The 72,089-nt window shown below is 37.4% G+C and overlaps 1 protein-coding gene across 1 annotated transcript; it reads right to left on the reverse strand.

The window, feature by feature from the left end:
• Positions 1–21,817: 21,817 nt before the first annotated feature.
• On the reverse strand, positions 21,818–54,625 carry ELOVL4 (ELOVL fatty acid elongase 4). Its single transcript, XM_043591876.1, has 6 exons — positions 54,125–54,625; positions 30,850–31,037; positions 29,603–29,683; positions 28,064–28,235; positions 26,904–27,031; positions 21,818–23,878 (listed from the first exon to the last, which is right to left on the reverse strand). The coding sequence occupies exons 1-6, from the start codon at positions 54,222–54,224 to the stop codon at positions 23,603–23,605; spliced, it is 945 nt and encodes a 314-aa protein (XP_043447811.1). The 5' UTR covers positions 54,225–54,625; the 3' UTR covers positions 21,818–23,602.
• Between the last annotated feature and the right edge of the window lie 17,464 nt (positions 54,626–72,089).

Below are 72,089 nucleotides of genomic sequence, written 5' to 3' on the forward strand. Positions count from 1 at the left end.
CCTCAAACAACTCACCACTTGATAGGAAGTTCCCCATTGACCTGATTCCTCTGTCCCACTGTCCCCCCTCTACCCAGACCTTGACCTTCGGTGGTCCTTCTCTGAGCCATTAGAGCTGCCAGCAATGCCATACAGCTCAATGTATTCCTGCTTCAAGTGTGATAGGGATGTCAGCTATGGAAAGGCACCTCAGAGCTCTGAAAGCTTTTCCCCAGATAAATACTGCTGATTTACTTGATGGTAAGTTTCAAGTACATCTTTTCATTCCGCATGACCTTTAAATGCTGTAGTCCGTGTTTAGGCCTGAAGTTTATACCTACGTGTGACACTTTTAGCTGGAGGACTAAACAAATGAATAACCAACAAATTTTTGTTTTGTTTTGTTTTTAATTTTTTTTTCAACGTTTATTTATTTTTGGGACAGAGATAGACAGAGCATGAACGGGGGAGGGGCAGAGAGAGAGGGAGACACAGAATCGGAAACAGGCTCCAGGCTCGGAGCCATCAGCCCAGAGCCTGACGCGGGGCTCGAACTCACGGACCGCGAGATCGTGACCTGGCTGAAGTCGGATGCTTAGCCGACTGCGCCACCCAGGCGCCCCATAAATTTTTGAAACACAATTCAATATTGACTGGGAGACTACTGATATAGATGTTTAGCGCATTGTGTAATATCACCATGCCTGGAGAACATCCCCATAGCACCAACTTAAACTAGTGGTAATGAATCCCAACTTGCTTAGCATGGCAAACTCCATCATCATTGTTTATGGGTAATAAACATGTAGTTAGTTATTATTGCTTAAATTAATAATTACAAAATGACCTGGATCAACTTGATCTCAACTAGCTCTTATTTTCAACAAGTTTAACATTTCCCTTTGTGTTCATGAGCATTTACTATGTACTCTCTTCTAGGCATATGTTGGCATTTGGCCATTTCCACAGCTACATATTAAAGGAATGAATTAAAATATAGCATGCTCTCCAGCACCATATCAACAATCCTTATTTCTGCAACATTAACTCTAGAAATTTGTAACTAATTGAAAAAATCCACTGTACTGATTTTAACGGTTCTTTTAAATTGTACCATGTTCTTATGTTAAACCATAATCTCATTTCCAGTAGATATGCAACACGCTGACCAATTACCTACTTCTTGGAGTGTATTTTATTTAACTCTTTCACATATACTAATGGCTTCTAATTGTTAAGGGGGCCAACACAGACTAGGAAAGAGGATCCTTAGATTCTGGCTGGCTGAAGAACTTGGTCAAATTTTTCTGGTTTGTACTCTGATTAATTTTTTTGTACATAGCCAAAATAAGGGGGTGTTTAAATTAAGTATCTTCCCAGATTCATGTTTCCATAAACACATGTTTCAGTCAATGAATTCTTCAATTAACTTATAGAAAAGTAGCATGTTTCGTTAACATGGTGTCCAGTTTCCATTATAGTGTCACATGTAAGTTTGCCTTGGCAACCATAAATGTTACATGCAAATCTATTCATGTCTAGGCATGAAAATATTACTCCAAAAAGCTCTTTACAAATTAGAAACAAGCTTTTCTGAAGTGGTTAGAACTCTCATCTTTGCCTAGGCCTCTATTTTAGCACCTTTTGTAATATAATTAATTGGTTCTTTGCCCATCTTTTCCATAAGTCATTGGCTTCTTCATAAGCTTGGGATGTATATTATTATCTCCCTCAGGCTAGCACAATAATTGGGACATAGAAAGAATTTGTTAAGTATTTGTCGAATGAATATATTCAACAATAATCTGAGAGCATAAAGTAAATTTACCATACAAATGGTAGGCAAAGCTCTCTTCATATTACAGCTTCTGACATAAGCATACTACTTCTTGAACAAGGAAATGTCTTGTTTCCAGAATTACGTAGCTGCCCCTCCCCAAATGTTTACATAAATTATGGTTATAATTAGGAAATCTTTGACTTAAATCTGAATATGAAAGGGTAAATTTTGCATAAATTGTTGCAATTTTAACCTTTAAACAACCTTTACAAGTTGTAATTTTAATCATCCCTGAAGATGTTTAAAATTAAGTCTTTGAAAGATAGTTAATTTGAAAGTTAGTTAACTCCATAGCCATGTCTAAGTATCTTAAGAAGCACATATATATATATATATGTATATGTATATATATATATATATACACATGTATATATATATATATAATTTATATATAAAATGAACCTTTCAGAATAAAATTTTTATATGTAAATACAACTTTCAAAGATTAAAACTATATATTAATTTATGCTATTTAGCAAATCTATGAGAAAAGTATTAAATAACATGCATATCTGCCTTATTTTTTTACTCTTCTCCAATGTTACTATTATCCCTTTCCCTTACTAGAAAATAGTTAACACTGTACATCCACAATAGTTAGAAGTCCCATTATGTCATGGTGACTGACTTTATATAATTCCATGAATAGGAAAATCAGAACTTTTTTCCAGTTGCATATGATATGCTTATTAAGTAACCCTGAGGCTATCGTATCGCCTACAATAGGCTCCCAGTCCAGTGTATGTTGAAGGCAATCCCTTTCCTGAAACTTGCTGGCCACATAGTGCTGTGAGCTCTATAGCAGATGAGCACTGCTCCCCAAGTTTATTTATGTCGAATTTATTTATGTTTGTTTCAACTATAATTATGTTGATAGATATAAATCAAAATGAGACAAGTTATAATTCAAAATAATTATTATGTACTTTTACCATTAAATGACAGTGACAATAAGGATTACTATTATAGCAATAATATTATGGAAACCCTATGATAATATTGACTCTTGAGCATTTAATGTGTCAAGCCCTAGGCTAAATGCTTTTCAAACAATATCTCATTGAATTCTCATCAAAACTATAGCCACTCAGTTATGATAGAGAAGTGGGAAAACTGACATGAATTTTAAATACAAAAACGAAATATGAGGGGCACCCAGGTGGCTCAGTCGGTTAAGGGTCCAACTCTTGATATCAGTTCAGGTCTTGATCTCAGGGTTGTGAGTTCAAGCCCCACAGTGGGCTCTGCACTGGATGTAAAGCATACTTTAAAAAAAATGAAATTTGAGGTGAACTAAGCTACCTCAATTTCTCATTGGAAAAAGAATTCCTCCATCCCCTTTCCCTACCCAGTTTATAGCACATTGATGGCATAACATGATGATTCAATCAATAATGTCTCCGTAAAACAAAATGAATAAATGGGGAACATAAGTGATTAACTTTAAGTGTCTGTGACTGATTATTCAGAGATGCAAGTGGTACTGCTTTAATAATAGTCTAAGGTTGCTTTGACGATATATTTCTAAAATCACAATTTATCTCTAATAAGCAAGAATCACAATTTTGGGATATATTTGCTCCAGTTTATATCCGCTTAGGAATGATAAATTACTTAATCCAAAAAATATGACCTATCAAGACAGCAAGAAGACAAGCCACAGACGGAGAGAAAATATTTGCAAAAGACACATCAGATAAAGAACTGCTATCCAAAATATACAAAGCACTCTCAAAACTCTATAATAAGAAAATAAACTACCTGATTTTTTAAATGGCAAAAGACCTGCACAGCCCCCTCACCCAAGAAGATGTATAGATAGCAAATAAGGGTATGAAAAGATGCTCCACATCATATGTCATTAGGGAATTGCAAATTAAAACAACAATGAATTACCGCTATACACTTATTCGAATGGCCTGGCAGCACGAAATGCTGGCAAGGATGTGGAGCAACAACAGGAACTCTCATTCACTGCCATGAGAGCGCAATATAGTCCAGCCTCTTTGCAAGACAGTTTGTTAGTTTCTTACAAAAGCAAAAATACTCCTGCCACATGATTCAGCAGTTTGCTCCTGGGTATTTACCAAGGACTCGGAAACTTACATCCACACAAAAGCCTGCATGTGGATTTTAGAGGAGTTTTATTCATAATTACACTTATAATTCAAACTGAGATTTATAGATGTACACAGGGATGGGCATGGTATTAGCAATGTTTCTTAATCCAGGGATCCATGGCAGGTCCCTCTGGATTTAAAGTCATTAATTTCTATTATTGTCACAGTGTCCGGCCATGAGCCCTTAATCTGATTATCTCTCCTGCTATTCTAACCATATCTATTCCAGCACTGTCTTATAACAAGTGAAAATTAATTTCTAATATAAAACAATAAGAGCTAATATAGAAATTCCTTTAAATTTATTGCACTGCTAAATAAACTTCGAAATGCTTCAGTACTTGATTAATAAATCATGTTATTTCCTTTAGTGATTTTCTTTGCCTGAATTCAAATTATAGTGTATTAATCCACTATCAATAATATCAAGACAGCAGAGGTACAATTAATACCCCAATCACTCTTTAATTGGAAGGTCTCCCTCTGCACTAGAGATTTTATTATTTGCATCTCATTACAAATATTTTCCTAGGGGGCCCTAAATTCAGAGCATCACTGTAGCTAGTTTGTGATAAATCATAATACACTAGCTATGCTATGCAAATAACAGTGCACTGAATCCTTTACTAAGCAGTTAATACATACAGTGTATTATGTTATCTTAAAAAGGTTTAATACAATCAACCCATAAGAAAGGCTCTATAATTTTCCAACTATAGCAAAGCCATTTTGGAAGTAGGTTTTAAGCTGTAAATAGAACACAAGAAGAAACTAATAAGTTGTCTTAAAAAGTGCCTAGTTTGTTTCTTTGAAGGGAAAAATAACCTCTTTTAGAGGTGAATATAAAAATAGATGTGGATCACTTCCAATTAGAAAAAAGCCTAGGGCAGTAGTTCTTTCTCTTTTTATGACTGTGGAAAGAATTATTGCCACAGAATAAATCAAAACATAAAAATAAAACAATTCTACCAAATCGGAGGATGAATGAACTTTCAAGAAGATGCCAAGAAATATGCAAGGAATTCACATTAAGCAAGTTCTATGAGCAGCACACTGTACTAAATACTTTATATACATCTTTCCATTTAATTCTTATATATTACCTATTTGAATTCGATATTTTTATCTTCCAGGAAGATTAAATAACTTGTTCAGGTTATATCAGTGACCAAGCTCAGAGCTGAAATTCTCATTTGCTTTAAGAGTGTCTTTAAGGGGCAGGGCGGGGTGGAGTACCTGGGTGGCTCAATAGGTTAAGTGTCTGAGTTCGGCTCAGGCCATGATCTCATGGTTCATGGGTTCAAGCCCCTCATCAGGCTCTGTGCTGACAGCTCAGAGCCTGGAGCCTGCCTTGGATTCTGTGTCTCCCTCTCCTCTGCCCCCTCCCCACTCTCACTCTGTCTCTCAAAAGTAAATAAGTGTTAATTTTTTTTTTACAAAGAATGTCTTTAAGAATGTTTTCTCCTTCAGGGGCACCTGGGTGGCTCAGTCGGTTAAGCATCCGACTTCAACTCAGGTCATGATCTCACAGCTCGTGGGTTGGAGCCCTGCCTCAGGCTCTGTGCTGACAGCTGGGAGCCTGCACCCTACTTCCGTTTCTGTGTCTCCCTCTCTCTCTGCCCGTCCCCTGCTTGTTCTCTCTCTCTTTCAAAAATAAATAAAAACATTAAAAAATTAAATAAAAAAGAATGTTTTCTCCTTCAGAAATAGTAAAGAGTCCTCTGACTCAAGACAGTAGAAAAAGCTTGCATCTTTAATTTACCTATATTTTTTACCTGTGTATATATTTTATTATTAATACCTATTTCCTATCCCTCTCAAAGATCTATTTAAAAGATAATAAAAGAGGGGCGCCTGGCTGGCTCAGTTGGTTGGGCCTCTGACTTCGGCTCAGGTCATGATCTCACTGTTTGTGAGTTCAAGCCCTGCATCAGGCACTGTGCTGACAGCTCAGAGCCTGGAGCCTGCTTCAGATTCTGTGTCTCCCTCTCTCTCTGTTCCCCCCCTGCTTGTACTCTGTCTCTCAAAAATAAATGAAGATTAAAAACATTTTAAAGATAATAAAAGAGTAGTAAAATGTCTAAACCCACAATGGGGAGAAGTTGAAGGGGCCACAGCAGGTGAGAGATCTTAGTAATTTTCTGGAAGATGGAAAGCAGGTGTTTAAATTATTGAAACACGAGGTAGAGTAGAGGAGACTGTTTAGGAATCCCATGCAGAGGTGGCTATAATGAAGAAGAGAGCCAACATTCCCTCCATAACGTCTGGAAAATGCCACCCTGATGGAGATTGGGCATGAGAATTTGAGTTGAGAAAGGGGGTTGGAAAGCCTATATATGGAATAGTCAAAACTCTCATTCCCTTCTAGCACTCTCATCCACAAAATGTATAGCATTACACTATCAATCTTCACTTCTTTCTCCCTCACAGGAAAAAAACACACCAAAGTTCTTGTCTTAAAAAATTATGGGGAGAAATAAGGCAGGTAGTACAGGCGTTGGTGATTTAAATTACAGTCCTCCTCATTTTGGCATTGAGAGACCCCCCCAGTGTAAGGTTAGGTCCTTGCCAGCTCACAGTGAAGTATAGCCTAACAGACAACACACCCTGCCATGAGCACACAACTCTGAATCAGCCTTTGGGTCAGGCTCAAATACGAATGGCAAGCGTGGATTACATAGATCTAAGATAGAAGACACACTGAAAATTTGCTCCTAGAAGAAACAGAGGTGATTCAAGGAACAAGGATAATTTTGAACAATTCTTTATGAATGTTAGAAATCTTCAAGAGTGTGCTGTGCCCAGGACTACTGGGGTGGCTCAGTTGGTTAAGCGTCCAACTCTTGATTTCAGCTTCGGTCATGTTCTCATGGTTCACGGGTTCGAGACCCACCTTGGGCTCTGAGCTGACAGTTCAGAGCCTGCTTGAAATTCTCTGTCTCCCTCTCTCTCTGCCCCTCCATGACTCACTCTCTCTTGCTATCTCTCAAAAATAAATAAATAAATATCTTTTTTTAAAAAGAATATGCTGCACCCATAAAACAAAAATAAATGCTATGGGGAAAATAAATAATGAGAGAATATGAATGTTTGTAGAAATTTTAAATGTGATTTATCAAACAATAGTGGAATAGAGGGATTGAAATATACAGTTAAGGAAGTCTCTCAGAATGGAGAAGAAATAAAAGACAAAAAATATTGGTGAAAATATAAGGCATTCAGAGGATCAATTCAGGTGCTATAACACCCAAATAATAGTATTTTCAGAAGGACCAGAAAAAAGATGAAAGAGGAAGGAATTGTAGAAATAATGGAAGAAAATTTTCCTTTATTGGAAAAATATATATTTGCCAAATTAAAAGAGACATCCAAATATGTAGCAGAATACATGAAAAAAATGCACCTAGACAAATCACTGTGAAATTTCAGAAAATTAAGGGTAAAGGAATGCTGTGAGGCAAGGGAAAACATGTCACTAACAAAGGAATAAAATTCAGACTGGCATTCGATTTTTCCCAAACAATATTAGTAACATGAAGACAATGGATATATTCCCCCCAAATTTCTGAGGAAAAGCTATTCGTATTCAACCTGAGAATTCTGCACCCAGATGAATTAGTAAGTATATAAATAGACAATTTGACTGATGTAAGCACTCAGAAAATATATCACCCACATAGCTTGTCTTAGGAAAGGATATAATCCAGAAAAATGAGAGAATAAACCAAGGTAGAGGAAGATAGTGGCCCAAGAAGCAGCAGTTCCAACATGTATAAACAATGAAGGGAATTACTGGAATGATGGCAGTACAAAAGACCTACAGAAGACACATTCTGCATACCTCACAGTGTGAGATAGTCCGCTAGGAACAAAAGGAGATTCTATGAGACATTGGAAAATGAAGAGAAAATTCAAGAAAACAGAAAGGTAATGCAAAAGTCGAAGAAAAACATAAAGCTATATAAGAAAGGAAATGTGATCAGGACACAGTCACAGAATTTACATGGTCTAAATAATGTAAATGGATTTTATTGATTTTTCAACTTTTAGAATAATCTTGAAGACAAAACACATAATGAAGAGACTTAATTTCGATAATAGAACAGAATGTAAATATTATCACTATTGACAATATAAGCTAAAAAATACAGATGCAAAGTACAAATTGGGGAAGAGTGGAGAGAAAGGACCTAGGGGCATTTATACTTACATCTTACAAAATGTGAGCTCAAGGACACTTTCTATAGCTCATGGGAAGAGAAGTAGAGGTGCAAGTATATCATTTAGACTTAAACAAGGTGGGTAGGGGGTGTAACAGAGCTGAACCCTTGTCTATGATAGCAGAGCTCGGTATATAATCTCCTCAAATTGGCAAATCTAGGAATAGCAAGGAACACATGTTTATTATTTAGAAATATGAATATGAGACCACCAGAAGATAGGGGATGTTTAGAAACACAAATAAAACACCACCAGAAGAAATCAAACTGAAAAGTTAAAAAGAGTTGCTTCTGGGGAACAGAACTGAGGATGGAGAGGAATGAAGTGAGAAACTGTTGATTTAAAATTATAAGACTGTGTATACTTTTTACTTTTTATATGTGTACATTTATCTTAAAATTTTTTAAGCAGAGTTATACAAATTCTTTAAGTGATTAGCTAACCATCACACCACCTGTATGACTCCTAAAAAGCACTATGTGCTACGCAATGGATTTTGTGCCTAGACAAGATTGTAATAGACAATTTTGTAAACAACCATAGACAATATTGTAAACAACTGTACATATTAGAAATTATACTATAAACAGAGTGAGAGTAATCTTTAAAAAAAAGAAGGACTTATTAAGAGTCAAGTCAGATAGATGTAGAAGGAACATTTGTTTCTAGAACCACATTTCCTCAAATCTCTCTCTCATTTCAGTGCTATAATAGACAGTTCCATGAAAACGGGCAGTGTCCCATTTCAACCTCATTTTTGCTGCTATTCTTTGTTTTCTGCCTCAGGGCAGCTTAGGCTAACCGGTATATTCCAGAATTAAGGGGGAAGGTGTAAATACAGAGAATACTCCCCAGTGTAACCAATGAGAGACAGAAATGCAGAGTTAGATGCCTCAGTCTCCCATCCTCCAGATACAGAATTCTAAGATTTCTTTATGGTTTGTCAGAGAGTTACCAGCAGAGCTATATCCCAGCTACCCACAGTGCTAACTAAGCTAACACATACCCTTTATTGGCTTTTCCTCTGTGCCGATCTTACTTTCTTTCACACTCACTCCAGCTTCCCAGAATCAACTCTCAAATTATCTGTATCAAAGACCTTGCCTTAGGCTCTTCAGGAAACCTTCTCAAAAAGACACAAGAGGTCTAGGAATCAAGGTTGTGCTGAGACATGTGGGTGCCCAAGTTAGGCCAATTATTTGGTACCTCTTCAAATGTAGAAAAACATTTCAATGCTTATTTACCAGAAAGCCTGGGCACAGCAAGAGAAAAAGACATGCCAAAGATAAGAATGACCATTTTGGAATGCTAAAGCCATATGTAATTGTATTGCCATTGCATTCTTAAAATATTTCATTATCATATCATACTTAAAAATTTGAGTGCCTCTGAGATTTCTTAACAATCATCTGTGCTATTTAGGGTTCTGTGCAGGAAACAGAAACTCGTGTTTTCAAGCAAAAAGTATTTGTTTCTGTTTTTGTTTGTTTGTTTGTATGTTTGTTTGTTTTATATAGAGAGAGAACATGAGCAGGGGAGGGGGGGCAGAAGGAAAGAGAGAATCTTAAGCAGTGTGCATGCTCCATGATGTAGGCTCAATTCCACGACCCTGGGATCATGAAGATCCCAAATCAAGAGTCAGACACTCAACTGACTGAGCCACCCGGGTGCCCTGAAGCAGAAAGGGTTTTAACAGAGGAAATTATGTGCTTACATAGTGATGTGAATCCAGAAGAAGAGAAATCAAGAGACCACCATTATATTTTGTAACCCAAGGAACCACTCCTTTGACTGGGATTCAGAGTCAGGAAACTGCTTCTGCCATTGCTACCACCACTGATGACTTCACAGCTCTTCCACGCTAATGAAGCTGATGATAATGTTGGAACATGGGATCCAGCTGCTATCAACGTTAAGTTCATCTGAGCTGTTTGGACCGTCTTCTCTCTCCAAAAAATTCAGTCACTCAGGTGCATTTCATCAGCATATTATAAACTAGCTCCAGAGCTCTAACATCAGGGAAGTCTGCAAATGTGGATTTTAGTGCTCCAGCCCTTGCAATGTATGATATGGGGGAAGGGAATGAGTGCCATGTACCAACAGGCAGTATTGGGCACGATCCACTGTGTAGCTACCCAGCATCCACAATCCTTTACCCACGTTTAACTTCCAAACAAGCACAAGAGCAAAACCAACATGTTCCCAATCTTGCAAAGTACAATTGGCCTGCATATAAAACAAAAATTTGCTCACTGTCTCCTAAAAGAAAAGATCCAAAGGCTAGTCACTGTACCCAACAATGTAATCTTGTTCATTTCTCTTCTTGGTCAGTTATAAACCACGTTGATATCCTGTATTTTTTTTAAGTTTATTTACTTATTTTGAGAGAGAGAGAGAGAGAGAGAGCGCGCAAAAGAGGGGCAGGAAGGGAGTGAGAGAGAGAAAATCCCAAGCAGGCTCTGCACTGCCAGCACGGACCCGGTCGTGGGGCTCAAACCCATGAACCATGAGATCATGACCTGAACTGAAATCAAGAGTTGGATGCCTTAGCCACCAAGGCACCCCTTGATATCCTTTATATTAAAGAGTAAATTGTAGGGGCGCCTGGGTGGCGCAGTCGGTTAAGCGTCCGACTTCAGCCAGGTCACCATCTTGCGGTCCGTGAGTTCGAGCCCCGCGTCAGGCTCTGGGCTGATGGCTCAGAGCCTGCAGCCTGTTTCCGATTCTTTGTCTCCCTCTCTCTCTGCCCCTCCCCCGTTCATGCTCTGTCTCTCTCTGTCCCAAAAATAAATAAACGTTGAAAAAAAAATAAAAAAAAGAGTAAATTGTAAATTTTATCACCATTAATACGCCTTATATCAAGTATGAAGAGAAAGAGAGAGAGGGGGAAATTTTTGGCTAAGATATACAAACATATACATAAAGCAAGAAAAATATGCAAAACTATCCGAGGTCGTGTTTCTGCAAGAACTAACTGGTCATAAAACCATAAACAGTACAGTTAACTTAATTTTTCCATGGTTCATTCCAGTTATGTTTTGCCTCAGTCATAACTTGATTTGTACAGGGTTCTTCACATGGTAGAGTAACCTGTGCCTTTACAGCTGAAAAGTTGGAGCGCTTGATATTCCTGTCTCTTGGGATCACTAAAGGCATCCAGTCAATTTTGTCACTGGTCACATGAATACTTGGAAGCACCAAAGATGGTCTGGGTTGCAAAAATATTCCTCTTTTCCTCCATTTTGCAGCAGCAATTACCCCAGCTGGTACTGTCTTCCCTTCTTTGCCTATTTGCCCAATGGCATAAGAATCCCTAAATTCCAGGTGGTGGTTTCAACTTCAGGTAAGTGAAATCACAACTTAGTATCCCTTAGTAAAGATTTTCCTTCTTTAGAAACTCAGCTCTTTAAACTAACACAGCACGAAGTTGAAAAAGCAAGAAAAAACATTTAATGTTGCATGTAAGTGTAATAGTGAAAAGATCCATTTTCAAATTTATCCCTTGTTTCCCAAACCCAAGTATTCTGGCTAAGGGGGAAATAGTACCATACATTTGTGACCGGTTCAGAGCATATACTGGTAGGAAAGCACTCCAGCTTCTCAAACTCTTGTCTTCACGCTATAGTCATAATAGTCTTCAATAGAACATTTACTGTTTTAAAGGTCACATGCTCTGGGGAAATAGAGTCTGAGTATATGGTATGTTGGAGATAATGGGAAGAATCTCACAAACACAGTTCCTCCTGGAAACACATTTCGATGACATTTCTCAGTATCCCTTGCTCTTAAGTGCTGTAATTGAGTAAGCTCTTGCCAATGGAGTCTAAGTTGTATTTGATGACTGTCACCGCCAAACTTGGCCACTCCTTTCATAAAATCCCCTGAGCGATCTCGCTCTAACCCCATCTCTGTGACTGAATGAAGAAGGCCAGTTGAGAGCAGGAGGCTCGGGATCCCTGAATGACTGCACGGAGCAGAGCCTTCCACCTCTACTGCCCCGCTCTGATGAGTTCTACAGGCTTGTGAAATAGAATTTGTTTAATTATCAATTTATTGTATTTATTTAATACCCCTTCATCAGAGTTTGCTTATTTCAGTAGTTAGCCTATCCTGAATAATAAATGGAAATATAATTGGAATCCCATGGGTTAAGCCCATTGTCATATTTCTTTTATTATAAAATGATTTTCCAGATAAGAAGCAATGTTATGTGGTATACCATTGTGTTGAATAAAGCATTCAATAAATCCACAGATGGATGGTGTTCCTGGAAAGTACATTTCAGAATGAGTGTTACTCTAGTAGGAATTAACTGATGCCATTTGCATAATGGGAAGCCACCAAGTGGCTGGCTATTCTAAGTACGGTTCCATATCCCAAGGGTTGCATTGGTCTCTGCTGTTGGCAGGTTGGGCACTCAGCAGTGGTCCTAGTCACATCAGCCTTGTTAAGAAGTCCATACTGTTCAAGCTCTGATATAACCTCCTTCCCTGTATGCATTAGCTTCCTGTGGCTTCTGCAACAAATTACTGCATTACAATTGGTTAAGCAACAGAAATTTATTTTCTCACAGTTCTAGAGGACATAAGTCTGAAATCAAGGTGTCAGCAGGGCCATATCTCTTCTGGAGGCTCTAGAGGAGCAACTGTTCCTTGTCTCTTCCAGTTCCTAGTAGCTGCCAACATTCCTGACCTGCATCACTCCGATCTCTGCCTCCATCTTCACATCACTTCTCCGTTTTGTGTATCGTATCTATTATAAGAACACTGACAATGGCATTTATGGACCACCTAGATAATCTAGGGTTATTGCCTCACCTCAAGATCTTCAACTTAATCACACCTAAAAAGACTTTTTTGCCCCAAACCTTTATAGATTTTAGGGATAGGCCTTGATATTTTGGGGGCCACCGTTCAGCCCATTACATTGCACCTTGCTCATTTTGTTTATGAACCCGTTGAGCAAACGTGAGGTTGTTAGGAAAAGAGGCTAACAAATAACCATAGAACCAATCACTCTGTCCCTCTGTTGAGAAACTCTTCTATGGTGGGTGCCTTTGGTAAGCATTTACATGAAACACAAATAATGTCATACCCAGAGCTTCTCAGAACTTCTTGTCACCAATCCTCAATTTTATCCCTTCCAAGCTTTTGAACGTCTGGCCAAACCATTATCAATTATCCAAAAGCCAATTTATGTTTATAACACTGGTTATTTTTCCTTCTAGGAAAAGTGGGCGACCAGATGTACTGCCCAAAGTCCTTTCATTGGTAGTATTTTCCCTCAATATATCCCTCAGGGCCACTCCTAAGTAAAGCTGTAATGCTGCCATGGTCCATTTCCAGCTTGTGTTTGCATATTATATGGAATAGTTTGTAAACCAGGATCAATTATTTTCTTTTCTAGTGTCTCAATCAGGGTTTCAGCATAAATTAAAATTTATCCCATGTGGTTTAAATAAATATCCTTTAATAAAGAATTGCTTGCAGATGTATAGGCAAGGTTAAAGGAACAGAGGATAGTGAGGTACCTAGATGCTAGCAAGAGTGTGATGTTATTATCATCCTCAGAACTGAAGAAACAAGAGAAGAAACAATGATCCTGGAGATCAACGAGAACTAAAAGTATGGTAAGGGCTATGATTATGGAAGGAAGTAGCTAGAGCTAGAGATACAACACCTAAGTAGGGAGAGAGCACAGAATGGATGTCCTAGCCACTCTATACATCTACCTGTTGATCTTCTACTCATTGCACCCAATTGGAAGTCAGCTGGCAAGGAAGACAAGGTGATTCAGTGCCTATATGGATCCATATCCTAGGACACAAAACAAGGCAAAATGAATCAGAGGTGTGCAAATACAATCAGCCAACATTCATAGCAACTTTCAAGAGGTCAAACATGTGGGTTGAGGGAGAAGTGACAATGCTTCAGGAGTGATGCAATGGTAGTCTTAGGCACTGATCTTGCCATTTACCTGTGTCTTCATAACCTTCTACTTGATGAAAGAGTGCTGCTGTTCATGCCCTAGTTTATTACATGGTGGATCAGATAACACCCAATCCATGTAAGCAGCTTAGCTTACATGATAATTTGATATTCCATGGTCAGATACACAAACTTCTACTGTGGTCCAGAAGCAACCCAGGATATGTTTCTTAAAAGAATAGTTATATGGAGAATAGGCCATGGCTTTGCTCTAAACTGTAATTCTAAATCAAGTCTTGGCAGAGGCCTCTAGAGGATTGCTTTCTGCCAGGCACTTCAAGCACCATTTGATCTATTGGATCTTAAGGCTCAAATAGCAAAATAACTTGCACTGTAGTCCATAGTAGTAACAAAGCCTTCTCTTACTCTGGCCTTATTCAGAACTGGCAGTCTTATGGGTTACTTGATAAGAGAGTCAAAGCAGTACCCTGAAATGTGTATATGTTGTTTCCAAAGCCCAGTGAGATTTACCAGCCTAAGAAATTCACTTCTTTAACAGTGATGGATGTAGCAACTGTCTTTCCCTAAGGAGGAAACGACTCAATCTGTTATAGACCACAGGACCACTGAAGACTTTACTGATGTCATGGCCCTTGGGTTTATGGTTATTTTCCCCTCCCATCCTCTGGCGTACATGTTCCTTACCAAAGAATCTATGCCACTTGCTACCTCCTACTCACCAAATGCAGTCACATGATGGGCCAAAGCAGTGTCTTATCACATGATGAGACAAACAAGGTTCCTGGATTATTAAAGAATACTGAATAGTTAATATTTCCCTGAGGCAGGACCATGAGAGAATACAGGTGAAAGAAGCTTCTTCTGTAATATCTTTATTGGAAAGGAGAAGAAAACATTTAATAGCTTGGTTGCAGAATATCAAATGCCAAAATTACATTGATTTGCTTCAGTTATTTGAGTATATCTAGAACAGCTATTGAACTTGGAATTACATGATTAAGTTGATGATAATCCACTGTTATTCTCCAAGACTCTCTAATATCTACTCAAGTCAAACAGGAAAGTTAAATGGGTGTCTGATAAGTAATCGTCACCCTTGAATCTTCCATGACTTTGATGTTGGCATGAACCTCTGACTTTCACCCAGAAATGTGACACTACTTTTGGTCCACTGTTTTAAGAAGGTGGTTACATTTTTTGAGCTTTGACTTGGGTCTTCATATCATACTAGCCCTATCTATGAGACAGGGAAATAATGTGGATATTTAGCTAGAAGCTAAGTATGTCTAATCTAAAAATACATTCAGGAACTGGAGAGAGTAAGTTTAGGGACCCACTGGGTCTATTGTGACAAGGACTCTGGCCCAAACTGCACTTATCACCTGGCCTACATAAGCCTCCATTTTGATTGGTGACCACAGCAGAAATTTGGACACCTAATAATCAGCATCAGCTCAATGTACCAGTAATGCTCCCAAAGTCTGATTATTTCCCTTCCCTTTTGGTGAAAGCTAGGATGAGGATTTATAGTACATCCTTGTGACATCATCACAGAAAATTTCCTCAAAGGAACCTAACATTTCCTTCACTTAAGGACCTTTGGGTCTAGGAAGTGACCCAGGAGGGGCTGTGCTATTGTGTTGACTCAAACTGTGTTCAGTAACTTTAGAGTCAGGTATACAGATCAAGTAGGACTTTAGTAGGTTGCCTATTTCAGTCATAAAGGCATCATAATAAATTATCCACCATCATAGATACTCATGCTACTAAGCCATTCTAATAACCACTCTGACTTTTCTGCCCAGTACTGTAACCAAGTCCACTTCATCTCTGGCATTTAAGTACTGCCATTTGGCCTCTAGCAATGAATAATGCCTTCATTCCTACTGAAGTCAGGGAGCCCATTTCAGAGACAGCATCCCCCTTCCTTGTTATTCTGAAGGAGATCAGAATATGTCACTTGAAAATATACAACCGTGACATAAAGATTCTTTTGAGCTGAAGGCAATTGAGAAAAAGCAAGCACCAGAACAGCTCTTTGTCCTCCCTCTACCTGCCTAACAGCAGGGCATAAATATGTGAAACTGTATCAACAGATGGAGAACAACCCTTACCACTGCAAACAGTGATGGCACTGAGATGAGTCTGCATAAACAATGTTTTTGGAATAACCCTTATCTACCATTAGTTTCCCCCATATGTTCCCCACTCACTTTCCCACAATTTGTCAGACTCCCTTTCCTTGTCTAGTCACTTTTCCACAATTTTCTGCCTTTTGTTAAAATGGTATACGAGTCTATAAGGCTAACTAACCACTTCTTTGAGTTTTTCACTTCTTTTCCATGAAGCTCCATGCACATAAAATTAAAAACACTAGTATCGGGGCATCTGGATGGCTTCATCGGTTAAGCTTCTGACTTCAGCTCAGGTCAAGATCTCATGGTTCGTGAGGTTCGAGCCCCGCATTGCACTCTGTGCTGACAGCTCAGAGCCTGGAGCCTGCTTCGGATTCTGTGTCTCCCCCTCTCTCTCTGTCCTTCCCCCACTCGTGCTCTGTCTCTATCTCTTTCAAGAATAAATAAACATTAAAAAAATACTAGTATCAATAGAAGTTACAAACGTTTCCCCCTATTAATTTGTCTTTTGTCAATAATTCACAAGTCTCAGTCACTAACCTAAGAAGGTGGGGGAAAAGTTTTCCTCTCTATAGTCCTCAGCTTACGGAAAAGCGCCACTACAGGATTTTTTCAAAGACCTATTACCAATGTACATTTACCTACGTATTTCTCAAACATAGTTGGGGGGGGGGGGTGGTCAAGTGGTTTGCACATGATAAATCACCTGCAACATTCCTTATGCCTTAAGCCTTTGGATTCATTCCTTCACATTATTCCAGGGAATTTCTAACATATATCTCATTTTAGTGTAGGCCACCAGTGATTTCAGGCTTTAGTTAAAAGCTGCTTCTCACTGTTGAGCTATATCCTTAAATTAACAATGTCTGGTAAATGCACCTGTATGAATAATTTCAGTCCAATCTAAAGGTATGTTTCTTTCTACTTTACTTGGCACTCTTTCTATTCCTACACATTTCTGCAGGTGGAAATTAGCCAAATCCTATCATTCTAAACTATCTCCTCCCAGGGTAGATTTTCAACTTTCCCCCCGAGGCATCCTGTGTTAAAATTATCTTTACAGATCTGATGGCACTGAGAGAATATGAGGCAGCCCTAAGGAAGATCAGCATCCTCTTGGAAGGTAACTACCTTGGTTCAAGCCATTACAGGATCTCAAGCAATGAAAAACTAAGGTCATCTGACAATGGAGGAGGGACTGCTTTTCTTGGCCAGGGATATTTAATAGGATTGAGAGATTCAGGTTTGCAGTTTCATCCAAATCTATCTATGTGTCCCCATTTTAATTCTTTGAGTCCCTCCCCCTCCTGGCCCTGTTTTCAATTAATACCACAATTTTCACTTAGAAAACTATTGAGGCTGTGAACTGAAGTTGTAATTTTGCAACCCACTTTGGATCAACCTTTGGATCTTATTTTAAGATGTTTCAGATCTGTACCTATAAGATATAACAGGTCCTTGTAGGGCAGCCAAGAATTTAAGACACAAGCTAATTTTTTTTTCCTATAAACTCTGCAGGGCAATCAGAGGCAACTATCTCACTTAAATCTTTATTTATATTTCTCATTTCCATCACAATACTACAATGTAGCTACCACTTATTCGGCCAATATCTTGTCTTGCAATAACTATTTCATTGTAGGTGGCCATAGGTGAAAATTCAGCTTTTCACTACATGGAAAACTGTATTGCATTTCCCAGTAGTCATTAAGTTATCACTGCCTGTAAACTCAAACAGGTCAGATAACCAATTTCATATTATTATCTTTGGCAGTCTATTTCCTGATCAAATTTTGGTGCTGAATACTAAATTAGGCAAGGTTCACTGCATGAAATAGATACCACCAAGTATTCAAGCAGAGTGCTTTAATTCAAAGGATTAGATGCTTATAAGATTATTGGTAACTTGGAGGAATGAGTCAGGAGGCCACCCCTAGTCTTTAACTTCAAATTTGTAAGACCACATCTTCCATGATCATTATCACTATTACCACTGCCTGCATTTACAAAAATGGTGTCAAGATAGTGGAACATGTAATTCAGCTGTTGCCAACACTTGTATCTGTAAGGAGCCCATTTATATAATTATGTTCTCCAGAAGGATGACATCCACCTCCCTTCTACCTTCCAAAAATTTCATGAGTGCTGCATGTTGATAAAACCTAAATTTGTGAGGGAATCTGAGAAATGTAATTTTTAGTTCTTTAGACCGGGGGAGGGAAGGAGGGAGATGTATTGAGGGGATAGAAATGGATTCATAGAACCAATCAATATCTAGCACACTAATCTAAAGATGGTTGCTGGATTTCTCAAGTAGTATTTAGGGTAGATTCTAAGATATAAACTCAAAATCTCAAATACAATTAGAAATTAGAAATGTGCTCCCATACTCCTTTTCTTTCTGAAAAAAAGACCAGACCCCACTTTCATAAGGGCTGACAGTAATAATTCAAACATAATGAAATCACTTAAATGTTGGTGAATAAATACAGCTTTGAAGCACAGCTATTTGTTCTTTTGTGACCATATGACATCCTTATTACATTTTCACTGTGAGGACTGACCTCAAAAAATATTTAAAATCTAACCGTATATGTACAACTGATATACCCTAACTATATAATATGCTTATGAAAATGGGGCGCCTGGGTGGCGCAGTCGGTTAAGCGTCCGACTTCAGCCAGGTCACGATCTCGCCGTCCGTGAGCTCGAGCCCCGCGTCAGGCTCTGGGCTGATGTCTCGGAGCCTGGAGCCTGTTTCCGATTCTGTGTCTCCCTCTCTCTCTGCCCCTCCCCCGTTCATGCTCTCTCTCTGTCCCAAAAAAATAAATAAACGTTGGGAAAAAAAATGTAAATGTTGTATTTGATTCCCAGATTTATTAAAAAATTAGAACACAAGCCACTTTCAAAGGTGAGGTATGAGTGTCACTAACATAATGCTACCTCCTGTGCAAGACTCATAACCTACCACCCTCTCATTACCAAATAGCTAACTAATCATTATTCTTGAAAGACTGGTTCTTAGGATAGCTTCCTCACAGGGAGGAGAAACTCAGTTTAAATATGATGCATCAGGGATGACAAAGAAGGAATTTCAATTGAATGCTTTTTCCCAAAGGCAAATTCAAAGAAAAGTTTTAAAACTGAGGAAAGGAGTAACCTAACTGGCTTCTCTAAAATTGCAGAAAAGGGATCCAGGGGTTCCTGGAGACTGATAGAGTATACAGAATCTGCACGAGGACTGACAAATTCTCTTTACAACTCACAGTCTTGTGTTTAAATTGGGAAATACCCAATAATATCCAGACCCTATCTTTTTAGAAATGGCTAGATTATTTAAACCATCCAAGAGTTTTTAGTTTTAGAATGGCTTTTAATTTGGACATATTCTCTGTGTATGTCCTGTGTAGATGTTTGATTACAACGTGACCTTCTGATAGCTGCATGAGATTATTATAATTAGGTAGATAGTTATCAAGTGATGTGTTTCAGCATGTATTTATTCTCAAAGGAGATACTACTTTAAGGACACAATCCTTTGGAGAACCTCACCTATGAGGAGGAGAAAAAGAGAAAAAGGTTCTGTTGGATTTCTATTTAAGACCTGATGGATCTTGAAGGAATAAAAGTATGAAAGAAATTTGTTCACGTGTGGACATGTAAACATGCTTTCATGTGGTAAAATGAAAAAGACAAAGAGAAAAGACCCAAGTTCTAGGCCTTTTTTTTTTTTTTAACAGGTAGAAAAAAGCTTATTTTCTCAAAGGAAAACCTAGAGTTATAAGTGCAAAAGAATACCAAGTTGTATCTCATATCATCCTTTACAAACCTACAACTCCTATTAACGAATCGCCATCTAAAGACAGCTGTTGACCACCTTCTTCATAACTCACATACTCTTTTAGTGATATATTCTAGAATCTTAGAATCTTAGTCTTCATCTGGTAATAGTTCTATCCGTCAATTATAATTTTTAACATATCCCTTTGAATCCCCTTCAGGAACATAGTTGTGTTATAGCCTCCTATTTTTAAACTTAACAGGTGTGCCTTCCCTCTATAATTTAGGAGGGAAATTAGGAAGTTCCAGAGAGAATTAGGAAAACTAACTTCTAATACTTACATGATCTGGAGTGTTTTAAAACAATGAATTTGTTTACACTTCTCTGCCTTTTCATAACTATTTTTCTGGTTCAGATAGCATCAGCCTAAAATACCAAAGCTTAAGCATGGGTTCTAAAATACACTATTAAGAACTTGCTTTCCAAGGTGATTTGCCAAAACTGCTTGCATGCTGAGGGGCAGGTGAACCATCTATTAGGCAGGTGTTATGTTCCTGGGGGAGTAGCTCAGAACCTCAGCTCTGCAGCCTTAGCCACCATCCAGCAGGATCCCAGTCTATGTCACGCAGGTCTGTAGTAAGCACTTGCCCTCCTACACAGTCTGTAGCCGTCTTTTTCTCGGTAAGGACAGTGCCAGGAATTCAGCTGGCTGAACTTCAGGCTACAACAAGGCAAGAGCTGAGAGAGCGGGACAGTTCGGCATGCTGTCACATTCTCATCAAGGTGAGATTCAAAAGTCGGGTCCCAACTGTCAATATGTAATGCCTGGATTGTTGTATTATCAGATGGACCTGGCAGCAAAAATCACTTCCACCTCTATGTTCTCTTTCATTTCACATATGAATTGCATACATGGAATAAATCTGTAAGTTAAAATGTTCCTAATAAACTACAAACACTACATTCCATGTTCTAAAATGTGAATGTAAAAATCCATATGAAAATATTTTTGAATACCTAGGAAGTGTGTGGGGAGAAACAGAGATTGACTAAATTAATGGTGCTACAACTGAAACTAGTCATCAGTGTCCATCAGAAAAACAGAGTCAAGAGTATCACAGAAAAGAGAAAAAAGAAGAGATGCAGTCACTGATTATACTAGGAAAATGCACTGTCACATGCCTAAGGTATTGCTAGCCACTACAAACATTAAAAACTTCTGTTTTCTGCGTAAGAAAACATTTCTTTCGTTAGTGACAAAGTTTTACCCAGAAGAGGATACAATCCTCCTCCCCTGATTTTAGGTATGAGGCATGCAACTCAGTGTGATGACTGAGAAATCAGGAAAGCTACCAGAACGGCTGCTTTAAGATGTATCACATCTTAAAGTCATCCTAGATAAGGAATCTTATAAAGTGTAGAAAGAGCTGAATGATCTAATGTAAGAACACAAGAGCTCCTCCACTTTATTTTTGGAACCAAAAAACCCCGCAGCATGAAAAAGTGTTAAGCTAACATTTGAAGCAACAAATGGAAGGATAATTTAGAAGAAAATGATATGTTTTATGTCTGGATCCAAAAGCTCTTCCAAAGGCAACTAATTTTTACAGTAAAAAATGCCACAATAAAAAAAGAAGCTTTTCACCAGAAGTTTTAGGCACCCAAGTTCTAATTTCACTTCTTTTCTACATTAGTAATTGGCAGTGGAAGAGAATTCAGAATACTAACAACTGAATCAAATAAATATTTAGCAGATAATTTACGTAATAAACTGATTAACAGAAAAAAATCATTTTTTTCCCACAGCAGTAGTATATTTATTGTGCTGAAATCAGGTAGCGGGGAATGAATAGGTCTGGGGAAGCAGTACAGAATGTTCACAAAGATTTACAAGTCTCCAGTCATTCCACACCAAGCAGCAAAGACAAAGGTGTTGAATCCTCTCAGGCCAAACTGTTATAAGTTTTGCAAATATTCTGTATTTCTCATGACTGCATGCCTTTGGGGGAAAAAGTGGGTAACTTTAATGCACAATAAATATGTTATAGTTTACAAAATATTCTGAAATAGTTTGTCTGCACAAACAGCATACATCCTGCACCATGCAGTTTTGACATGTTGAGATAGTTAAAATATTCATGCTTTTTTTTTTCTTTTGTCACATTTTCTCTTTCAATAATGATCCCTGGTCAACATCCCCTACCAATTCAACCTATGCAATAAGACAATGTACAAGTCTCTTTCCTAGTCTATTTCCAGTTGCTCATTTATATTACATAAAACACTTTATTTGTCAAAAGCAAATTTAATTTTCTGGTTCTGACTACTCTTACTTTTATTCATTTTGTGTCTTAACAATTAACACCTTATAACAATCACACTAAATTTAATGATCTTTAGCACCAAGGAGTCAAGAATATTGCCCCAAGATGGGTATACACTTCATATCTAGTTAATAAATAAGATCTTGCAACTTTGTCACAAGGAAAATATCATTCCAAAATTAAACACATTGAAAGAGAAGGATCGTTTCACGAAACATTGGGTGTATGCTATTTGTAAAAAACGCAAAAAAAATACTAGCGGATTCGAAAGTGATTAAAATTTACATTAGAGGACTCCTTGATTTTTTAATTAAAATTTATTTAATTTTAAATGTTCTTTCCAACATAAGAGGTAGGTATATTTCCACATATGAAAAATCGGTAACAGCCACAAATCAAAACAAGGAAAGCCTGATAAAAATCAACATACTCTCTTCTAACAGCACATAAGTGTAACTCTTCTGTGATGTTACTAATAAAGACATGAGTTGTTTCATGTTCCAATCAGACAATAATCTTAATTTTCATAATATATTTCTGATAGTAACACGAGTATTAAAAGGCTGCCTTTTCATCACAAAAATTGTTTCCCACAGTGATTTGTGCCGCAAGTCATGGTGACCTTTGGGTCGCTAGACAGGCTTTTACTGTAATTCTTTCTTATTTTCACCAACACCATCATCATCAAGCCTCTAAGAGTCTACAGAGATCATCAGGTTTTTTTAATTTAATTACAACCAAAAGGGTATATTCAGACTAGAGGTGGAGAGATTCGACCATTCCAGTCAGCAAATGAATCCAAATGTGCAAATTTTAAAGTATCTACAGTTCCAGCTTTGGACCAGAAAATGTTAGATAACTGATTTTCATCAGTAGGCAATAATAATTTAGCCAAAAAATTCATACTGTGTTTCTGTGATCATCAGACTGAAGAATGACTGTATATAAGATACATGAAAAATCTCATGCATTAGACAACAGATGTGAACAGAGGGAGAGCCTCCCAAGTCACATAATGATTGCTTTGGTCTGGACAACATCAAGGCTAATAAAAAAAATGTTTAAAATAAAACTTCATAAATAAAACATCCGGATATTGTATTTAACACTTTACTCTATCTAAAGGTTACTAATACATAGAGCACATTTGTCTTTTTCTCCCCACCCCAAACCCTCATTTGCTTCTTTTTCCCTGAAATTTTATATGAAATGGGAGCTTCCTCACTGTCAACAACAGTTAAGGCCCAGTTCAATTTACTCTCCTTTTGCTTTTCCATTTTTCTGCTTTTTTCCATTTTCTATTACTAGTTGTTTCTCTGATTTGCTCACACCATTTGCTGAAATACCATTCACAGCTGTTTTTCCAGCTTTTGCTTTCTTAGGCTCTTTGTATGTCCGAACATAGAAGTTAAGAAAGAGAAATATGAAGCTGATTGCGTAGGCGATGAGAGCCCAGTGCATCCATTTGGGGAAGGGGCAATCAGTGTACAGAGACAGTGCTGTGTGCCCGATGGTCACGTGGAACTGAACCTGAAAAACAAAACAAAACAACGATGCAGGATACATTTACTGCAAATAGTAAATAACCTTTAACAACACCAGAATCCTCTGCCTGGCTAAGATAGGGCCTAATCTTGCCACACTGTTCAAAGTTTAATAGCTCTCGGGCTCCCACACCCAACTCCAGCTCCCTCTCCTTCCCTCAGGAAGGGCTTCCTGCCTTTTTGGTTTTTTTCTTTTTCTTTTCCTGACTTTTTTTGTTGTTTTTCCTGCTGGTACAAAGTACCTCCATCCAGCTGGCCCTCTCTATCCCATTCATCAGGGTTTTTGTTTTGTGTGCACTTTCTTCTTTAAAACAATTAAAGCTATCTGGAATTCTTAACTTCTTGGTTGTCCATCTTTCCACTAGTATATAACTCCAGAGGGTAAGGCTATGTGTTGCTCCCTGAGGATTCCTGAGTCCTTGGCACAGGGTCTGGATTCCATGAGTATTTGTTGGATAATGCTGAATAATGTTATTAATGAGAGGGAATATCAATGGCCTAACAGAATAAAGTAAATAGTACCGTATGCCCTTTTTGATATTTGTTTTCCTCTCACATTTTAACTAATTTCTTTCCACAAAACTGTAAGCTGGTACAAATTCTTTTAAAACTGAAACTACCAAAAGGGTTTTTTATTTCTTACAAAATAGCACACAGGTAAAACTGCATTTGAATTAACACTATCCTTTACAAACTAAGATTTTTAGTAAAATTTAGTAGATATTTGAGAATAAGTGCAAAAAGAGAGAATCACTTTCAACTTTAAAAGTTTTAAAAATTTTTTTTAATGTTTATTTATTTTTGAGAGACAGTGAGAGAGAGAAAGAGAGACAGAGTGTGAGTGGAGGAGGGGCAGATAGAGAGGGAAACACAGAATCCAAAGCAGGCTCCAGGCTCTGAGCTATTAGCACAGAGCCCGATGTGAGGCTCGAACATCACAAACCACGAGATCATGACCTGAGCTGAAGTCAGACGCTCAACCGACTGAGCCACCCAGGCACCCCCAACTTTGAAAGTTTTTAAAAGAAGAAAAGCCAGGGGCACCTGGGTGGCTCAGTTGGTTAAGCGTCCAACTTCGGCTCAGATCATGGTCTTGCGGCTCGTGAGTTTGAGCCCCGTGTTGGGCTCTATGCTGACAAACTGCTCAGAGCCTGGAGGCTGCTTTGGATTCTGTGTCACCCTCTCCCTCTGTCCCCCTCCCCTGCTCATGTTCTGTCTCTGTCTCTCAAAAATAAATGTTAAAAAAAAAAAGAAATTTTTTAAAATAAAATAAATGAATAAAAATAAAAGAAGAAAAGCCAAAAATTAAGAAGCTTTTTAATTCAGATAAGGCAAATCAGTTTAAATTCCAATATATCAATAAATGAATGACTCTCAGTAGAAGAATTATGAATTCCATAGTGTTAACAAGGGTTAGCTTTTTATAAGATTAACTGATATGACTGACTGTTATGAGAACTTCTGGCTTGAAAATACTGTGCTCTTCACAAAATTAACATCCTATTTGGAATGGGCAATTGTGGTTTCTCTTTTAAGCACAGCACTATCTAAGTTAATTATTATATAAATATTACTAAAATAATTTATTCCATGTAAGCCCTAAATTTATGTCAGACTAAAGAACTTTAAATTCTCTACGACAAAATCCAGATTTTAAGAAGTTTTGATTTCACACTGGTTCTTAGAACCTAAGTCACCAAAAGAGTATGTATGTATATAGGTGTGATCGAGTGTGGCATCACTCAAGGAGACTGTGGTGAAGACTCCCAACAAAATAGATACAAAGTTCAGACGACTTCTGTCATCTCTTCATTTTCTTGTGACCATTTACTGATGACTGAGAAAAATGAATTACACAAACTATATAAACAGCTTAAAGATAAACTGGAGGAAGCCTCCTGCAGCATTTTAGCTACAAATGAATCTTTCACACCCAGCATTCCCCAAAAGTTGTGTTTCCTGTTCGGCCAGCCAACTGTTTAGCAACTTAAAGCAGAGATGAATAATATTTCCAAATGTGATTCCACTGATAAATTGTGTACATGCTATGATTACAGCAAATTATAATAAATTCCAAGGCTTGAAGAATAGCTATCAGGTTGGTGTTGGATTTCCAGTTTGATTACTGGGCTAGCGCCTCTCTCTGAATGTTTCACTGATATATCCAGATGCTGCAAGAAGTCCCACTAGGCATATGTGCTGAAAATTGTCGCCTCTAAAGGCTAGCATTTGAAAAAACCTAGCTTTGCTCTCTAAGGACTATGTGTTAGGGAATTAAGAGGAGTTCTCTTGTCCTTATTCCCTTCCTTTACCCCACCCCTTCCTTGGTTCTGTACCTTCTCCTCAACTTTCATTCTCTAAACGTATGGGTTCTGTTAACAAGGACTGAAAAATGGAACAGAAAACAAAATTCAAGCAAGGGCAGGATGAAGAGAGGTAATAGTAACATTTTAAATTAGAAAAAAATCACCTGAGAAAGAAGTTACACTATTTTTCTGGTCATATATGAGTTTATGTACTTTATGGTGTACTTCGAACATTTCTCTTAGAGAGACCAGAGTTGTATTTAGCCTTTTAAGAGTATCTTAAAAGTTAGTGGCAGTGACAACTAGGTCTATGAACAAGAAGCTCAGAGCTAAGCAGCCTCAACTCCCACATCTAGAGCACAGAGAAAGTCGACTTTGTAACAGAAAGTTGTCGAAGATAACTTAGCCCTTCAAAATTAGTAAATTCAGGGGTGCCTGGGTGGCTCAGTCATTTAAGGTTCAACTTCAGCTCAGGTCATGATCTCGCAGTTCATGAGTTCAAGCCCCGTGTTGGACTCTGTGCTGACAGCTCAGAGCTTGGAGCCTGCTTCGGATTCTGTGTCTAACCTCTCTCTGCCCCTCCCCCACTCGCACTCTGTCTCTCTCTAAAAATAAATAAACATTAAAAAAAACTGCATTTAAAATTAGTAAATTCAAACATTTTCAGCGTTTCACCACAAGAAACTTTAGAAGCATTTCACTCACCAGCTGCAACATGGTCAAGTATTTTTTCCACCAGAGATATTTCTGAATCCATGGGCCAAATGCAGTTAACCCATAGTATGAGTACATAATCACATGGATGAAGGAATTCAGCTGTGCTCCGAAAAATGCTTCAGAAAAACGGAATCACAAGATACAGAAAACTTTAGTAGGCAATAAACCATCTGAACATAAAATAAATGAATCCACATTATTTTTTAACATTTAATCTTGGGTACAGATTAGGAATAAAAAGTTGTAAAGTAGTACTAATGGAAAACATTTCTCTTCAGATCATGCTAGGTATTTTTAAAGTTTAGACTCAGGCTTTTAGCATATTAAAAAAATGAGTGTTCTTCAAATGCAAAGGATTTTCAAAGTGGCAAGGTTCCAAATGGAGCACCCCAGTGGCTTCAGTATGCCCTAATATAGAACTACTACCTATATTATTTTTCATGCTTGGGGAAAAAAGTCATGGTACATGTAATTGTATAAGTAGATTTTTAAAGCCTCATTATTGCCTTTAGATGTGCCCATAAATATACCTACGAAAAAATCGTACTTATTTCTTACTTTTCTAACAGTTTTAAATGAAAATAGAAGGTGAACTGTACTATTGTAATGACCCGTACCCTGGGTCTCCAACACAGCAATAGTCTGTTTCCAGCTCAGTGATGTAAATCATCTTCAATCTACATCTGAAAAGCTGAAGACAGATCTTGGACAAACTGTGAATTCAGATCCTCTTTAACAAGGCTATATACGATTTCCTTTGAGTAAGATTCAACAGGTTCATTTAAGGCCTGTTTTAGAGCAGTAATGAGCTCTGGGCTTGGAACTGGAGACGGAAACTTCAAACTCAGGAGTTACAGCTTAGTGCCCTTTGAATCAGAACAACTACAATTGCTTATCAAAATATCATTTGCCACATTTAAGATTAGTTTATGCTTATCTCTGAGACCAATCTTTAGGAATTTAAGTAGCCACAGATAAAAAGCTAAAGTTTCACTTTGTTCAAATTTCTTTAAAATGAAATTAACACAGAAATAATTAACAATGAAAGTAAGTTAAAGACCAAGTCAAATTTCCAGCTTATAATTACTTTTCCACACAACACATTTATATAACTTAATATATGCAGATATGTTCCTGAAAATGCTCACCTTGTCCCCCGGCGACCCACTTAATTCCAATCCACCACAGTGTAAACATTGTACAGTGATGATATACATGAAGGAAAGAGACTTGGTTGTTTTTCTTCCTCAGGATAAAAAATACGGTGTCCAAATACTCAACCCCTTTAGATACAAAGTACCACCACAGAGCAGCAGCTATCTGTAAAAAAAAAAAAAGGGGGGGGGGGGCATGTTATAAACACCAGAGTGACACTGTATTATATGGCTTTCTATTCATTCTTAGTCCTAAACAATCTTCATTGCACAAAATGTATGAGGCATAGAATCATTTTTGCCTAAGTAGGTGTGAAACCTAGGCATCTCTCCGTGAGGTGGGGGGGGGGGGGGGGGGGTGGGCAGGCGGGGGGAGATGAGAAAGAAAGGGTCCAAGGCTATATCTACACAGTGGCAACAGTTTAGAGAAAATTTCTAGTCTGCTACATAGCGAGATGACCTGAAGTACCAAACTGCTGAACACAGAGCCGTAAACACCTTCACACTACTGTTTTTCAATATGGTAGAGAAACAGAGATAGTTACTTTGTAAAGGTTATTTCAGATGTTCATGCTTAGCCTATATTAAACCAGATATTCTTGCAAGTATGTTTGGGTAGCTCCTGTCTCTGTTAGTGTCTGTCTGGCACTTTAACATGTGCAACAAAGTAAATACCTAATCATAGCATTTAGTATTAGGCAGTAAAATCTTTAAAGTAGTGAGTTGAAACAAACAAACAAACAAAAGTAACAAATATTTCCTAGGTCATAAATATAATCCTACTTACATGAATAAGTCTTTTCTTTTCCTGGGCTCTAATTAAGACACCAGATGGTGCAGAAAGATTATGTTACATGCTGAGATTAAGGATCCAAGGATCCAGTGAGAGGTGACCTCTGTAAATGTTTTAAAATATTTTCCAAGAACCCTACTATGATAGTAACCTAAACTCAACTTTTTTTATATTAAGTAATTTCTCTGATATGTATCCTATGTACCAACAACAAAGAAGACAGTACATAACTGAACTGTTTATAAATCTTTTGTGTGTCAAAGGTGACTGGAAAGTAAAATATGGTAACATTATATTATCAATGCTTTATTTTTCTGCAAATATAATAAAAACTGAGTTTATGCCTATACAGATTGTGCTATGCTTAATTTACTAAACATTACATAGTTTATAAAACATTTGTTTTCCCTCAGACTCTTAACAAATGAATTAGACTCTCTTTATAAGTTTCTATTCTTGACTGGAACCAACAAAACTCCAAAATGTCATCTTTACACTAAACATGGAATTTTCTAAGTACTGCATTCTGGTAATCCAGAACAAATGCACTCTCCCACAGCCAAATGGGACATGATGGCCATGAAAATATTTTCAGTTATATGCTTTTAAAGAAACACACAGCTTTACTGACACACCACAATCCTATCCACTTTTGCCACTCTACAAAAGTACATTTTCAGAGTGGAGATTATAAAATTAAACCCACTTCTACTGACGAATGGTATTTTTAATGTACTTACCCTAACTTCATGAACATTATCAGAATAATCCACACTCTGGCAAATATAGCTATATCCTGCATTATATGATCCCATGAATAACTGGAAAAAAAGGGGAATAATATTTAAAGTAAAGTTTTAGTAGATACAGAATTTTAAAAACTCTAAATACAATATGCAACCTTTCAAATTATTTTAAAAAGCAATATTGTCTAAAAAATTCAAATGCATTAAACATTTAAGGTATTAGAATTTCTAAAATTTGCTGTGTGTCAAGTTACTCTCAAATTGAAATCTAAATTAAAAATCACCAGTAACTCATTGACTGAGGCTTCAAATCTATCTATTTTATAATATTAAGAGAATTTTTGATTAACTATGACTCAGATCTAAGCGTGACACTGATTTCTTGCTCCAGAGTGGTTTTTATCTAACAAATGAGGTCAAAGTATCTAACTAAGTTAAATAAAAATTGTTATGAAGTTGAGATTCTATAGGCTAAGTTGTCAAAGATTTCTTTAAAAGAGAGTACTATTTATTTTCCTAGCCTCACCACTCCCATTCTCTGGGTTCATACAGACTTTTAATAAGGAGTCTCTTTGGAAACAAAATCCTTCCACTCTTACAACTTAAAAAATGCCTGTGTCGATCTAGCCTTTAGGATTTCTTTCCAGAATGTCAGGGAGCATTTGCTGGTGACCAGAAAAGTACATGATGATTAACAGTGTGTAACAGTTAACTCATTTTAGTTGCAACCCAAAATATAATGACATAATGTAATAGGATTTCACTTGAAATCAGTATTTTACACCTGCATATTTTAATCTGTTACCAAATCTGAAACTGCTGAATAAGAATTATAAATAAACAACAGCAACTATTTACTGACTATTTAATATGTGCCAACACTATCAAAAATTATTTCACTTATTTCTGACCTAGAAGGCAGGTATTATTCCCATTTTAAAGATGGAGAAAATGAGTCTCAGAAAAGTTAAATAACTTTTAGTGTCAGAACAGTTAATAGGGGTTATTTTGGAATCTAGTGTGTCTGCTTCAAAATTCCATTTTAAAACAACTGTTCCATACTTTCTGTATATTTCATATTTTTGTTACCCAAACATGAAAAATGTCAATAATACAAAATTTACCTTTTAGAGTAGCTAACGGTTATCTTGGGGTACAATATTACATGATGGTTTTACACATTCTAATTTCTTAATTTCCAATAACCCTGGGGAATTACAAGGTGACTTTAGTAAACCTACCTCTCTGAAGATAAAAAGGTTAAGCAAAACCATCCCAAAATTATAGATAATGAGTACTAAGCGCATCTGGAAAGGTTCTCGGTCCTTCATCCATTTTGGACCCAGCCACACGAACAAGAGATAAAAAGTACTTATACAAAGTGTAGGCCATGGAGACTGCATCAGAGGCCAGTTCTCCACACGTTTATCTACAGAAAGAACAAAGTGATATTAAATTCATTAAACAATACATTCTTTTGAAATGAATTTCTCAGGAATTATAATATTTCAACTTAGCTTTTTTCCTAATTTGACCAAACGCAAGTCATCTTTCTCTGAGTCACAACAAAAATACATGGCATTAAAACCAAAGAAATGAGACCAATTTCTGTGAGTAGCTTTTGAAAATTATGTTTCACTCCTATGGCACACATTAAGTTTTATAGAGAACCTAGAGAACAAAGACAAGAAATCAACCTTGCTAAAAACACAGAACAAGCTGGGGGTGAAAAGTTAACAAAAGACTTCATAGACAGAAAATACATTTTTTTAAATGTTTATTTATTATTTTTGAGAGACAGAGTGCGAGTGGAGGAAGAACAGAGAAAGAGGGAGACACAGACTCTGAAGCAGGCTCCAGGCTCTGAGCTGTCAGCACAAAGCAACGATGCGGGGCTCGAACTCACGAATCGTGGAATCATGACCTGAGCTAAAGTCAGACGCCTAACAGACTGAGCCACCCAGGCGTCCCAGAAAATAAATATTTTAAGGAGAAACTTGTCATTCATATCAAACATATGAGATTTATCAGAGCAGTTTGGAAGCTGCTCCCTCCCTACCTAAAGCAAAGCAGGAAAAAATAGCAAACTGAAGAGGTGGAGCAATGCAAGCAATTGCCTGGCATACTTTTGGACACTAAGACAAGAGTATAGTTATATTTGTGTGATTAAATTAGGGGGGACTACAGTTCTATAATTTATTTAAATGGAAATCACCATATCCAAGACATTTCCATTATATTCAAGACATTGAATATAACCAACTTATGAGCTCTTCTCTAAAGCTATAAGCATTTACTTCACATATGTGCAAGTATTTCATTTAAAATGAGTCAATTGTCCTTAATATTCAGATATGCAACCTTGAATCAATTTTACAATAGAGCTCTGCCACAAGTAACATTTCTAAGAGAAGCATGATAATGAAATACAGGGCTAACAAAGATTAATATTCTAATAAATTATAAAAAGATAATGAAATTTATATTTCTAAAGGCTAACCAGTATTTTACAGGTTGTGAATCTAATGTCTAGTTTATGCTTGGTAATGCAAAACATTTCCTTGTTCCATGCTGAAGAATAGGATGTACTTTTAAAATAGCAACAACAAAAAAATCCTGTCTTTCAATCCATTCCTAAAATCTAGCCTGAATAAATTTAACTTAATTACTCATTACAATATCCCACCATTTAAAATGTCAGTTTTACTGAGACTATATATGCAGAAGAGTTCTGGATTAGATAATTAGGTTTCAAAATAACTTACTTAAAATTAGTCTGTTTCTATACACTATTGATAGAAAATAAGATAAAAGGAAGGAAATGGAAGTAGAACAATGTTTAATAACATAGTCTCCCAAGTCAGGAAGTGACATAATAACTATGGTTTCTATGAAATAAGAGTTGTTAGAAACATGGGCTAGTGACTTGAAAGAAAAACACATATGAAAACAAGAAAAAAACAAAAACTGATTTTATTTCAGAGTTTACAGGAGAGGCTTACTATCTACTAATGGAAATTATGGTTCTGCCACTCAAATCAAAACATATTCCAGAGATAAAAATAAACTAAAACACAAGACAGGAGAGAATAGTCCTCTTATAAAGAGGGTGTGGCTTAAAAGATGAGTGGCTGACTTTTGTTGAAGGCATCGTGCCACAATGGTCTTATCACTGATTGTCTGCTTTTCTTTAATATTGTCATATTATCCTGCTATGACCATATCTTTCTATGCCAAAGTCCCCCCTTAAAACATGGCATATTTATCCACTTAGATATTTATTTCCTATAGGAAAAAAACTTAATACAAATCCCTAAATCCTAGTAGCTTGTGGTGTCCTATTCCTTTCTAGAAACTAGAGGGCAGACATTGTTTTTCCAAGTGTTTGAAACAAAGAGCAAAAGGTGTCTGTTATGAGATAATCCACATAGCAAAGAAAGGAAGATAAATTCATCTGAAAGGAGATTCTAATTTCTAACATCACAGATTATATCACACTCTTATCACACACCGAATTCCTGCTGATTTCAAAGTTAAGTTCTGAACAAGTAGAAAGCAATTAGAGAAAAAGGTCCAAAAATTTTCCCCAAATCAAGAATGAATAAAAATGTTCATTCTTTTTGATATACAGTGTGGGTAGCCTGTACCATTCTCTTATTCAACAGAGAAGTTTAAAGAGAGAACTAAGAAAGACACCGAGAGGAAGGGACACAAGTAAGAAGCTGGAGATCTGACAATATGAAACAACAGAGGCCAACATAAGAGTAAAAAGGTGGAGGGGAGTAGGTAAGAAATAACAGAGATACTAGAAAAGGCATTTGAGACTCTATCAGTAAACAGATGGGCTGAGTTTTAATATCAGCTCTGCCACCATTTAAGGGCACCATCTGTCTTCATCCTGTTCATCTATAAAACCTATTGGAGAGAAGGGGAACTAGATTAGTATTTCCCCAACTTTAATTAGAAAAACAATCATGGTGAGGGAAAGCATAGCTTAAATGCAGGTTCTGACTCAGTAGGTCTTGGATGTAGTCCACTTTTAGGAAGATTCTGCATTTTCTAAGGAAGCTCCAATGGATGCTATGTCAATATTCCATGGCCCATCCTCTGAGTAGCAAGAAGTTACATAATCTCTTAGGGTTTTTTTATTTTAATTTCTGAAAGTTGTTACTTTTAAAAAATGATAATTAGGAAGAAGAATGAAACTTAAGGTCAGGAAAACTGGGTCCAAAAAATGGGCAATTTTCACTGGTCAGGGAACACATTTTGCATGCCAGAGTACCCGACATTTCTATTCCACTGCGGCACTCATCACACTGTCCTATACCTTCTTTTAAAATGCCATGTCCCTGAAGGCAGGGGCTGTGTCTTTCATTCGTGTACTGCAATGCTCATGAGGGTGCCTAAACAACATTTATTTGATACATAAATTATGAGTGGTTGATTTGTTTTTCCATTTTAGTCCTTTATTCTTGATACCTTCAAATGAAATCCAACAGTGCATATACTGATATTCCAGGTTTCTTCAGTGCCCAGCAACCCTTTCTACAGCTGCTCCCAGATCTTCCTCTATGGGACATATAACTTGAACCCAAGTCAGCACTTCAACCCAGTATTTAGGGGTAAATGTGTGCTCTCTCTCTCTGCCTCAGTGTCTTTACTTCATTGCTTTCTCCAGGGAAAAAAGGCAATGCCTCCCATTTCTATATCCAACATTGCAAGTCATGTGTTCATTTAGCAACCACTTAACAAAACCATCTTCAGACTATAAAAGTCCATAGTTCACACCGTATCTTTCTCAAAATAGCCCACCAGTTCACCAGGGTCAGAAAGCCCTCAAGAATTCCACCTGCAATAAGCATTATGGAAGTTGTAGTAACTGTCAGCAATCTGAACACAGCATCACAACCCCCATCCTATGGTGATATTTGCATATCTCTCCATGTCTCTGCAGTTACTTGTGTCTTTCTAAATTTATTTGCATAAATATTTCCTTTAGTACTTCTGACAAGATGCGTATATCCAATACTTCTTTTACTTGTTCCCTTTTCCACTAAAAAGGATGAAGTGAGTCACAATAGTGTCATATAATAATATGAAAATTCACTATTACTAACCGGTCCCCCACACAAGTCTTGAGCCAAAAAAAAAAAAAAAAAAGAAAGAAAGAAAGAAAGAAAGAAAGAAAGAAAGAAAGAAACGAAAGGAAAAGAAAAGAAAAGAAAGAAAAAAGATGTGGAGTTAGAACAGTAAAAGAAGATCATGAATACTAAAGCTTTTATTTATTTTATATAATCTTAAACTAATGAATTATCCAGCCTGTCATTAACTCAAATGTTTCAATAACATTTTTACATGTTGCCTTTCTTCTAAGAAAGATGTGTACATCTGCTTAGATTCTTTGTTTCTTCCAGTTCTATCGAGACATAATTGACATACTTCACTATGTAAGTATAAGGCATACAGCATGATGGTCTGATTTACATATATTGTTAAATGATTACCACAATAGGTTCAGCTAACATCTATCTTTTCATAGATAAAACAGAAAGAAAACAATAAAGGGAAAAAATGGTTTCCTTGTGATGAAAACTCCTAGGATTTACTCTCATAACAACTTCCATGTGTATCATACAGCAGTGTTTGCTACAGTCATCATGTTGTACATTACACCCCTAGTGCTTATTTATTTTATAACTGGAAGTTTGTGCCTTTTGACCACCTTCTTCTAACACCCCTTCCCCCTTCCCTTGGTAAGGACAAATCTGATCCCTTTTTCTGAGTTTTGTTTATTTGTTATAAACAGCATATTTTAAAGGTAAATTAAATCTTCTATTCATTTGAGTTACACTGAATCTCAGTGTAGATTACACACATTAGAGTAAATGATGAGATATTTCCAATATGCTGTCAATATCCTAATTCTACACAGTTGTGGACAGGAATTCACACCATGAATTTATTAGGAAAAAAACAAGAGAGAAAACAATTCAACTGAAATCCTACTCCTCCTGCCACCACTGAAGTCAAACTGTCATCAAGGAATACCCAAGATTCAAATGGGTTTTATATAACATTCTTAGAAATTCTCTATTTGTACAGTTTGGGGGGAGGGGATCAATATGGCACAAATATAAACTGACTCTAGTTGACTTGTCAAATTGTCTTATTTTTATATTTTATATCTAAGTTTATTAACATGTTTATGCCTCCATGTCTTAGTGATTTTGCTCTTATTTTGAGCTTATCAACAATTTTAAGCCATTTGTATTACATGTAAACCTTTACCTAAAGGAGGGCTGTACAATTGTAGATTTAGATATGATCTCTATATATTAAAAATGAAATTCAGAGAAGTCAAAAGCCTCATGTAGCCTAGCAGGTATTCCAATACCACTCAGTTTTCATGTCCATTAATTTTAAGAGAGGTGATTTCCATCAATTTGTTCCATCAATTTGATACCAATACCAAATTTTGGGTACAAATGGTATGTTAAGATAGAATTGTGACTATCAATCATGTTTCTTTAAGGGAAAGAAAATAAGAGAGACCTACAAAAGTTCCCTTAGTAGAAAGAAGGACAAGAGATACTCACACTAAGTTTCATACTTTTTTAGGTGCTACATCTAACACACCTGGTCTAGGATCATGAATGCTTTGGAAGCCATAACACAAAGAAAGGTGGGAAAAAACTAAGGATGTCCAGCCTGGAGAAAAGAAAGAGGACTCATCAAATACTAAAAGACCTAAAGAGAGCTCAGATTTATTCTCTAATTCCATAGAATTAGAACCAATGAAAAGAAGTTTTAGGAAGCTGAATTACACCTAAATTCAGAAAATTTCTAAGAACTTGGTCTTTCTTTTTGTAAGAAGAAAGAGCTGTCTTCTTTGGCAATGAGTTCCTTATCCTAGTTTTAAATTAAATTTAAGCAAACCTAGAGCTAAATATTGTAGCACATCAAGTTCAGGAGCAAGAGACTATTTTAACAATAAGAATTACTAAGATACATTATCTTAACTCTTTCAGGCCCTTAAGAGTTAATTTTTTTCCTCAGGAAATAGTTTCCATTTAGAACATTTTGATTGTTTCATAAAGCTCATACCAAGTGAGAATGATTTATTTACAAACATTCGTTCAGTCAGTAATCATAAAATTTCATTCGTATTAAAAGGTCATGTAATAGTTACACAACTGTATGTGTCAAAACTCACACACTTTTAAATAAAAAGAGTTAGTTTTATTATGTGTAGATTATACCTTTACAAATGGGAGGTAAAATGGTCTATCTGAAGTGGAGCTTCCTTCAAACATGCTACACCAACAGGTTTTTATTCTTAACCTGATCTGTATCTCAAAATCACACAGCATGATGGATACATAGAATAGACTTTGAAGTGAGACTCTCCACCCCTTCTGAGCTAAGTGATTGGGGCAGGTAGTCTGGTTCCTGACCTGTCAAAACTCATTTACTAGAAAAGGAGACAGACATAAAAAATCTATTGCTTTGCAGGACAATGAGCACAATATAAGAGAAGACAGTTAAGAACAGTGGTAGGACAGGGGACAAGATGGACTGCAGGGATAGACATCTGAATTGTTTCTTGAAGGAAAGAAGAGGAATTTGCCAAACAGAACGAAGGCCTTCTTACAGACAGAAACATATGTATAAAAAGCCCCAAGTCAAGAAATAACACATTTATTCTGAAAACTAAGCAGGCCTCGGGTAGAGGATATTTACAAAGGAAGATGGCAGGAAATGACTGGAGATTATGGGTCAGATCAGACCTAGGAGAGTCTTACAAGCTATGCTGAAGAGGCTAGAATCTGTCTGGTAGATAATGGAGAGATGCTTAATTGGTAAAAAATAGGGGATCACGTTTAGCTTATAAAAAATAATGGCAGAAGCAGTGGGAGATGGACTGAAGGGGAAGAGGATACATCAAGAGGCAAGGAAACCAGTTGGATCAGTGGTTCTCAAACATCTCTGTTGCCAGGCCACCCACATAAGAACCATCTGCTTGTTAAAAGTATAGATTGTTGGGCCCCACCCTAGATCTACTGAATCAAAATCTCCATGGATAGGGCCAGGACTGTGACCTCAAAGTTCCTCTGGTGATTCTGGTGGGCAGTCAGACTTGGACACCACTATAATGCAAGAAATGACGGAAACCTGAATTAAGAGGGCTGCACTGGTGATGAACATAGGCAGACATGAAAGTAATCTCTACAGACGTGGTGACTGATGCAGATGTAAGAGCTAAGGGTGAAAGAAAATTCAAAAGTACTCCCAGATTTCTGGCATGGCTGGTGGCAGAAGTGGTGAAACCATGATCCTGGCCGGAGCATAAAAGGAGAGGAACAGATCTGGAAGGAGATCCAGGACAGAGCATAAAGGAAGAGAAATTAATCTGGAAGGAAATGACCAGGTGACTTTTTAAACATCCTGTGTCTGAAGTACTTGTGTGTGTCTGAAGTACCTGGGTGGACGTATCCAGTAGGCCTTGTGGCTGCAGAGAACTACCAGGGTTAAAGACACATGGAAGAGTCACTGGCAATGTGACTCACTCACATCGAGTTTGAGGTCACAAGGGAAAGAGCATGTGGAATGAGAGAATAAAATGAACAAGGAATGAAGCCTGGGGAACACTTAAGGGAAGAGTGGGAGAAATGGAAGTGAAGCAACCAGAGAAAAAGGAAAGGAGAGTTAAGATGTTTCCAAAAGGATGGGGTAAGCGACAGACACTTACAGATGGAGAATCAACTGTTCTTTTCTTTTCAATCAGGAAATAGTAACTACTTCACAGGTTGATGTGTGATGATTAAATGTAAAAGCTGTAGCACACATGAATACCACAATTGTTGTTCCTTCTTCTGTATCCTATTCCCTATCCATGCCACATCTTCACACAGGTGTGTCTTATTTCAGGAATAAGCTGAGTCCCTCCCATTAAAAGTCAAGTCCTGAGGTGCCTGGGTGGCTCAGTCAGTTAAGTTTCTGACTTCAGGTCATGATCTCACAGTTTGTGAGTTTGAGTCCCGTGTCGGACTCTGTGCTGACAGCTCAGAGCCTGGAGCCTGCATTGGATTCTGTGTCATCCTCTCTTTCTGCCCCTCCCACACCTGCACTCTGTCTCTCTGTCAAAAATAAACATTTAAAAAAAAAGGTGTTTTTTTTTAAAGTCAAGTCCTGCGATGTCTTCTATGCCTTTTCTTCCTGCTCTAAAGTTCTCTAGATTGCAAATATTGACTCTCAAGTCAGCCTGACAACATTGGAATCCTAGCTCTCTAATTTACTAGGTAAATACATTGAGCAAGTCACTTAAGTCTCTCTGGCTTTATGGATGATAACAGCGTTGTTGGGAGGACTAAGATATCGCTATATGTATGGTGCCTGACACAGAATAAGAGTTCAATAAGTGTTGGCACTGTCATTATTATTGATAATAATTAAACCACTAAATCCTCTTTTCCAAGAGAAGAGCTTAACCAAATTAAAGGGAAAATACCATCAATAATAAATTGTATAAGAGTTTAAACAGAAAACAGAACATTTTTATAACTTATATACTGAGAAGACAGCACATTCTATAATTTATTCAGGAGAACAAATACATAACAAGTCTAACTTTGCATTTTGAATTATTTAGAGGCTACTTAAAAGAACAAAACCTCTTTTTTAATAAAATGTAAACCAGAGGTGCGTGGGTGGCTCAGTTGGCTAAGCCTCTGACTTTGGCTCAGGTCATGATCTCACAGTTCATGGGCTGGAGCCCCGCATCAGGATCTGTGCTTATAGCTCAGAGCCTGGAGCCTGCTTCAGATTCTGTGTCTCCCTCTCTCTCTGCCCCGCCCCCACTCGTACTTTGTCTCTCTTTGCCTCTCAAAAATGAATAAATGTTAAAAATATTAAAAATTAAAGAAAGAAAAAAAAAAGGAAATGTAAATAAATAATATGGATTTAGTTTTCATAAATAACAAAATATTCATAATCCAATAGTTTTGAAGTAATCCAAGTCCTTTATAAACCTCTACTTATACACAAACTGTAATTAATTCTTGTAATTGATTTTTCTTAAAGCTTTTTAGAATTCAGGTTTCTACCAATCAAAATGAACTTTATTTCCCAAGTAGTCCAAGCTAGTTATCATCTTCCAAAATAAAAAGCAGTAAAATTTTTAATTTTTAGGACATACAAATTTCTAGAATTAACAAGAGTGAGCACAAGACTAGGAAATAATTCTAGTCAGGTGATGACTTAGGAACACACATGGAACAGAGGGAGTGTGGTACAGAGACAAGGGACAGGACTTGAATTAAGAACACCTGGATCCCAGGTCTACCTATGTGCTAGCCCCATGACTTAACACCTGAAACTGTTGGAGCACACTTTCCTCTTATGTAAAATGGGGGTAATAATAAAATTACCCAAATCACAGAGTTGCTTTGAGGCTCAAATTGATAACCCTCTGTAAGAAGCCCCTTCAACATTAACTCATTTTTTATTTTAAAAGTATTAAATATGTATTTCTTTTGAAACCTTTAAAGCACACTATGATTACCTCTATTATACCATGCAACTGTCCGTTTAGTCTGTTTAAGCACATCCCACACAGACTGGGCAGGGGCAGTATTGTTATTTCTATAGCCATAAAGGCTTGTTAACAGTGGATGTACCCAGCAAATGGCTGAAGACTAGTGGACTGGATGAAGGCCGCAAAGTGTCTGGAAAATAAATATTATTATTATGACTACTGCTATTGTGAGAATAGACATTCAAGACATTTCTCAACTGCCCTTTTGATTCAGTTAAAATGAACAAGAGTTATTGATCAATATGGTTCTAAAAGGTATACAAAGTCCCTGCTGGGGTAAAAAAACAACTAAATATTCTATAAAAATCCATGCCATTGTTTGTTTTTCTTAAATATATTTTTAAAGCAATCGCTTAGGAACATTTGTAAGTCTTCTTTTTCAATATTAGTACAAAGTAGCAGATTATCAAAGAAATTAAGAGTCCTCCATTCCCTTGCTATTCCAAGTGTGATACACCAGCAGAAAAGTATCTCCTGGGAGCTAATAGAAATGCAGCATTTCAGGGGCGCCTGAGTGGTTCAGTCGGTTAAGTGCCCAACTTCAGCTCAGGTCATGATCTCACTGTTGGTGGGTTCAAGCCCCGTGTCGGGCTCTGTGCTGACAGCTCAGAGCCTGGAGCCTGCTTCGGATTCTGTGTCTCCCTCTCTCTCTGACCCTCCCCCACTCACACTCTGTCTCTCTGTGTCTCTTGAAAATAAATACATGTTGGAAAATTTTTTTAAAGAAATACAGCATTTCAGGCCTCATTCCAGGACTACTAAGCCAGAATGTGTATTTTAATAAGATTCGCAGGTGATTTACACATTAAAAACTAAGAACTGCTCTAGTTTACTCATAAACGTGGGCCTATTTTATATTAAAATCCAGTCATAAAAGCTTGGTTTATTTATTTGTTCCTAGAGTCTACCTGAATCACTTTATTTTCCTTTTAACAACATCTACATCTATTTAACCTGCCATAAACAAAAACACACGCCTAACAACCAACTAGAGATACTGAGTAGCTTTGGGAGTATATTCAAGACATTGAGAAGTATGTACTATATATTTTCCAAGACTATTCATCCTTCTTTAATAAGTTAGAACCAACAGCTGTGAATCAATACCATTTTTTACACCTGTATACTAACCACTAATATACAAGTAATATTGTTAAAAATCCATTTGCCTTTACTGACTACACAAAAATAACAGTCAATGTCACACCGTACACTAGAGGAACCCCAGAGGGAAACCGCAGACTTTTTCTTAATGAGGTAGTCAATGTCTTCCTCCATTAATTATAAAGGTCATGAGGGCCAGGGCCACAGTCTTTATTCCTTGATGTATCCATATAACAACGCCTAGGATACAAGCGCCCTCAAACATTTGTTAAAAAGAAAATTTTTAATGAAAAATATAGGTAACTGTTGTCAAGATGAGTTTGAGAAGGATTTTATCTCTATGATAGGGGTAAACTGAATAACAGCATAAGGCCTTTTCTGGATTCTAGTCTAACGTGTGATGCTTAATATATTCTCAAAGCCAAGTAAGATTTTGGGTATTAGTGAGATGAAGAAGGCAGAACTAGAGGAGAAAGGGTCTTTATACAGCTGGATGCAATGGACAGGTAACAATCCAAGATATACTCTGGAAGTAAAACACAGATTCTGAAGGCACTGCATGAAGGAAAGTGTAGTACGTTCCCATTGAGTCAGAGTGATGAGCAGGGAAAATTTCTGCTTTAGCCTCCCCTTACATCCTCAGGAAAAAGGGTGATGGTTTGAGTTAGGAAGAGTGCCTGGATGAATGTAAGGAAAGGGCAGACCTTGCAGAATATAGATGTGGTGCAGGCAGAGGTTCAGCGTGTGATGGGCAGATGGGAGGGAATGGAGGTCTCCACCAGCAAGGCAAAGGTAAGCTGCAGCATCTGAGGGGACGAGGGGGCAAATGGCCTGAAAGTAGTTACAACAGGAGGGCAAAAATGTTTTCTGTAACTGAGTTGTAGAACAGTCACCAAAGAGCCTGAAAGCATGGATAAAGGAGTTAAAAAATAGAGAAAAAAGGAAAGAATAAATTTGGTTCTGTCTGCCTGAGCAGAGATCATGAAAAAGGTAGAAAGTGAGACAAATGATAAAATCTCCACAGAGAGCAGATGCACAGGGGGGGATTCAGACACTGCAAAGGAGAAAAGACAATAACACAGACGAGGTGAGTGAATCATTGTGTGTTGCAAGCTGGAAGACTGATTCCTTTGAGATTTAACTTGAAAGGATTAGTACTAGAAGGAGAAGATCCAAGGAAAGTCAGTTCACTCACTTGGGAAAAGGGAATAATAATAATTTATTCTTTTCAATAAATACAGCCCAAAGGAATATGAGGATTAAATGTGATAATACATATAAAGCATTAGACATAGTGCCTGGAACTTAGTAAGCATCCAATAAATGTTTGCTATTATTAGTAGACAGTAAAACAGTATTTGTTGGATGAATAGGAAGCTTATACTGCCTTAGGAAAAAGTCGCTCGTGTAGGAAGGTGAAAGGTCCCAGCTTGATTAGGTCCCAGCTCCATTACTTTCCAGCTGTTTTGCTGGCGTTGTTTTAAGAATTTAGCTTTTCAAAAAAAATGTTAATTGGGTTTTGAGAAAGAGAGAGAGAGCACAAGCGGAGAGGAGGACAGAGGATCGAAGTGGGCTCTTCACTGACATCAGTGAGCTGGATGTGGGGCTCAAACTCACAAACCACAAGATCATGACCTGAGTCAAAGTCATATGTTCAACTGCTGAGCCACCCAGGTGACCCCAAACTGCGTAGTTTTAAGTCTGTTTCTTCATCATATAATGATTAAATAATACCTACCTTATAGGGATGCTATGAACATTAAATAAGGTGTATAAAACACATACTACAGCATTTTACAAGTCCATAAGGGTCTTATTCTAGAAGCTCAATAAATAGCAGTAAGTTTCACTATGTGCAGATGACATCTAAATCCATGGTTGAAATATATATATATATATAAATACATATACACACATATGTATGTGTATATATATATGTGTATATATATATATATATATATATATACACACACACATATTTATATATACTTATGTATATATTTGACCCTCGAACATCATGGGTTTAAACCACATGAGTCCACTTCAATTCGCAAGTTATTTTCAATAAATACAGTACAGAACTGTAAATGTATTTTCCTTATGATCTTCTTAATATGATCTTCTTAATAACATTTCTTTTCTCTAACTTTCTTTATAATTAAGAATACAATATATAATACATATAACACAAAGTACATTAATCAACTATTTATGTTATGGTGAGGTTTCTGGTCAATAGTAGGCTATAAGAAGTTAAGTTTTTGGGGAATCAAAGGTTACACATGGATTTTTGACTGTGCGGGGGCAGCATTTCTTAACCCCTGAATTATTTAAGAGTCAGTTGTGTATTTTTCCCCCAGAGCTCTTAATTGCCTCAAATCCCCCCACCTTTTGGCATTGTTTCCCTTTCCCTACAAACTGGCTCTTATGAATATGTCTTCATATATATGTATTTGATACGAAAGAATGATGCCTCACATCCTGGAAGCCAAGATAAAATGCAGCTAAGTGGTTTCCTTCTTGCTGCATTTTTACATTTTGCTTGACTTCTCAGAAAAGTAGTCATAAAACTTCCTCCCTGTGCTAATCTGGAAGTTCAAAGTCCAAACATCCCCCTTAGTGCCACTAGTGATCTTAAGGATTTAAGGAAACTGAAATGGTATTTCCTTTTAGCAAAAAAACAAAACAAAACAAACAAAAACACTGAAAATACCATTGAAGTGTGTGTATGTTTTAATGGGAACTGTGACCATAATCTTCTCTTGCTAACAGTTCTATATGCTGAATATCCAATGGGTAATTTACTGTTGGTCCTGAATTTATTTCTTTTCACTAATTACCAATAGTTTCACATTCTTAGACTGTGAAATTTAGCAAACATTTTCATAATTCATTTGAATATGAATTCAAATTCATAATATTTGAATATATTTTTTTATTTTTAAAGAGAGCACGTGTGGTAGAGGAAGAGAGAATCCCAAGCAGGCTCCATGCCTGGACCTGCCTCCTGCCTCCTGCCTGCCCCCCCACCCCCGCCATCCCACCATGACATCACAAGCTGAGCCGAAAGCAAGAGTTGGATGCTCAACCAACTGAGCCACCCAGAAGCCCCTGAATATACTTTTTTATAGTTCTAGCCACTCCACCATATAGAAGTCAACTTTATCTTCTCAGGCTAAATACTTATGTTGTTTATATTTTACATATATATAATTTAAATATATAAATCTATATAAATATCAGTTTTTAGTTTAATCTCATACAACAGCCTTACAGTACTTTTGAGTATTTCAGATGTTTTTCTTTAGATTGCCTCTGGCAGTATTACAACTTTGTTCAGATTTAGTATTCTAAGTAGTGACAGTACATAGATAAGATAGATAGCACTATAAGATCAAGTAAAGTAGGTCAGAGGTTTGATTATTGCTTTCCTGCTTGGCTAGTGTGATGGGAGACAAGAGCACTAGGCTAAGAGACAAAACATCCTATTAACACCCATTTTCGATACAGCATTCATCCACAAGTGATTTAACTTCTATGACTCTCAGAGACTTCTAAACATATGAAAATAATAATGCCTACCAGTCCCATCTTCCAAGGTTGTAAAGTTCTTGCTAAAATTGTAAAATAAAATACAAAGGCAAGGTTGTCTTTCTCGTTATTTGCTACTTTCTAGCCATTTGGGTACTGCTCTTTAGGCAACACCTATGCATTCTCTTTATAAAACCATTTTATTGTAAGCTGAAAAAATAAAACAATAAAAACATAAAGAATAAAACAGATATTTATTTATTTAAAAAAATTTTTTTTTACGTGTATTTATTTTTGAGACAGAGAGCATGAACGGGGGAGGGTCAGAGAGAGAGGGAGACACAGAATCTGAAACAGGCTCCGGGCTCTGAGCTGTCAGCACAGAGCCTGATGCGGGGCTCGAACTCATGGACTGCGAGATCATGACCTGAGCCGAAGTCGGTCGCCCAACCAACTGAGCCACCCAGGCGCCCCGAATAAAATAGATATTTAGTTTAACAACAAAATGAATTTATGTGAGGAGAGCAGAGAAATTGCAATTTTGAACATGCAAACCATGGTGAACCAAAGGAAAGTCCTAAGAACAAAGGAGGAGAGCATCCTTTTTTTTTTTTAATTTGTTTTTTCTAATGTTTATTTATTATCGAGAGACAGAGAGACACAGAGCATGAGCAGGGGAGGGGCCAAGAGATGGAGAGACACAGAATCCAAAGCAGGCTCCAGGCTCCAAGCTGTCAGCAAGAGCCCGACGCGGGGCTCGAACTCACAAACTGCAAGCTCATGACCTGAGCCGAAATCGGACTGAGCCAGCCAGGCGCCCCGAGAGCATCCTTTTAATAGAGGGGAAAAAACAAGTTGGTAGAGGTTGTTAAGAATGGTCCATGGGAAGAGGGTGAGAGTTCAGGGCTGTGGCAACTTCTCATTGGCTGGGTTGCTGCTGGCCAAGGAGAAAATCTTCCTCCTGCTAGGGTATTAAAGTAAGCCTCTTCTTGTCTGTGGGAGTATATAAAGTAGGCTGTGACAAATGGTACATGCCTGAGAGTTCTCCCTTCACGACTTCCCAATTCCATTTTTAATGAGGTTTTCTTTTACACATTTTCACAGAATCAACTGTTGTACCACTGAACACTGAAGAAAGATCATTTCTACAGGTGCTATATTAATTTTATAATATATGAATTTTTTTAATTGTGGTGAAAACACATAACAAAATTGACTTAATCATTTTTAAGTGTACAGTTTAATGATATTAAGTATATTCACAGTGTTGTACAACCAATCTCCAGAACTTTCTCATCTTGCAAAACTGAAACTCTCTACCTATTAAACAACTCCCCATCTTTCCCTCCACGTAGGCCATGGCAATCAACACTGTACTTTCTGTTTCTATGAATTAGACCACTTCAGAGAGCTTATATAAGTGGAATCATCAATATTTGTTTTTGTGACTGGCTTTTTTCACTTAGCATAATGTCTTCAGGGCTCACCCTTTTATAGCATACATCGGATTTCCTTCTCTTTTAAGGCTAAATAACATTCCCTTGTATGTACACACTACATTTTGTTTATCCATTCATTCACCAATGGACATCTTCCACCTCTTGGCTATTGTGAATAATGCTGCCATGAACATAGGTGTGCAAAACTATATGAACTTCTTTAACAATACATATCTGTGCCTTAGTTTTTGTTTAATAAATAAAAATGAAAAGAAAGCTTATTCCTTTGAATGCTCCAGTTCAAAATCACAATGCCTATCTGTGATTACATCTAACAGTGAGTAACTGATTCCTTCAGTGGATTAATGCATTTGCCTTTCAAATTCCCAGATTTGTAGTCTAATTTAAATGTAATCAAAATATATTGACAGGTATTTAAAAATGACAATATTCCATGGGAAAAAATGACAAAATTAAGAGTTTTTAAAATTCACATTTGGTTAAGGACATATTTACAACAAAATTATTTAATTTTTTGTTTACCCCATATACTAAGACCTACATATTTGTAGCAATTTTACAAAAATTTTAGGCCATACTTTCAAATTTTAGAAATGCTCATAAAGTGCCTATAACTGAAAATCTTTGGTAGCGACATATGATAAAATTTTGCATTTTCTGTAGGAAAGAATGTAAAGTAAGATTAAGTTTAGACTATTTAAGCCATCACTTTAGGAGCTATTATGAGAATTCAATAAAGTGGCCTTAAGAGATGATACTGTTTCAACCATCTCATGGTACAGGTAGAAATATGAAACACAAGGAATCATGAACTTGCCCCAAACCACATAACAAGCCATCCTCAGAAGTCATATATTACATAATAAATGTAACACATAATTGTATATATTGTATATAATGTACAATAAACTAATTATTTAATGTTATTGCTATTAGCTTTGACAATATAGGCAACTCTTGATTATTTAAGAAATATCTAGATGATTAAATAGGTACAGTATAACGGCAACAAACAGTGCTATGTCAAAGCAGGTATTTAAATATCTGTATCCCTTCGTTTTTCTATTCCTTTAACTACTTCTTATGGAGCAGATAAGTAAAAAAGATTAAATATGAATCTATTGTTATTTTTACTATCTTAGCAACACTAATAACAGGTTTGTTGGAAAAGATTAAAATTATTGCATAGAGTAAGGCTTTTAAATTACCGATCAATGTATGTTTATAGGAAATTGCTTGACCTATTTAAAGAATTTTTTTTAATTGCATATATATCCAGAATTTAAGAGCTGGGTGAGACCTAAGAGATGACCTGATTCAACTCTCTCAATTTACCGATGAAAAAAGTTGAGATTGGAAAGAGGGACCTGTCCAAAGTCTCCCAACTAATTAGTGAGACTCAAGCATTGGTCATCTAAATCCCAGTCCAGTCCACGCTGCCCTCCTCACTTCCACATTCATCATGATACTTCCACATAGATAGGAAGAAAGAATTACATCTGATTTCAGATCTCTCAAAAGTAACAGTTTTGTGCTAATAAATGATTTAATGGCTTGATTCCTTCACTAAATTTAGTCAACATGAATTGAATATGGCTAATTTATGATAAAGGTCATTAAAAAAACTTTATATAATTTACGGTGGCACCAAACATTATTAGTATTTAGCAAAGAATATATCACTATTTGAAAATATGCTAGATTAAGGGGGTCATCTCTTGACACATATCAAATCAACAAATACAAGGATACTCCCTAGTGTTGGGGAGAAAAATACAAAGAGGTGAAAGGGTAAATAATAATGAAGGTTAAGATGGTTCAAGAAAATAGAGTTACAGAAGGAATGGCACAAGGAAATGCATGAGCAATTGCTAACAGGAATGGGATCAGATGAAGGAATGAACTGCTCTAAGGGTACCAAGGCCAAGAAAGGCTTTGTGAAAGAGGGCAATTGAGCTGGGTTCTACTGCAGTGCTCCTGGAGAGGTAGAGAGGAGAAAGGGCAGCAAAGGCAAAGAGAACAGTGTACTGAGAAACAAAGACAGACATGGGCATGATTTACTCAAGAGGGAGTTATCCAAGTTGGCTAGAGCTACAGGTCTATGGGTAAGGAAATACTACAGGCTGACGAGGCTGAAAAGGAAACTTGGAAATCTGGTTTCGAAAGTCCATTGTATTTCCTCCCTTCTCTTTTCTAAAAGTCAAAACTCTGGTGAGTTTTAAAAATATATTAGAATTCATTCTCATTCTAAGGGAAAATAAAACAATAGCACCTTGATTTTTTTTATTTAAAAAAAATTTTTTTAACATTTATTTATTTTTGAGACAGAGAGAGACAGAGCATGAACGGGGGAGGGGCAGAGAGAGAGGGAGACACAGAATCGGAAGCAGGCTCCGGGCTCCGAGCCATCAGCCCAGAGCCCGACGCAGGCTCGAACTCACAGACCACGAGATCGTGACCTGGGTTGAAGTCGAAAGCTTAACTGACTGAACCCCCCGGGTGCCATAGTGCCTTGATTTTTAAAAGGAAAAATGTCCAAATCATGAAAAGGAAAAAAGAGCCATCTAAAGTGAGAAAAGAGTCTGCTCTGTTATAGAATCCTTCTCTATGTGCTTGTATGTCTAATTTGAAATAATAAATGACTCAATAAATCCAAAATAATACTTAGGTTAGTAATATTAAATCACTCACTAATGACATTATCATACGACTTGAAAAAAAATCTAACAAATTCAATTTTAAAAGGATAACCAACTTTTTTGTGGCTCACAGAAGCACTGTCTGACAAAATTACCTATGGAATTCATAAAACCTCATCTTCCTAAGCCAAAAAATCTAACTGTATAAAACTGTCCCGACACCAGTTTTAGAATTTGCATTGTTTTACCCTCCTATAATTTCATCTGTGATTGGATGTTCTGCTATGAGGCTGTTGGGGAATGGATAAGAGTAGCAGACATTAAAGTCTAAGAGTCTACCACCAAAACAAGAACCAAAACAAAAAAATCCTAAAATGGTGTGGACCTTTTAGAGGCTTCAGGGAGGTTATGAGAGAGAAGGATAACTCTAGGACCTCACTGAAAACACTAGCTAAGGGAGATCTCATGTTAGGAGCTGGTGATGTCCCACCTATTTATCTTTTTTTTTTTTTTTTTAATTTTTTTTTTCAACGTTTATTTATTTTTGGGACAGAGAGAGACAGAGCATGAACGGGGGAGGGGCAGAGAGAGAGGGAGACACAGAATCGGAAACAGGCTCCAGGCTCTGAGCCATCAGCCCAGAGCCCGACGCGGGGCTCGAACTCACGGACCGCGAGATCGTGACCTGGCTGAAGTCGGAAGCTTAACCGACTGCGCCACCCAGGCGCCCCCCACCTATTTATCTTTAATTAGCTGCCTGGAATTTAGAATGTCTTTTCTCAAAGAAACATCAAAAATGGTAACGAGGCTTCCAGGCTAGGCCAAACAAACAAACAAAATATACTTTAGACAATAACAAAGATTAAAGACTATACATTAACTGTGACAAATAATAAAACTAATATAAATATATTGTAACATGTTTAAAACACATGCTAGCATGTGGGCCTAGCACCCCCAGGGACAGACCTTTTACCCCAGCTTATATGAGCTGAGTTAAATGTCCCCTCTCACACACCCCCAGTTTCAGCAAATCAGGATGACTCACTGACCCTAAAACACATTCTCAGTTCCATGAATTTTTAGTCTTTGAAGCCCTTCTCCTTAGTCTACCTATACAAATACTCTCTGACAATATTCACATCAACTCCACATGGTGACAGCTGAAATATTCTAAAAATAGGGCTTGTATATTCTTCTTACAACTCAAGACCATACTGCAGGTAAAAGAAGTAAAGATAAGAATAGTGAAGAAGGACTTTTCTGACTTTCCTAGGCACCAGCTAGGCCTAATTCTGGCAGATCACAGAATCACAGATCATGCCTTCAAAGGACCCTTTGGATTCCCAAGGTGGAATAGCCATGACTTCATAAGCTGCATGGGTGCAGTGACCAAGTGTCCTCATTCTTTCTCCAGAGCCCAGAACTATGCCTACACATGGTAAGGAGAAAAGAATAAGTCACTATACAAGCCTTGCTTCCAAATTTCATCGTCATCTTACAAGAGTCCTCCTTCCTCCTGTACCACTCATCCTCCTCTCCCTTCTGCCCCTCCAAAAATAAACAGGCCCTTTATGCTCTGAGTTTAACTCCCAAGTAAACACAAATTTTGGATCAAAATATGGGCTACTATTATCTGTAAACAGAGAGCAATGCCAACCACCTCCACTCCCCGCCCCCCTCCCCACCACTACCAATACATACTCCATGAACAATGGCTGTTTAAAAACATGCTGCCAAAAAGAAATATGGCAGTTCAGGAGACAGCTGGCCTTATTGCAGGCATGCTGGCTATTAACTCTGCAGGATATTTCTATGCTAAATTCAGTTACACAAAAGGCTACTAATAAGCATTTATTTTAATAAACAAATACAATAGATATTATAGATAATTTGGGTATTTATAAGTTGGAGAATACTAAGATTCACCAGGTTTAAAATTTTACATACAACTTTGATTTTATATACTTTGAGCCTAGTATCCCAGTCCTAATAATTTTAATGTACTGATAAAGTAAAAGAACAGAAGGAAAAAAAAGTTCAATAACATCAGAATACCTACTCCCATGCCACCAACTAGTATAAAGTTCTACAGCAGTCTATACTTTCCTGTGTAATATACACTGAGATTAACTCATTGTTCAAAATCTCTAAAAATATAACATAGGGAAGTAGAGAATTATTTTTGTTGTTTTTCCTAAAGTACAGCTTTTTCAAAGTTTCAATACTAACGTATAAAGTGTTAACAGCTGGGGCTCCTGGGTGGCTCAGTTGGTTGAGCATCAGACTTCAGCTTAGGTCATGATCTCACAGCTCATGAGTTTGAGCCCCGCATCGGGCTCCCTCTCTTTCTGTCCCTAACCCACTCACATTCTGTCTCTGTCTCTCTCAAAAATAAACAAACATTAAGAAAAATCTTCAGTGCTAAGAATTATAGTAAAAGTAACATTATCTGTGTGAATACTCTATGGGTCATATTCTGTATTTGCTAGACATGTGCCTTTGAAAACCCCAGTTTTTATACATTGCTTTGAGCATCACTGTATGTTTTATTAAATAGTACCATTTGATATAATAGCACAAAATGATGTTTTTCCAGAAACCATTTGCCCTAGGGCAAAGATCTCTTGCATCACCAAATATACTCTACAAATCTGTAACTATTCTTGTTATGACAGTCCAAAGCAGGTACACTCATTTACACTTAGGTAGAAACTTCAGTGGAGAGAAATATTTAATGGACTAATAAAACGGAGATAGAAGCATGTAACTACAGTCTGGGAATGACAGCACTCAAGGGCACAGAGCCTAGTTCGTATCTTGCTCTCTGAATAATCTGTGTCCTTTCATCACTCACCTCTATTTCTCAAGACCATCTTTTCTCTCCACCCATTTTTATTTCTCCCTCTTTCCAAACATCTGACTCATCAACTTTTATTCAGCTTCATCTAATAAGCTACTCTTCTACTTTGAAACTCCTTCACTCAGATTTTCATGAAATTATAGCAAGAGGAGATCCTTGTGGAGAGCAGTGTGAAGTTGTGAAAGAAAGGTAGCATGGAGAGCACAGGATAGGGGGTGAAAGGAAATGGGACACCATGGGGTTCAGGTCTGTCCTGCCTGCATCTAAAAAAATATTTCTCCTCACAGCAGAAAGGCAGAACAAACTATATCCCACTAAGCCTCTAAGTTGGTTTAAGAAATACCATCTACCTACAGCAGGTAGCTCATTACAGAAAGCAAGGAAGCAGTCTCAGGTTTCGTAAGTGGATAGCCGGGGCATGGGTGAATACCTTCCCTCTAACTTGCTAGTGAGAGGTCACTTGTGTTCCAGTGGCTACTCTCACTTCTCAGACGTGGTCTACAATATTATCTTATATGCCCTTCACAGGCTAGTAGCAAGTTTTCACATGAGGCAACTGCACAAAATTTCCTATCTTTTTCATATTTTTTTACAGCAGCATCATTAGGAAGGAATTAACCAACACAAAAAGGTGTATTCTACCTTTGCACTCAGTTTTTGTTTCTGAGACTCGAGAAGTAAGAAAGCTCTGAGATAGGAAGGGAATAATAGACAGGAATGAGAACTTCTGGGTGTGGCTCTGGCTGAATTGAGATTGGAGGACTTTGACGATGTCTGTACTCTAAAGTATGCAAAGTACAATTATCTGCCAAAGCTGATGTTCAGCTCTGCACAATTGTGTAATGGGAAACCCTGATGCAATGCTTAAATAACCAAAATCAGAGATGAAGGGAAGGGTACATCTTTCCCTGCTCTGGTAGGTACAGGGTAACCTCAGTGTAACAGCACATAGAAGATTTAAAGAAAGACTCCATTAAAAACTGCCTTTTAACCATTTCCAACTGGAAGGGCTAATTAAAACAGCTTATTTACCAGTGCCAAACATGAGATTCCTAGCTGAAGAGGTTAAAGCCACATCAATGTCGAAGAATCATTTTGTCTCACACAGAAATAATTCCAGCACACATTTTTCTCTACAAAATGTATCCCACATATTGTACTGTAATCACGCTGTGACCACGGTTCCATTTACTCTGACAACAAATACAAAACTACAGGAATATATTTTCATTTCTAGGGATAGGAGGCAGAGTCATAATGTGTAAGGTTACTCTCCTCCACTGCTAGAGATGCAGTGCCACACTGCAAAAGGACTAGAAAATTATAAATCATAAGATCATTTCTAAAATCCTGTTAGGCTAATTTTTTTGTAATTTCAAAAACTTTTAAATGCTTTAAAACCAAAAGCAACTGAAGCAAATTAAGAAAATCAATGGCAAAATGTAAAAATAACATAATAGCCCAACTGCTCCCACTAGAAGAGCTGCATAAATCCACCAATAGACGATCCCTGTCAAACTACAACCGCTAAGGGGAAAAAGTTTGCTAATTTAAGAAAATTGTATACATGCAGGCTTCTGGGACGACCTCTAGGTGCTGCTGTAGAGAGACCCCCTTCCTAAAGACTTATTTCTTTCCGGGTATTTTAGCCCCCCACCCCCACCCCCCACCCCCTGACTGCACTGCACTGCGCAAAGCCATTATAGACAATCACTTCAAACATATTTGCTGCTGAAAAAGCCTCAGAAACTAACATCCTGCAAGGTTCAAGAGGACAAACAATGGCTTTTTACTTTTTGTTCCAAATTATAGTATAGATGGATGAGTTAGACTAAACATTAGCAGGTTTAGCAGATTGTGTCAATGCAACCAGGAGGCCGAAGAGACGCAAAAAAAGACAGCTACCACTGAAGCCCTCCTCCTTCCCCCAGCCATCTCTACAAAAGGACTATTATTAGTAAATGTTAAAACCAATCCTGTGCATAAGTTAAAACTGTCAGACGAGACTGGGAGATGTGGGAGTACAGGGTGGAGTGGTTCCTGCGACGAGCTCTTAGCAGCCCAGGCTCCATCTGATATGTCAGCCCCAGCATCCGAGAAGCTGACGAGAGATGGAAGCTCAGAGGAAAACCCTGCGAGCGTCGCGGGGGGAGGGGGAGGCCTTAACGTTCGGATCAGATTAACCAGTGCCAGACCGCGGTCCCCGCGCCCCGCATCTCCTCTGATCCGCAGCATCCCAAAAGCCGCAGGGAGCGAGGGACTGCAGGGCCGGGGGCCGGTGTCTCTCGCAGGGCCGGACGAAGACGGGGCAGCCAGCTGCTTTACCTGTGATGGACCAGGTCCAGCGGTAGAACTCCACGGTGTCGTTCAACGCCGTGGACACCACGTTGAGGACACTGCCCGGCTCCGAGTCCAAGAGCCCCATCGCGGCTGTAAGCGGGCGCCGGCGGCAGCGGGAGGAGAAAGCGGAGACACCGCGGGCGGGTTGACCCCGAAGGCGACGGCCGACGGAGTGAGAGGCAGCCGGGGACCCCTCTAACGGCTGCGGCCCAGCTGCGTCTTCTCCTCCTCCTCGGGGCGCCGCGGAGGTAGGGATGCGGCGGCTGCGCCGACTAGCCGGGCGGAGGAGAAGGTACCGTCCAGGTTCCCAGGAGAAAGAGGAGGAGGAGATCCCGCCGTGAGCTCCAGGCGCTGCACCAGTCTGCCGCCTCGCGCCGCCGCCGCTCCAATCCCATCGGCCCGAGTCACGTGGCCGCGCGCGGGGCGGAGGGGCCGCCGCCCCTCCTCCCGCCCGCGCTGCTGGGACTCTTGCGCAGGGATGCTGCGGTCGTGGGGTGGCGAGAGCCAGGGCCGCGCAGGCGCGCGCCGCCCCGCACCTCCCGCGGTGCGGGAGCAAGACACCTGGGCCCTTCTGAGCTGTCTGTCTTCCCACCGCCCAACCCGCGAGTCTCCCTAAGGCTCCTTCTCAGTCTCGGTCGTCAGGAGGAGGGTACGCCGCCTTCCCACGGGTGACCTCGCTTCCTCCCCGATACATCTTAGGAAACAAGACAGGGAAGAATGGGCGTTTTGTGAGCAAGGATGAGGTAGGCGAGGTGCTTTGGTCCTTACCTGTCATTCACTTCTATTTCCTTTAGGTTCGGTGTTTTCACCCCTACTAGCACATGCCTGTCCTGACAAGAGAAATGCACAAGTTATCCCTCTAAGTTAGTGAAGTGATATTTGTCTTCCAAGCTACACTGATGGAGATTGGACTTTGGGGTCTACTCACTAACCAATTTACAAATAATTTGAATGAATGCTTGCATCTGTTTTGTAGACTCTTTTATTATACCTGGAATAATCAAAGCAATATAATTGTGTTAAATAAGGTCATTATGGCTTCAGACAAGAGGGAGGATGGAGAGAGCCCTTACTGTTAGAGAAGTCCTCTTGGACCTGAAGAAGTTGAGGTGAATGTAAAAGGATAATTGCTCAGGAGACAAAGGACAATCTAGGGGAAAGAGGAAAATACTAATTTTTTATTTTAAAAGTTGTTTAGATGGTAAGGTGGGAGCCACCAGTATAATATACCCCTGAAAAGTAGCAAGTATAATCTACATACAGTTCTTAATTTGATAGTTTCTGACGTCAACAAGACCTTTGAGAATAAACTTCTCACCTACTTGTTACTTAAACATGTCACCTACTTTTTGTTTAACCTTTTCTCCAGTTGTTGGTTTAGGATGCTCCATTTAAACCACTGAGTCAAGTGTGTGATTGCTTCTGCTCTTTGGCACTGTTAAAATAATAGGAATACTGTTTTTTAGCATATTTGGATAATTTATTTGTTTTCCAGTTGATTTGGTTATATATTCTTTGACTTTATCTTGGCAACATCCTAGAGGATAAGAATTATTTTTAGTTCCTCATTGAGGACCTAACCCAGTGCTATAAATAATAACTAATGAATATTTATGATGATGTCAACATTATAACATACTTATTTCAGAACATAAAGACTATTGTAAGTGGCAGGAGATTTAGGGAGAGAAGAGGTAATTAAATGTAATTGATTTATAATATCAAGCAATCACAGTCTTCTTTAATGCTGTATTCTTGAAATTAACCAAATAAAATGTAATTTATCAAATATATTTACCAGATTAAAGTTTTTGGATTGAAATTATGGTTTCTCAAGTCTCAACCCCAAAGTTATGTGTATCATACAGAATTTAGTAGATATCTATATACACACAGTCAAGCTGTAATACCTGAAGAGTAGATAAAGATCAGTGATCTACTCTATGTACTTTGATGATCTAGTGAAGTTCAGATTAGTTTGACCTTCACCTAGAAAATTGATTACTACTTCTATACAGTGAAATCCTGGATACTTTTTATGGAGAACAGATCCCCATCCTCACCCACATTCACACACACAAAACTTCATTCAGCATCTTAGTTGTTTAATGCAGTGTGAACTTGTTATGACAGCTTCAAGTATTTTTCTAGCCTCTCTGTAGTAGAGGCCAATTTAAGCCCCTCTATTCACTAGGGGGCGCCTGTCACATACAAGAAAATCCTAGACAAGTGATGACAAAAAGTCAGGAGTGGCACTTACACTTCCTTCACAGTACCAAGAAGAGTAGTATGTTTATTTGCATTTATGAGCTGTCTAATCATACAGCAAGAAAAGTACCCTAGAACTTACCCACTCTGGAGCTCCATTACCCAGTATAGAGACTAATAGTCCAGTACATACTCAATTCGCAAAGGGAAGGAGACCTCATTCACCTAGAGTGACAACCATCTAACCAAGATCTTGGTGGCATTGTGACAAAACAAAATCAAATATATGCATCCATAGTATCTGCAAAATTTTGAGGCCTAGAGTTATTTGTTGTGGATTGAATACAAATAAGATATAGTTATCTACAAAACATTGAGAGGGGATATGATTGTCATAAAAATTGATTTTATATAAAATAGCAAAATATTTTAACATTTCTTACAGCCCATGTAGAGTTAACAACATAAATCAAGCTGTCCATTTTTTCCCTAGTGTTTCTGCCTTTCCACATTGTCAATATCATTAGCAACCTGTGCTTTCAAAAAAAAAAAAAAGTGAACCTAGGAATCTGTTGAATCAGGAGTGAAAGCATGTAGTTTGATGAAGAATCGTAGAAAGGCCTTAAATGTTACGTAAGTAAATTGTAGATAATACTTACAGAAAATGGAGAAAATCCTTGGTAATAAAGTTGACCCTTGAAAACAGGTTTGAACTATGTGGGTCTACTTATACATGGATTTTTTCTCATAAGAATCTATAAAAAAATTTTGGAGATTTGCAACAATATGAAAAACTCACAGGTGAACCACATAATCTAGAAATATCAAAAAAAAATTAGGTATGTCATGAATGTGTACAATATATGTAGATACTAATCTATTTTATCATTTGCTATCACAAAATATAGCAAATCTATTATAAAAAGTTAAAACTTATCAAAACTTACCCACACAAACATTTATAGACCATACAAGGCACGATTCACAGTTGAGAGAAATGTAAACAAGTGTAAAGATACAATACTAAGTCATAGCCGCATGAAATTAACTGTAGTACATACTGTACTATTGTGATAATTTCATAGCCCCTTCCTGTTATTGTGGTGAGCTCAAGTGTTGCCAGTATCCACTTAAAACACTGTGTGGGGGGCACCTGGGTGGCTCAGTCAGTTGCGCATCCAACCCTTGATTACAGCTCAGGTCATAATCCCTGGGTTGTGGGATAGAGCCCTGCATCAGGACTAAGCATGGAGCCTGCTTAAGATTCTCTCTCTCTCCCCCCCCCTCTGCTTCTCTCTCTCTCTCTCAAATAAAATTTTTTAAATACACACTGTATGATACTGATCCTCTCTGTATGAATAATATGTCTCTCCAGTAAACTTGGAATCACAGTAATAAGTGATCTCTCCTGGATCTCACATAGTTTTCATCATGTTTAGTGCAATACTGTAAGCCTTGAATGGGACCTATACAAAGTGTCACTAGTGATGCTGGGAGTGCTCCCAAGAAGCAGAGAAAAGTCACGACATTACAATAAAAAGGTGAATTGCTTGATATGTACCATAGATTGAGATCCGCAGCTGCAGATGCCTGCTGTTTCAAGACAAATGAATCTAGTGTAAGGACCGTTGTCAAAAAAAAAAATAAAAAAAAAATAAAAGGGCAAGTCATGAAGCAGTTGCTACAGTTCTGCCAGCAGGTGCAGAAACCTTGAACTTTTTGCAAACTCCCTTTTTATCTCATACTGAAAATGCAGCTTTTATGTGGGTTCTGGATTGCTATAAAAAAGGCATAATTATAGACTCTAATATTTGAAAAAAAAGTGGAGTTATTATATGGCAACTTAAAGCAAAAGGAAGGTGAAGTGTGTGATGCTAGAGAATTTAATGCCAGTGAAGGATGGTTTGATAATTTTAAAAAAGAAGTTTGGCTATTAATGTCAAGTTAACAGGAGAAGCAACTTCTGCCAATCAAGAGGCAGCATATGAGTTCCCAGACACCATTAAGAAATCATTGAGGAGAAAGGATATCTGCCTAAACCGGTTTTTAATGCAGGTAGAAGTGCCCTATTCTGGAATAAAATGCCACAAAAGACATTTATTAGAAAGAAAGAGAAGTGAGCACCAGGTTGAAGGCAAGAAGGGAAAATCACCTGTACTGTTTTATGCAAATATGGTCAGGTTTATGATCAGGAGTGCTCTTATCTATAAAGCTGCTAATCCCTTAGCCTTGAAGGGAAAAGATAAACACCAGTTGCCAGGTTTTTGGTTGTACAACAAGACAGCCTGGACAACAAGAACACTTTTTCTGGATTGGTCCCCTCAATAGTTTGTCCCTGAAGTCAGGAAGGATCTTGCCTTTGGGGATTGCCTTTTAAAGTTCTTTTGATATTGGACAATGCCTCTGGCCACCCAGAACCCCGTGATTTCAACACCAAAAGTGTTAAAATGGTCTACTTGCCCCCAAACACAATGTCTCTAATTCAGCCTCTAGATTAGGGGGTCATAAGGACCTTTAAGGCTCATTACACATGGTACTCTGTGGAAAGGGTTGTTAACGCACGATGAAAGTAAGGAAGAATTACATCATGAAAGTTAAGGAAGGATGCCATCATGGTTATAGAAAAAACTGTGGAAACCATCAAGCCTGAATTTATTCTCCTCACTGAATTTATGCCTTGTAATCATTACCAATCTGATAGGCAAATATTATTTCATTGTTGCTTAATGTTTTATCATGTTAATTGTCATTTTAGCTTATTTTGAGAACCATCTATTTGCATTCTCTGGCTATTTTTTGTCTATTAGTTGTGTCTATTTTTCTTATGGATATATATAAGACTTTATGTAACAAAATTAATAAGTTTATCTGCTATACATCTTGCCAGTATATTTTCCCAGTTTATTTGTCTTTTACTGGATCTGTTGTAATAATTTGTAACTGGGCATATTGGAGACTGGAAATAAGTTAGGCGTACCTACCACCACCTCCCCCAGAATTATGTATCAGAGGGGTGCCTGTCTGGCTCAGTTGCCAGAGTATGTGACTCTTAATCTCGAGGTCATGGGTTCAAGCCCCATGCCAGGTGTAGAAATTACTTAAATAAATAAACTTAAAACAAAGAATTATGTGACAGAATGTCTTGTGATCATTTTCAAACTGTATAACCCCTGGAAGTTCTGATTCACACTTTTAGGAGCATATGCTGCTCCCTTCCCAAGAATCTCAACTATAAATAGCTTGCACTGGATAATCATCATTTTTGGGTCATCCAGTATGTACAACCAGTGTTTCCTTTTTATGGTTAGTGCCACTGATTCAATCTTCCTTCACACACCCATCCGTTAAAGCCATGTACCCACACTTCAAGTCAGCACTCAAGGATGTAGTGATAAATCTGCCAAACCATGGTATTTCTGCCAGCTCTTCCAGGCTTGATTACACTGAGAAAAGTTCTGTCACTCTCACTTGAATATTGTCTGGGTTCCCAGTTCCTTCATTTACTATATCCTAGAATACCTCCATCTTCACCAGTGATATAAACCTTGACCAAGAAATCTGATAATAAATGGAAAGTGTTAAGGATAGTTCCTCTTCACCATGCTTTTGTCTTGCCATTACTAACAGTCAGTCTGGTTTCATTGTAAGAAAAGACCAAGGGGTTCCTAAGAGGAAATTAATTAATCATTATAAAGGAAAGAAACTGTATTTCAAGGACTTAGTATAAAAATCTGACCACCCTTGGTTCCAGGCCAATGTTTAGCTAATTCCAGAAGCCATCTTTCATGAGCCTTTCTGATATTCTGTGAATGCCTTAAGGAAAATGACTGTGTATGAATTTAAAGACATTTTCTAGTAATTAGCTGCAATGTTTTGGGCCCAGCAGCTGTGCAGAGGGACATGCACACAAAATGAATGATTACACAAAAATGAGTAACCTCCTTCAGCCTTGACTCTGAAGAATCCATAGACAAAACAAAAGGACATCACCAGAAGGAAAGTATTGACTTTTATAAGATCACTTTATATACCTGGCCCCCTTTTCTCCTTTTTTCTCATCAGCTCCTTCTTTCTGACCTTTGAATGTTGAGAGTTCTTTCTGGTTGTTTTATAGTCTTCTCTTTTTCTTGTAATTATACTTCCTGTCTAAATTATTTGACCCATTGTCTTGGCATTAGTTGCCATCTGTTTATAACTCCCCAAATGTATATCTCCAGCTTAGATCCTTCTTCAGACTCATATATCTCACAGCTTGTGTAATACTTTCTCTTTGATGTACCTTAGACATCTGAATTGCAGTGTACTAGAACCTATTCCCCACCTCCCCATCTGTTCTTTCATATTTCTCTATTTCCACACATGCCAAAAAACATCACTGGTACTTCATTCTCTCTTACCACTGACATCCAATCCATGACCAACTATCATTCTAGATGCAAAATTTATCTTTGACTTCTTCCACTTACCTCAGCTCTCCTATATATACTTTAACCTAAGCCTCCCTCGTCTCCTGCACCTTACTCACCTCAGTCACCTCTTAACTCTCTGCATCCATTTCTTCCTTTATGCAATTTATTCTCACAACAGTTTAAGTACTTGTTAAAAATTGTACACCAGATCATGGTGCTTCTTGCCTTAAAACCTCTTAATACTTCCACTGTTCTCAGGAAGCTTCAAGCGTCTACATATGCCTCCCTGCCCACTATTCCTCTGCCACCTCTGCCCTCACTCTACAATGAAGCAATGGAGCTATTCTTGACTTCTTTGAGTTTCTTCAAAGATCCAAGCTCCTCCTTGCCTCAAGGCTTATGCACACAAGTTTTCTGTTTCTTCGAACGCTCCTTTCACAACCTGCTATTAGAGCTAACTGCCACCTTACTGTTAATATATCACCTCCATGGAGAGCTCTTCCTGATTTCCATGGCTAAGTTTTATACACCTTCATGGTATCTTGTACTTTTCTATCATACTACTTATGTCATTGAGTATTAGGTATGGATATATATTACAGAAAAACTGAAAATAAGAGTGCCTAAAATGGGGCGCCTGGGTGGTTCAGTCGGCTAAGTGTCCGACTTTGGCTCAGGTCATGATCTCATGGTTTGTGAGTCTGAGCCCTGCATTAGGCTCTGTGCTGATAGCTCAGAGCCTGGAGCCTGCTTTGGACTCTGTGTCTCCCTCTCTCTTTGCCCCTCCCCCGCTCGTGCTCTGTCTCTCTCTCTCTCTCAAAAATAAACATTAAAAAAAAATTTTTTTAAGGCGTGCCTAAAACATGATAGAAGTGTTTTTTTTTTTTTTTTAATGACTTACTTGAAGTCAGGAGGTAGGCTGACCCAAGCTAGTAGAGACAAAAAGATCAGTAAAAGGTAATCATCTTTTATACAACTTCAAAATACATAAAGTAATTTTTATAGACTAAGGAAAAAACTAGACAAATTCAAAATCATTGTCAGGGAATTTAATATCATTTCTTATATTTGATAGAATAAATGGACAAAATATAGATTTATATTACAATGTAAATCATTTGACCTCGTTGAGGCTTATGGGATATTAAATCCAACTACTAAAGAATACACATTCTTTTTTAGTGCCCACAGAACATTCACAAAGATCTAGCATTTTCTGGGCCATCAAATAATTCTCAACAAGTTTCAAAATATTGAAATAATATACCCTATGTTCTCTGACCACAAGGGAATTAAATAAAAAATCAATAACAGTACTAAAAAAATGCTAACTACTTATATATTAAGCAACATGATCTTAAATAACACATGGGTTGGGGCGCCTGGGTGGCGCAGTCGGTTAAGCGTCCGACTTCAGCCAGGTCACGATCTCACGGTCCGTGGGTTCCAGCCCCGCATCAGGCTCTGGGCTGATGGCTCAGAGCCTGGAGCCTGTTTCCGATTCTGTGTCTCCCTCTCTCTCTGCCCCTCCCCCGTTCATGCTCTGTCTCTCTCTGTCCCAAAAATAAATAAATGTTGAAAAAAAAATTAAAAAAAAATAACACATGGGTCAAAAAAAATTCAAAATAGAAATTAGAAAATGCTCCAAACTGAATAATAATTAAAACATAACATACTAAAATGTGTGGGATGTAGCTAGAGCAGCTGTGAGAAGAAAAAAAAAATAACTTAAAACACTTTTATTAGACAAGAAGAAAGATTTACAATCAGTGCTCTAAGCTTCTAGCTTAAAGAGCTGGGAAGAAAGTAAAATCAAAGTAATTAAAAGAAATAAAATAATAAAGATAAGAGCAGAAGTAAAAGGAAACAGAAACTAGCCTGTTGAGAAAATCAGCAGAACCAACAGTAGGCTCTTTGAAAAGGTTAAGAAAGGGGCGCCTGGGTGGCGCAGTCGGTTAAGCGTCCGACTTCAGCCAGGTCACGATCTCGCGGTCCATGAGTTCGAGCCCCGCGTCGGGCTCTGGGCTGATGGCTCAGAGCCTGGAGCCTGTTTCCGATTCTGTGTCTCCCTCTCTCTCTGCCCCTCCCCCGTTCATGCTCTGTCTCTCTCTGTCCCCAAAATAAATTAAAAAAAAAAAAAAAAAAAAGGTTAAGAAAGTTGATAAACCCTGAGCTAAGATAAGAAAGAAAGAAAGAATGAAAGAAAGATATTATCACAGAACCTGCAGGCATAAAAATGATAATAATGTAATACTATGAGCAATTTTATGCTAGAAGATTTGATAAATTGGGTAAAATAGACTAGTTCCTCAGAAAATGTAGCTTATCAAAACTAAAACAAGAAGAAATGAAGAAATGTGAAATCTGAATAGCCACAAACCATGAAAGAAATTAAGTTTGTAATTTAAAAATGTCCCAACGGGGCGCCTGGGTGGCTCAGTCGGTTAAGCGTCCAACTTCGGCTCGGGTCATGATCTCGCGGTCCATGAGTTCCAGCCCCGCGTCGGGCTCTGTGCTGCCATCTCAGAGCCTGGAGCCTGTTTCAGATTCTGTGCCTCCCTCTCTCTGACCCTCCCCCATTCATGCTCTGTCTCTCTCTGTCTCAAAAATAAATAAACGTTAAAAAAAAAATTAAAAAAAAAAAGTCCCAACAAAAAGCTCCAGACCGATAGCATCATTGCCAAATTCTATGAAACATTTAAGGAAGGAATAATGCCAATCTTACACATTTTTTTAGAATACAAAGAGGATAACTCTTCCCAACTTATTTTATGATGTCAATGTAACTCTTATACCAAAATCTAAAAAAGACTTGTCAAGAAATGTAAAATACTGTGTAACATTCCTCATGAACATAGATATAAAAATCCTTTTAAAATCTATCAAAGCAAATTCAGCAAAATATAAGGAGGATAACACATCTTTAATGCACCAAATAACAGCATGTCAAAATACATGAGGCAAAAAACTAATAGAACTGCAAGAAGTTGAAAGCTCCATTATTATAGTTGGAGACTTCAACACCCCTTTTCAGTAATTGATAGGTGAAGCAGGCAGAAAATCAGTAAGGCTATAGTTGGCCTAAACAACACTATCAATCACCTGATCTGATATAAAATACTCTAACAACAGTATATGTCTTCTTCTCAAGCTTATATGGAGCATTCACCAAGATAGACTATATTCTAGGCCATAAACACACTTTAACAAGGTAAAAAGCATAGAAGTCATACAATATGTCCTCAGACCATAACACAATCAAACTAGAAATCAATAGCAGAAAAATAACTTGAAAAACCTCAAATATTTGGAGATTAAACAGCATATTTCTAAATAACAGATGGGTCAAAGAAGAGGTCAAGAAAAATTTTTAAATATTCTGAACTAAGTTAAAATAAAAATAAAACATTAAAACTTGTATAATGTGGCAAAAATAGTGCTTAGAGAGTTTTTATTGCATTAAAGGAATATATTAGAAAAAGAAATCTAAAATCATTAAGCTTTTAATTTAGGAAGCTGGAGATTATCAATGTGAATTTAAAGCAAGCAGAAGAAAAGAAAAATTAGAGGAGAAATGAAATTGAAAATAAGAAAACAGAGAAAAAAACCAATAAAACCAAAAGCTACATTTTGAAAACAAAAATATAATTGATAAAGGTCCAGTGACCTAGTGAATCCAAATAAGATCTAAAATTCATACACCTGTAGCCAAACCAACTTTAAGGAAAAAAGGAAAGAAGACACAAATTATTGACAGAAATGAAAAAGTGGTCATTACTACTGGTTCCATGGACACTAAAAGGATAATAAATGAAGACTCTGAACAGATCTATGTCCACAAATTTGATAACTTAGATGAAACAGACCAATTTCTTGAAAGACACAAACTACCAAAATTCAGGGGCACCTGGTTGGCTCAGTCAGTTGAGCATCTGACTCTTGATTTCAGCTCAGGTCATGATCCCAGGGTCATAGGATTGAGCCCTGCATAAGATCCTCTCTCTCTCTCTCTCCCTCTGTCTCCCACCCCCATCTCTGTAAAATAAGAAATAAAAATAAATAAATTTAAAAATCCACCAAAATTCATACAAGAAGAAACAGAAAATGTAAATGGAGCTATATCTATTTTAAAAATGTAATTAGTAATTCATAACCCCAGTCCCAGATGGTTTCACTAGTAAATTCTAACAAACATTTAAGGAGAAAATGATTCTTTACAATTTCTTGTAAAAATTGTATTTGTAAAGAACAATTCTTTACAATTTCTTCCAGAAAATAGAACCAGAGGGAACACTTTCTAACTCATTCTATGAGGCCACCATTATCCCAATACCAAAAACAGATCAAGACATTATGATAAAGGAAAACTACAGATCAAAATCTCTCATCAACATAGATGTAAAAATCCTCAAGAAAATATTACCAAATTAAATCCAACAGTGTATAAAAATAATTAGACTTATTCTAAAGTGGACTTATTCTAGCTAGGCAAGGCTGGTTCAATGTTCAAAAATCAATGTAATCCACCATATCAACAAGCGACGGGAGAAATTCTTATTGATCTTATCAACTAATACATAAAAGGCATTTGACAAAATCCAACATCTATTCACATTAAAAACTCTCACTAAACAAGAAATATAAGGGATTTCCTCAACTTGATAAAGAATCTTTATAACCTATAGCTAATATCATATTTAAAAATGAAAAATTGGACACTTTCTTTTTAAAATAATGAACAAGATGAGGATATCCCTTCTCACTACTCCTATTCAATATTGTACGGTAAGTCCTAGCTAGTGTGATAAGAAAATAAAAGGAAGTAAGTGCATACAGATTGGAAAACAGGATATAACACTGACTATCTATATGGAAAACCCCAAAGAATAAACCACAACAAAAAACTTTTGAAACTACTAAGTGAATAGAGGAAGTTCATAGCATACAAGAATAATATACAAAAGTCAGTTGCTTTACCAGTAATGAACAATTGGAATTTGAAATCTAAAAATAGTATCACTTACAATGGTATCTAGGAAAATAAATATTTAGGTATAAATCTAACTCAGGTATATGATCTATATATGAGATCTGTATATGGAAACTACAAAACCCTAATGAAATCAATTTTAAAGTATACAAGTAAATGGAGAGAAATGATATTCCATGTTCACTGACTGGAAGACTAAATGTTGTTAAGATGTCAGTGATTCCCAATCTGATCTAGCTTTCAATGCAGTACCAATCAAAATCCCAGCAAACTCTTTTGTAAGTGTTAACAAACTGATTCTAAAGTTTTTATGGAATGCAAAAGAATAGCAAACACAATACTGGAGAACACAATTGGAGAACTTTTACTGCTTTCAAGGCTTCCTATCAAGCTACAGTAATCAAGATGGTGTGGTATTGAAAGAATGAACTCATAGAACAATGGAAGAAATATAAAGCCCAGAAATAGATTCACACATATATAGTCAACTGATCTTTGACAAAGGAACAAAGCCAATTCAATGAAAAAACGATAGATTTTCAACAAATGGTACTAGAAAAATTATACATCCATATGCAAAACAAAACAATAACAACAATAAAAACTAGACAGAGACCATCTATCTTTCATCAAAATGAACTCAAATTGGATCATAGACCTAAATGTAAATGTAAAATAATAAAACTTCTAGGTGAAAAGATAGTGTAATCTAGGTGACTTTTGGTGATTAGTTTTTTAGATACAACACAAAAGCACAATCTGTGAAAGAAAAAAATTGATGTCATTAAAATAAAAACTTCTGCTATGTGAAAAATTGTTTAGAGAATGAAGAAACAAACCACAGACTTGGAGAAAATATTTGCAAAACACTTATCTGACAAAGCTTTGTATTGAAAATATACAGAGTATTCTTGGGGCACCTGTGTGGCTCAGTTGGTTGAGCATCCGACTTCGGCTCAGGTCATGATCTCAGGATTCAAGAGTTCGAGCCCCGCATTGGGCTCTGTACTGACAGCTCAGAGCCTGGACCCTGGCTTTGGCTCCCTCTCTCTCTGCTCCTCCCTCATTTGTGCTCTGTCTCTCTCTCAAAAATAAATAAACATTGAAAAAAATAAAATATACAGGCTATTCTTACAACTCAACAGTAATAAGACATATAACTCAATTTAAAAATGAGCAAGAGATCTGGACAACTCACCAAAGAAAATATACAGACGGCATAATAAACACATGAGATGCTCAATGTCATTTTCCATTAGAGAACTGTAAATTAAAACAACAATGATGGGGCACCTGGGTGGCTCAGTTGTTTTAGCATCTGACTTCAGCTCAGGCCATGATTTCACAACTTGTGAGTTGGAGCCCCACATCTCGTGCTGACAGCAGAGAGCCTGCTTTGGATTCTCTCTCTCTCTCTCTCTCTCTCTCTCCGCCCTACCTGTTCTCAGGCGTTCTCGCTCTCAAAAATAAATAAGCATTTAAAAATAATAAATAAATAAAAAATAAATACAACAATGATATACTACATGCCTATTAGAATGGCTAAATTCCAAAAGAGCCTGACAAATCCATTTGCTGGTAAAGTTACAGAGCAATAGGAGTTTTCATTCACTGATAAAAATGCAAAAGGAAAAAAAAAAAACTGGTACACCCATTTTGGAACACAGTTTAGCAGTTTCTAAACATAGTCTTATCATATAATCCACAAATTGTGCTCCTGGGTATTTGCCCAAACAATTTGAAAACTTATGTCCAACAAAATGTTTCACATTGGGATGCCTGCATGGCTCAGTCGGTTAAGTGCCCAACTTCAGCTCAGGTCATGATCTCACAATTCATGAGTTTGAGCCCCAAATCAGGTTCTGCACCAGATTCTCTGTCCCCCTTTCTCTCTGCCCCTCCCCCTCCCTCTCTTTCTCTCTCTCTCTCTCTAAATAAATAGTTTTTAAAAAACTTATAAAAAGTTGCAATTGATGTATATAGTAGCTTTATTCATAATCACTAAAAACTGAAAGCAACCAGGCTGTTCTTTATTATTATTTTTTTTTTGAGAGAGAGAGAGAGAGAGAGAGAGAGAGCACTAGTGGGGGAAAGGGCAGAGTGAGAGAGATACAGAGACAGAGAATCCCAAGCAGGTTCCACACTCAGTGCAGAGCCTGAAGTAGGGCTTAATCCCATGACTCTGGGATCATGACCCCAGCCAAAATCAACAGTCAGACATTTAACTGACTGAGCCACCCAGGCACCCCTCAAGCTGCTCTTTAATAGATGAATGGTTACACAAATTGTGGTACATTCATACAGTGAAATATTATTCAGCAACAAAAAGAAATAGGCTATTAAGCCATGAGAGACATGGTTGAAACCTAAATGAATGTTGCTAATTGAAAGAAACTAGTCAAAAGGCTATATACTATATGATTCCAATTGTTTGAAATTTCTGAAAAGGCAAAACTATAGAGACGGTAAAAAGACCTGTGGTTCCCAGGGGCCCAGGGAGATAGGAGGAGGTTGAACCTGTGTAGTACAGGACATTTCATAGGGCAACGAAACTATTTTATATGGTAGTGTAATGGTAGATAAGTAACACTATGTGTGTCTCACAATCCATAGAACTCACTCAGCAAAGTGTGAGTCTTAACATATAAAAAAAATTTTTTTTAATTTTTTTTTCAACGTTTATTTATTTATTTTGGGACAGAGAGAGACAGAGCATGAACGGGGGAGGGGCAGAGAGAGAGGGAGACACAGAATCAGAAGCAGGCTCCAGGCTCCGAGCCATCAGCCCAGAGCCCGACGCGGGGCTGGAACTCACGGACCGCGAGATCGTGACCTGGCTGAAGTCGGACGCTTAACCGACTGCGCCACCCAGGCGCCCCTAAAAAAATTTTTTTTAATCATTTAGAGGTTGGGGAATCCCAAGATGGAATACAGACTGTGACAAAATAATATAATTGTTTTATAAAATGTATGCTATGACCTCACAGAATGGGGTCAGAGTAAAATTTACTGATGTAAATAAATTTGGAAATGAGTAGCATCTGTAAGACTAAAGGCAAATGGAACTGCACATAGGCAATGTACTCTAGTTGGTAAAGTAGTTTCCCACTGGAGTACAAGTCAACAATTCTGATATTGCTGTATGTGTATAGTAGGATTAAACAATTAAGTAAACACATGGCAAATGATGTGAGCTAGGTTTCACACTGTTGGAGTGGAAGTTTATAGGTAAGCTGGAGGAGGCTAGAATGATCCATGTGGTAATAGATTAGAGTTTGAGACACCAGTGTAAACTCATGTTTAGCTTAATATAGATGAAAATGGTTAAACATAGATGTATTTATCAATATGTGTATATACACAAGTTAATATATGCATGTCTATATTTTTGCTTTGTCAACTGAGAGGGTTTAGAAGTATTGATACATTACTAGCAACAGGCACACTTATTACCCAGATTTTGGTTTCTAATACTATTCTCCAATCAAAGTAATCAGGGATCCTTGGAAAAATGACTGATTCTAAGACTGGGGCAGGAAATGCATAAGAGGATCTCAGAACATCTTTTGGTACTAGAAATTAAAGATGTGTTCAAAGAGGAAAAAATAATTGGTGTGGGTACGGCAAAAGGACACAGGAGACAACTGGAAGAGCGCCCAATGCCCAAAGTTGAAACACTTTGAGCAAAAAAATAGATAAAGTATTTGTGTTTAAAATAAATATTTATGAGTACATACTGATATAAACAAATGACTGGATAAATGGGGAAGAAGAGAGAAATATCTCTTGTAGACGAATTCCAAATAATTCCTTGAGTAAGGGATACACGTAGTGACTTATTTCCAAAGAGCACAATATGGAAAGGGAAGAAAAAGAGAAATTTTACAATGGATAAATCTGACAAACACTCCCTCATCCAGGTGATCAGGGTCAACATCAACAATGATAAGAAATGTTGATAGTATATACCTTGCTCTGATGTAATGAAAGTGGCGCTTTACCCTATGTAATGAAAATGGTCTTTCTACCCCAAACTCATAACCCAAGTAGAATCATGTGGAAAACATCAAATAAATTCCAATTGAGGGCGATTATGTAAAATATCTAACTAGTACTCTTTAAAACTGCCAAGGTCATCAAAAGCAAAGAAAGTTTAAAAAACTGTCATAGCCAAGAGGAGCCTAAGAAGGCATGAAAACTAAAAATAATGCATTATTCTGGATGGGATCCTGGAACAGAAAAAGCACATTAGGTAAAAACTAAAGAAATCTGAGTAAAGTAGTGGGGCGCCTGGGTGGCTCAGTCTGTTAAGCGTCCGACTTGGGCTCAGGTCATGATCTCTTGGTTTGTGAGTTTGAGCCCTGCATCAGGCTCTGTGCTGACAAGCTCGGAGGCTGGAGCCTGCTTCAGATTCTGTGTCTCCCTCTCTCTCTGCCCCTCCCCTGCTCATGGTCTGTCTCTCAATAATAAATAAATGTTAAAAATTTTTTTTAAATAAAAAAAAGAAATCTGAGTAAAGTACTATCTCAGCATTAGTTCAATAATTGAGACAAAGGTATCATATTAATGTAAGATGTTAATAATAAGGGAAACTGGGTGTAGGGTATATGGGACTCTACTTTCAGTTTTTATTTAAATCTAAACTGTTCTAAAAAATAAAGATTTTTAAAAATTATAAATAATTAAAATATGGGGGACGCCTGGGTGGCTCAATCAGTTAAGTGTCTGACTTTAGCTCAGGTCATGATTTGGCAGTTTGTGGGTTCAAGCCCTGCAACGAGCTCTGTGCTGACAGCTCAGAGCCTGGAGCCTGCTTCAGATTCTGTGTGTGTCTCTGTCTCTCTGTCCCTCCCCCACTTGCGCTCTGTCTCTCTCTCTCTCTCACTTTCTCTCTCAAAAATAAACATTAAAATTTTTTTAAGTAAATAATTAAAACATGGAAAAATAGTTACAGCCTTTGCAGTAATTTCAGTTTTAGGAATATATCTTAAAGAAATAGCTACTGTGTTATCTTATGGTAAAGTAGATTTTACAGTACTACCTACAGCATAAGCATGCTATGAAACTTAAATGAGGTCAGCCTATACAAGTAGCATGAGAACTCAATAAATATTGGTTGCTGCTGTTTTGACTCTGACCCAGGCACAATCCTTAAAGAACTAACAGTGTAATAGAGAGATAAGTAAATGAGCTAATAATCTACTGCCTCTGCTTCTGGCACCCAGTAAATATAGTAGTAACAATGGTATTAACCTCAACAGCCTTGATGACAAATTTAAGACCGGAGTATGATGGAATGCAATGGAAACAAGAGGATCTCCTAACTTAGACTGGGAATGCCAGTGCCTCTCTAGAAAAGGTAAATAGCCAAGATATATGTCATGCATAAATGTTAACCAGTTCATGTGTTCATTCGGCAAACATTCATTGAGTCACTGCTCTGTATGTCAGTCACTACTCCATCATTTTTTTTTTGAGAAATCAAAAGTGATTTCCCCATCATATTGATGCCTTCTATAACTTGTACTTTTTCTTTAAAATAGATGATATCTGTCAGTATCATATCGGGAACCAATGGGCATTCTTTGGAGAAAACTTTCTCTGTAAATTGGAAAGTGTTGTCCTGGCCAAGACATATATAGAATTAAATTGCATGGGTTTGGATGTGAATAGGACCTTAGTGATCATAAAATTCTCCCTAGTTATAAAGTCAAAGTGGAAAGTGAAAGAAATATTATGCTTTCATGTTCTACTGAGAAGATCATTAAACCAATAAACTAAATCAAATCTGTAAGTAATATGGTCTAACTTAACTCATCAGCAAACTCCCAAATTATAATTGGCAAAGATTCAGCAACATTTCTTATATTACTAGTAAGATTTTGGTCTAGAATGATACAGAAGGTTTCCAAGTAAAGTTTGACACATGAATTAGTGTTGGCCACAAAATTAACAAAACTATGAAATAATTAGTCTCATGGTAAATTTCTGGTAGTATGCATTCATCCTTTTCTGATCTAGGGTAAATAAGGATACGACTGAAGGAAAGCAACACATTTTTAAACACATTTTATTAGATCCTAACTAGTATGTTCCTTATTTTACTGAAAGAATTTTCCTTTGGCGTTTTGTCTGCAACAGATCATAGACATTAAGAGCAACTAGGAAGATAATTGTTATAATGGAAAGCATCCTGGACCAGGAATCATGGAAAGCTTACATCTATTTTTATCTCTGGCTCTAAGGTGTGTGGGCATGAACAAGTCACTAGTTACTTTATGGTTCTCCGTATCTGATAAATGAAGATAATTCATTCTCTATCTACTTCATGAAATTGCTATAT

The sequence above is a fragment of the Prionailurus bengalensis genome, chromosome B2, assembly GCF_016509475.1.
Source record: "Prionailurus bengalensis isolate Pbe53 chromosome B2, Fcat_Pben_1.1_paternal_pri, whole genome shotgun sequence".
NCBI classification, from domain to species: Eukaryota; Metazoa; Chordata; class Mammalia; order Carnivora; family Felidae; genus Prionailurus; species Prionailurus bengalensis.

Excerpts from the sequence above, each read along its gene's own strand:
- ELOVL4 (XM_043591876.1), bottom strand. The coding sequence starts at position 54,224 with ATGGGGCTCTTGGACTCGGAGCCGGGCAGTGTCCTCAACGTGGTGTCC. Across the intron at positions 29,684-30,849 it reads ACCTTTTTATCTTCAGAGAG|TTATTCATGGGATCATATAA; the intron begins GTAGGTTTACTA and ends CTTTTTTTCCAG. Across the intron at positions 27,032-28,063 it reads GTGGGTCGCCGGGGGACAAG|CATTTTTCGGAGCACAGCTG; the intron begins GTGAGCATTTTC and ends GTTTTTCTGAAG.